The 70,804-nt window shown below is 36.8% G+C and overlaps 7 protein-coding genes, 1 long non-coding RNA gene and 2 other non-coding genes across 13 annotated transcripts in view; 4 read left to right on the plus strand and 6 right to left on the minus strand.

Moving 5' to 3' along the window:
* The first annotated feature begins 2,428 nt into the window (after positions 1–2,428).
* Positions 2,429–5,265, plus strand: LOC121753571 (phosphoglycerate kinase, cytosolic-like). Its single transcript, XM_042148783.1, has 7 exons — positions 2,429–2,552; positions 2,639–2,848; positions 3,477–3,554; positions 3,649–3,909; positions 4,158–4,475; positions 4,657–4,815; positions 4,928–5,265. Exons 2-7 carry the CDS (start codon positions 2,654–2,656, stop codon positions 5,120–5,122), a joined length of 1,206 nt encoding a protein of 401 aa, XP_042004717.1. The 5' UTR covers positions 2,429–2,552; positions 2,639–2,653; the 3' UTR covers positions 5,123–5,265.
* A 1,203-nt stretch (positions 5,266–6,468) lies between these two features.
* TRNAR-CCG lies at positions 6,469–6,541 on the minus strand. The gene has a single exon. It is a non-coding gene; the product is annotated as a tRNA-Arg (tRNA).
* Positions 6,542–10,004: 3,463 nt separating this feature from the next.
* On the minus strand, positions 10,005–14,813 carry LOC121753918 (thiosulfate/3-mercaptopyruvate sulfurtransferase 1, mitochondrial-like). 3 transcript variants are annotated; one of them, XM_042149212.1, is made up of 12 exons: positions 14,614–14,813; positions 13,844–13,984; positions 13,447–13,506; positions 13,168–13,230; positions 12,677–12,801; positions 12,410–12,572; positions 12,215–12,271; positions 11,776–11,834; positions 11,429–11,510; positions 10,874–10,937; positions 10,605–10,672; positions 10,005–10,413 (listed from the first exon to the last, which is right to left on the minus strand). In XM_042149212.1, exons 1-12 carry the CDS (start codon positions 14,722–14,724, stop codon positions 10,324–10,326), a joined length of 1,083 nt encoding a protein of 360 aa, XP_042005146.1. In that variant the 5' UTR covers positions 14,725–14,813; the 3' UTR covers positions 10,005–10,323. The 3 variants fall into 3 exon arrangements, with proteins under 3 accessions (XP_042005146.1, XP_042005145.1, XP_042005147.1); XM_042149211.1 differs by having other exon boundaries at positions 13,844–14,032; positions 14,614–14,812; XM_042149213.1 differs by lacking the exon at positions 14,614–14,813 and adding an exon at positions 14,450–14,593 and having other exon boundaries at positions 13,844–14,032.
* A 2,937-nt stretch (positions 14,814–17,750) lies between these two features.
* LOC121753748 (proteasome subunit alpha type-2-A-like) lies at positions 17,751–23,028 on the plus strand. Of its 2 annotated transcripts, none has more exons than XM_042148996.1 (12): positions 17,751–17,899; positions 18,257–18,324; positions 18,403–18,479; positions 18,920–18,984; positions 19,622–19,668; positions 20,101–20,176; positions 20,760–20,827; positions 21,679–21,748; positions 22,048–22,133; positions 22,522–22,584; positions 22,668–22,733; positions 22,816–23,028. In XM_042148996.1, the coding sequence occupies exons 2-12, from the start codon at positions 18,284–18,286 to the stop codon at positions 22,862–22,864; spliced, it is 708 nt and encodes a 235-aa protein (XP_042004930.1). In that variant the 5' UTR covers positions 17,751–17,899; positions 18,257–18,283; the 3' UTR covers positions 22,865–23,028. The 2 variants fall into 2 exon arrangements, with proteins under 2 accessions (XP_042004930.1, XP_042004931.1); XM_042148997.1 differs by having other exon boundaries at positions 17,756–17,899; positions 18,245–18,324.
* A 404-nt stretch (positions 23,029–23,432) lies between these two features.
* Positions 23,433–23,506, plus strand: TRNAT-AGU. Its single transcript has one exon. It is a non-coding gene; the product is annotated as a tRNA-Thr (tRNA).
* A 205-nt stretch (positions 23,507–23,711) lies between these two features.
* Positions 23,712–26,965, minus strand: LOC121754202 (pentatricopeptide repeat-containing protein At3g24000, mitochondrial-like). Its single transcript, XM_042149570.1, has one exon. The coding sequence runs from the start codon at positions 26,894–26,896 to the stop codon at positions 23,801–23,803; it is 3,096 nt and encodes a 1,031-aa protein (XP_042005504.1). The 5' UTR covers positions 26,897–26,965; the 3' UTR covers positions 23,712–23,800.
* A 1,996-nt stretch (positions 26,966–28,961) lies between these two features.
* On the minus strand, positions 28,962–31,369 carry LOC121754079 (transcription factor MYB58-like). The gene is made up of 3 exons (XM_042149415.1): positions 31,049–31,369; positions 29,838–29,967; positions 28,962–29,603 (listed from the first exon to the last, which is right to left on the minus strand). Exons 1-3 carry the CDS (start codon positions 31,185–31,187, stop codon positions 29,165–29,167), a joined length of 708 nt encoding a protein of 235 aa, XP_042005349.1. The 5' UTR covers positions 31,188–31,369; the 3' UTR covers positions 28,962–29,164.
* Positions 31,370–36,746: 5,377 nt separating this feature from the next.
* Positions 36,747–38,758, minus strand: LOC121755225. Its single transcript, XR_006040665.1, has 3 exons — positions 38,578–38,758; positions 37,401–37,464; positions 36,747–36,921 (listed from the first exon to the last, which is right to left on the minus strand). It is a non-coding gene; the product is annotated as an uncharacterized LOC121755225 (long non-coding RNA).
* Positions 38,759–49,965: 11,207 nt separating this feature from the next.
* On the plus strand, positions 49,966–51,568 carry LOC121756214. Its single transcript, XM_042151705.1, has 2 exons — positions 49,966–50,274; positions 50,941–51,568. The coding sequence occupies exons 1-2, from the start codon at positions 50,095–50,097 to the stop codon at positions 51,442–51,444; spliced, it is 684 nt and encodes a 227-aa protein (XP_042007639.1). The 5' UTR covers positions 49,966–50,094; the 3' UTR covers positions 51,445–51,568.
* Positions 51,569–69,703: 18,135 nt separating this feature from the next.
* Positions 69,704–70,804, minus strand: part of LOC121754312 (extensin-like) — a 1,957-nt gene continuing 856 nt past the window's right edge. The window contains exons 1-2 of the mRNA XM_042149694.1: positions 70,216–70,804; positions 69,704–69,795 (exon numbers count right to left, since the gene is read on the minus strand). The exon at positions 70,216–70,804 is cut by the window's right edge and continues 856 nt beyond it. Of these exons, the coding sequence (XP_042005628.1) occupies positions 69,773–69,795; positions 70,216–70,804 (612 nt within the window). The 3' untranslated portion in view covers positions 69,704–69,772. The remainder of the gene's footprint in view (positions 69,796–70,215) is intronic.

Raw genomic sequence — 70,804 nt, forward strand, 5'->3', positions numbered from 1 at the left:
TCTATTCTTCTTTGGCTGCTTGCTTCGGTATTTTTTCAATGTCCCTGCCTTCACAAGAACATCGATACCTGCAGCCAAGTTTCTGCACTCCTCAGTATCGTGACCGTGGTCTTGATGGTAGGAGCAGTAACTATCCTGTGGTCGGCGCGCTGCTGATTTCGTCATCCGCTTTGGCTTTTCGAATAGGTCAGAGTGCAGTTCGAAAATTTCCGCTCTCGGCTTGTTCAGCGGTACGAACTGAGCGGGCGGCTTCTCGGGATTGAGACGAGGTCCCAATCTGTCTTGCACCGGAGCCCTTTGAATTCTTTCAAATGGAGTCCGGCGAGGATGCCCCTGATCGCTATGATCGGGCTTCCTTCTGTCTCCTCGGGTCGATGAGCTGTCTAACGACCGTTTGCGACGGTCTGCCTCATCGGCCCGGGAGTACTGGTCCGCAATGTCCCACATTTCCTGAGCTGTCTGCGGACCGCACTCAACGAGCTTCCTGTAGAGAGCTCCGGGCAGGATTCCATTTTGGAATGCCGAAATGACAAGCAGATCGTTGAGATCGTCTACTTGCAGGCATTCCTTGTGGAATCTTGTCATAAAGTCGCTGATTTTTTCGTCGCGACCTTGACGAATGGAAAGCAGCTGAGCCGAAGTGATTCGGGCTTCCGCTTTCTGAAAGAGCCTCCTGTGGAAGGCATCCATTAGATCTCGGTAAGATCTGATGCTGCCCTGGGGGAGGCTATCGAACCACCTTCTCGCGTTCCCGATGAGCAGCTCGGGAAACAGCTTGCACATGTGGACCTCGTTGAGACCCTGGTTCGCCATGTTATATTGATAGCGCCCCAAGAAATCGTGAGGGTCCACGAGCCCGTCGTAAGTCATCGACGGAGTTCGGTAGTTCTGTGGTAGGGGAGTTCGGGTGATGTCGTCCGAGAACGGAGTCTTCAGTGCTCCGTACACGGCGAATCCGATATCTCGTCGGTATGTAGGAGATTGAGTTCTCCTGTGATTCCGGTACCGAGGAGGAACTGGAACATGTGGGGGACGGGGATTCTTTCTCCTGGGAGATGCGACACTACTGCGGTAGTGACTTTCTTGTGCGGAGGGAGAAGGAGAATCCGCCGTTTTCGTCTCCGGCTGCTTTTGGCTTTTTCGCAGGAAGGTTAAGAATTCCTCCTGCTTCGCCTCCAAAAACTGCTTGACAGCCTCATTCAAATCGGGCTGCTGGGAAGACTCAGTGGGACGATTTTTGGAGCGGCTTGTTCCTTCGCCATGAGAACTGGTGGTGGATTTATCCCTAGGCTGTTTTCCAGACCTGTGGGATGGATTGGCTTCCTCCTGGTTCTCACGGGCAGGAATACGGGTACTCTGCGATCTGGTATGCATTTTTTGGGTGGAAAAAATGGATCAAAAATTCGCTTTATCACAAATTTTGTTCTCTGTTTCCCACAGACGGTGCCAGTGATGGATCCGCGAATTTCTGATGTTAGTAAATGCTGGTAGAGAATAAAGACTACGACACAGAGAATTTACGTGGTTCGATTTACTGAAGTAAATCTACGTCCACGGGAAGAAGGGAGGGCAAGATTGTATTGCTTGATCTGGGATTACAGCTTACAACACAGACTTGCTATATGCTATTTTATCTCTAGAGAGCTTAACCCTGTCTTTCTGATCTAAGTCCTATTTATACATTGAACTAGGATCGTGGTTTGCAGCCCCACTAACAAGATCGTGGGTGAGCAATAACTGCTCAATAACTGCTTCGTACCACTAAATAGATCGTGGGTATAGTGGAGGTCGTGGAGGCCTTTCATGAGTCCACTAACTCCTAGTTCGGTCGAATGCTGAGACCGAACTGCTGGACTTTACCGATCAGCTCTTGCCGATCTGAGAGGAGAGCTTGACTGGTCGGCTTTTACCGAGCTGTAGGCTGAGTCCGAACTCTTTGGTCGTGCCGAACTCTTTGGTGCCGAACAGATACTCTTTCTTGGGCTCTGGGCTGATGGGCCGTCACTGTTATTGGGCTTGCCATTAGGGTTTAGTTCGTACCCCATCAGATGGGCCGTCACTGTTATTGGGCTTGCCATTAGGGTTTAGTTCGTACCCCGTCAGTACTCCCTCCTTCCCACGTAATTTGGGACACTTTGACCAGATACATGTTTTAAGAAATGTAATGAAAAGTGAGTTGAAAAAGTTAGTGGAATGTGGGTCCTACTTTTATATATTAGTTTTATAATTAAATGTGAGTAGGAATGAGTTAGTGGAATATGGGGTCCCTTACAAAAATGGTAAAAGTGAAATTGGTCAAATTATGTGGGACGATCCAAAATGAAAAACTGAGTCAAATTATGTGGGAAGATGGAGTAATAATTAGAAATGAGTATTCAATTTATTTAACAAAATGGAAAAATGCGCACCTGGTCGGCTGGCGTCATATAGCACATTGGTCTTAACCTACGCCTTAACTTTACATCTATAAAAGTGAACTCCCTCTCGGTTCTTCCACACTCCATCTACTCGTGACTGATCTCTTTCCACCGATCCATTCATTGATTTTCAACGTATGGCTCGATCTCTCTTATCTTCGCCGGATCTGTGTGCTTATACCGTTAGCTAATTCTTCTTTGTTCGATCGGTTTTTGTTCAGGATTTTGATTTGAAAATGGCGACGAAGAAGAGCGTGGGTACGCTGAAGGAAGCCGATCTGAAGGGCAAGAAGGTTCTCGTGAGAGCGGATCTGAACGTGCCGTTGGATGATAATTTCAACATCACCGATGATACCAGGATCAGAGCCGCCGTCCCTACCATTAAGTATTTGACTGGATATGGTGCTAAAATCATCCTCACCTCCCACCTTGTACGTATTTTAGATATATTACTGAATCATAGAGTAAATTGGAAGGATTCGTATTTGTTTTATACATATGCTGCTAGAAGCTTATACAGATTCGTTTTTTTAATTTGAATAATTTGTGGATTTGTTTTTAATTTGAATAAGTTGTGGATTTGTAGTATGACGTGATGTTTACATTTCTATAAATTTCTAAACGTGGCGATTTTATCTCGAGATTTGATTTGGGTACTGCTTTGGAGTGTGGATCTTGTTTGCTTGATTGTGCTCTCTAGGTTGATTGGATGAGATACGTGGTTATGACTGCTTGGTGTTAGAGCTATGTTAGATATTGTAATTTGTTCGTGTTATATTTTGATGTTAGAGCTGTGTTAGATACTAAAATGTGTTCATGTCATATTAGTTGTTTCTGTGATTAGTGATTATGATACTTTGTCGCATGTTCTTCAATTTTGTTTGGAAATTTGTTTATATCTACTATTTTTGTGCGCTGGTCTCCAATGTCTAACTGTGAACTAAACTAATTCTGTGTGAGCTTGATGTTGAGAATCTTGAGATGTTGGTATTAATTCAATTGCTATGTATGATGTGCTACCTTATTTCTGATCTTCTGTTGTATATTGTTGGTTTTCAGGGCCGTCCAAAAGGCGTCACACCAAAATACAGTTTAAAGCCTCTCGTTCCTAGACTATCCGAGCTTCTTGGACTAGAGGTTCTTAGAACATCAATTGCTTTTTCAATGTCAATCTCCATCCTTTTTAGTTCGTCCAAGTGTTTTGCTTATCTGAGTTATCTTGTGTTGTCAGGTCAAGATGGCTAATGACTGTATTGGTGAAGAAGTTGAGAAGTTGGTGGCTGCATTGCCAGATGGTGGTGTTCTTCTCTTGGAGAATGTTAGGTTTTACAAGGAAGAGGAGAAGAATGACCCAGAATTTGCAAAAAAGCTTGCTTCTCTTGCAGATTTGTATGTTAATGATGCATTTGGAACTGCACACAGAGCTCATGCCTCAACAGAGGGAGTTACCAAGTACTTGAAGCCATCTGTTGCTGGATTCCTTATGCAGAAGGTCAGCAAACTAATCTTTTGTTGTGCTTCTATACACCACATTATCCTTATCTACATCATCAAAGAATCAAGCCAATCCTGTGTAGTCTACATAGTAATTTCAAATGTTTTTTGAGGATTGCATGATAAAATTTTGCCGTTGGGTTTCTAGCATTCAGTTTTAGATTATTTCGTCAACGCTGCAATAGACATTTGTATCAACGAACTTGCATTCTGAAATTATAATGCTGCCCATTTAATGCTTTTCAGGAACTTGATTATTTAGTTGGAGCTGTGTCCAACCCAAAGAAGCCTTTTGCTGCCATTGTTGGTGGTTCAAAGGTCTCATCCAAAATTGGTGTTATTGAGTCACTGTTGTCCAAGGTAGATGTCCTGATCCTTGGTGGTGGTATGATCTTTACTTTCTACAAAGCCCAAGGACTTGCAGTGGGATCCTCACTTGTGGAGGCTGACAAGCTTGATCTTGCAACTTCTCTCATGGAGAAGGCTAAGGCTAAAGGAGTATCCCTTTTGCTGCCTTCTGATGTAGTTATTGCTGACAAATTTGCTGCTGATGCCAATAGCAAGGTATGCAGTTTTTGCCAAAGTTGTAATTAAAAACTCAGCTGTAGTTTGGTAAATATATGTTCCAAATAATCTTAAGTTTGATCAAGGGCGATTATTGCCTTGGATTTAGAATTGTGGACACCTTCGCTGCCATCTTTTATTGTTCATCATAAATATTAATGGCTGCTTTTTTCACCTTCAGACTGTTGCAGCATCTGCCATTCCTGATGGGTGGATGGGATTAGATATTGGTCCAGATTCGATCAAATCATTTGGCGAAGCTCTTGATTCTACCAAGACAATAATCTGGAATGGCCCAATGGGTGTTTTTGAATTCGACAAGTTTGCAGCAGGAACAGAGGTATTGATTCAACATTAAACCGCATTATCTTCATTTTTACAGCTACGCATAGTTTAATTTTGCTGGACAAGATTTTAAACTAGATAAATTGCAATGTGGTTTTTCTGCTCAGGCCATTGCGAAGAAGTTGGCCGAACTCAGTGGCAAGGGAGTGACAACAATCATAGGAGGTGGCGACTCAGTTGCTGCAGTCGAGAAGGTTGGACTCGCAGAGAAGATGAGCCATATCTCGACCGGAGGTGGTGCTAGCTTGGAGCTTCTCGAGGGAAAGACACTACCTGGAGTCCTTGCACTCAACGATGCTTAAGCTATGTCTTGTTTCGATGTTATGCATTTTTAGTTGTCATCTTGAGATATTACTGCTGGTCTTGTAGAGTGGTAGAGGCCAAAAACGCTAATAATCACCACCAATATATTTTGGTGCAATAACTGAGATTTTTGCTTCCTTCACGATTCTCCTTTTGGAAATGCTTTTTTTTTTGTGTATTAGAAGGCAGTCACTCACTTTTCTAAATCAAGTCGTGAAGCGTTGTTGCATTTTGATGAATTACCTATATCTAAGTATGTTGAGACCAATGGTTTGGTGAGATCTTTAATTTGATTATGTAAACTTAATTTCCTATATTAAAATAAACAAAAAATATTAGTGATATAGACATGTGGACAACTAATTTAGAATGTCCACGATAGGGGAGTCCTGGTGGCTGCGGACTCCGTGGTGCCGCTGCGGCTCCCTATTGCGGAGGACAGATGCACCGGGGCAGGGAGGGGCGGACAAATATCCGCCGAGTAGTCGGCGTGGACAGGCGGGGTATGAGCTGCGGCAGTGCCCGCGGCAGGTTATTGCGGGGCCCGGGAGTCGGGGCGCCGTCTGGAATATATAGGGTTTAGGGTATGTATTTTTTTCCGTTTTTTTTTGCTTTTTTACCTATAAATAAAACTCATTTCCCTACTTATTTTCACATCATTCCAACTCTCTCTCTCTCTAAATTTTTCTCTATTCCACTTCCAAAAAATTGATAATTTGTGGAATGAAGCGTGAGATTCTCTGGTTCAAGATGTGTATTTTAATTCTTATTGAATTAAAGTATGCAATTAATTGGTAAAATAATGTTATTTGTGGCTTGGTAGTGTCTACTATTGTTGTGGACAAATTTTTTGTGACTGCGGAAAAAAAAAGTGATTGTGGACAAAAAAAAATGGCTTGTCCACCAAAGTGTTCAAGTTATTGTGGACACTACACTCATAGCGTCCACTGAAGAAAATGTGGACACTCTTAGCATCCACTAAAGAAATTACATATACCATGTCTAACATGGTTTATTAGTACTTATTCACCTGTTTATTTGTACTTATTCACCTGTTTATTTGTACTAAAACGATTGAGGTTTGAATTTAATTAATCATTTCAATAAAACGAACACATAAATATTTAATTTTAGATTATTAGGTAAATAACTCTAAACTTTAGAATAAGTAAAAATGCCAACAAAAAATTGTCATTCCTATATCATACTCACTGATGTATAGAGAAGTAAATAAGGTGAACAATAAAAATGGAAACACCAAAACAGAATAGCAATAAATATAGGGTGAAAATAATGTACATAAAATTGTATAAAAAGTGGTTAATGATTGTGAATAAAAAGAGAACGACCGCGATGGGACTCGAACCCACAATCTCCCGCTCCGGAGGCGAGCGCCTTATCCATTAGGCCACGCGGTCCTTGTTGTCTCTTGCTCTAGCATTAACTATAATGATCTTGTTCATTCATCTTCTCCATTAAGTGTAAGATTATGAATCAATTTCAATAAATTAAAATACCAGAATTTAAGATGTAGGACAGTTATTGTAACTTTAAGAGTGATTTGGACCAAGTGAATACTACTAATATGAAGCTTAAAGTTAGTTATGATCTAACTGCTTACGTCCAACAAAAATAGTCATGTTTTCGACTTTAGACTCTCAACCAAAATTAGTCTATATTTATTTATTTATAGTAAGTCTTTTTTCTCTAACTATATATGTCTCATTTTCTCCTAATAATATTTCACGCCCGTGTGATGCACAGGTCATTTTAATTTCTTCATATTTATTTCATTATGCGAAATAAAATTTGTGAAATGATAAACAAAAGAATATTCGGCATCCTCTTACTTTGGATTATACTTTTTCAATCACATTAACCCCACACGGCCACAAGAGTGTGTTTAAATGCTAACTTTTCTTAAAAATGTCAATACGATCACATTAAAATTTCAACACATATTTGTGTTGACATTTAAATATCAGACTTAAAATTAAAAAACATTTTAATTTTGTGAAAATATGAATTAACCGTTGAGTTATAACTGCAGGAGCAAGTTTATGTTGCAATAATTTAAGATTGCATTGGTGAGACACTTCCTAGTCGAGCTTCATTTCATTGCAATATAGTGACCTTATACACTAAAAACCCAAACCTTGAAACCTAAATCCTAAACCCTTAACTTTAAAATATACTCATCATGACCAACAAATGAGCCAAATATCAATAAAATTCTCCCTCCGCCCCAGTTCAATTTTACTTTGTTGATCACTTATTCTATTTTGGGGGGTTTTAGATCTGTATTCGATATCTTACACTGGATCGGCCTACTTGATAATCCTTACTGATAGTAGAGGTTTTTTTACCTGAATCTTGGCTGTAAATCTGATTATATGCTCATATTAAGAAAGTGCAATTTTAATTAAAAAAAACATGATGACATTCTATTTTTTTTAAAAAAAATTGTGCAAATCTATACATATATAAAATAGAGTTTTAGATCAATAAGAATGGCTCGATCGATACATTTGAATCCTAAACCATAAATACTAAACTCTGAACTCTAAACCATAAATACTGAACCCTAAATCCTATTAGCTTCTAGATTTGAGATCAATTAGAATGGCTCGATACACTTGAACCCTAAACCATTAATCATAAACCCTAAATGCTAAACATTGAACCTTGGATCTAAACAGTAACCTTCATCTCAATTATATGGAGATATGTATTAGTATTAATTTTCATAAACTTTCTCATTCCCTCTTCGCCTAATTATCATAAAAACAAAAGAAATATTCCCAACTTCTAATTTTATTGAAATATGCATAATGATAATTTATTGTTTTCTATTATCATAAAAACATTTAAATGTCTTTTGTGATTCAACATTTAAATTCCACAATTAATATTACTCTACCTACATTATATGAAAAAAATTGTCATTATAGCTTTGAACGCTAATCAATTTTTAAATTTAATATTCAGTTTTCTGACCTATTTAGCATACTTAAAGGGGACGTTTTATAGGTTTTGAATTTGGAAGGTAAAAAGCATTTTTTATTATAAATGGAGGAAGTGAAAAGTTATGGTAGAGGCATCTATTTTTCACACGCTGGTCCGATTTTTAATCCTCTATTCGCCGGTTCACACACTAGCTGGTCCGATTTTTAAAATATTATCACCATTCAAAACTTCTAACTTTGAAAAGCTAGATTAATGTAATGTATTGAGATAATTTATTTTATTTTGCATTGTACATCTTCAATTAATTTATTGTTAAACACATGCTTATTTTTTATTTTATCATTTTAAATTAGTACACAATTTTTTATAATAATATTGTACCAAAAAATCAACTAACTCAACTGAACTAATTCTACAATTATTTCTAATTTTTAAATGAATTCATGACTACGATTTTATATTTTGAGATTAAATCCTAATACTCCGTCCATATTTGAATTCCATAGTTTTTTAGGGATAGATTATAACTGATTTATATCTATTAAACACTCAAATAACATGATATTTAATCTAATTAATCCATAATTATAGGGATAGATTGTGCCAAACCAATTTATTATAAATAGAATTTAATAAATATTGCCAAATTAAAAAATTGAATATTGAGCGAAATAAGATAAAGAAACCCAAAATCATAAAACAGCTAAACCCCAAAAAGCCCCGATAAGTAATTTCTTAACATCAAATAATTGAACAAAAATAAATTACAAAAATGTAAATTAAATAAACTGAGCTAAAAATAATCTCCTCCTCCATATTCTTCTCCACATTTCACCGCTTGCAATTTCCAGCAACTCCTCCATGCTTCATCTGTTATTTTCGGTAACTTCTCAATCTTCTCAGGAGTAATGTTCATTTTCTTTCTTCCTCCAACAACGCATTTGGTGGATTGTCGCTGTGAAACCTTCAGTTCATGACGGCGATAGCACGTCTGAGGCAGCAACACATGAGAATCACCGCACTTTTTTTCCACCACGGTCATTACAATTTTAATTAACAGAATTGGTATTTATAGAAAATTTAGTAGCTCTTGGCATTCTAATTCCTTTTATATTCTCTCTATTGACTCTTATTGGTTCCAATTTAATTTATTATAAATTAAAGTAGTACTCCCTCCGTCCCGGCTAAGATGACACATTCCTTGGCCGGCACGAAGTTTTAGGAGTTATTGGTTAAAGTGTTTAATTGAATAGATGAAAGGTGGGTGAAAGTATTAAAATAGAGAGAGAAAGAAAGATGGATATTTTAATAGGAGTGAAAAAAGTTGTTGGATGTATTAATTGGAGAGAGAAAGTTTCCAAAAAAAGAAATGTGTCATCTTAGTTGGGACAAATTAAAAAAGGAAAACGTGTCATCTTAAGCGGGACGGAGGAGTAATAAAATGGCATAGAAATTTTTAACCGTTCTCAATGAAAACTTTTTGAATCTGAACCAAATGTATGTAGAAGTTCAGCCACTACTCATATTATTAGGTTTTATTGAATTAAATTTAATTCCAATGGTCATTGTCTTCCATTTATTAAAGAAACACATTATTAGTTACTATTAGAATTATCAATCACATGTTTTACATTTAATCATATGTTTAATCAGCTATTTTTATCTTTGATCGTATTAATTTTTAACTAAAATAGTAGTATTTCCATAAATACCCTCAAAACTCCCATTTTATATATGCATAAATAATACTTCACCGCCACATCCACAACTAAGACTGTATTTGGTAGATGGAGATAGTATTATCTCTTGTTATAAATAGCCCTTATCATGATTTTTTAGTACAAAACATGTGACAACGCTACTACACAGTCATATTGTGAGCCTTCATTCACTATCAGGAAGTAACAGTAAATATTGCTTCAAACTCACTTCATTCAAGTGGAGATATTTCTCAATGAGCTATGGATAACATGAATTTCCACACTATATGGAACTCAGTTTCAACTTCCAGATGGAAAAGAAGATAAAATAAAGATCTTTTAACTTAAAAAGAAACAGTTTAAGATGACAGCCAATGTTCATCATCTGGGAAATAGAGTAAAAAATGGATAGAAAATTAGAAGTGATGCTGCCATGCTTGGCTATTGTCTTCACCACCCGAATGCCACGATCAGTGTCTACCACAGGAACAAAAACTTCATGCCCTTGGATGTCCACGAGCGATCAATACTAATCAAACCCCGGGTGTATCTTCAACTATTACCCATTCTGTCCACGACCCATCATATACCGGAACATCAGTCTTCCCTAGTCGATGAAGGCCCTGAAACGCAACCTTAATTGAATTAGCTTGTCATTTTCCACCCATATTCACTGACAAATACTTTCTAAGGTTGATGGATCGAATAATTTTGAGATTGTTAGATCATGCAATCTATCACCCGAGAGGCCGAGATAAACGCTACAAAATATACAATTCTATTGGTGGTAGAGCTGAGTAAGGGAGGCACTCACCAATACCACAATACAAGCAGTCACACCAGTGCCGCATGATAGCATAATGGGGCGGTCCAGTGAGATCCCTGTAAAAGATCAAGCGCCCCGGTCAAATGTTGTCAAGCAACTGCAGGTATTTAGACATAGCTCTGTTGCTTAAATAAATAACGTTAAAAATAACAACGAAAAAGATTTAAAAGTGAAAAAATTTCAAACATCACACCAGCTACAGAATGGTTTACTAATTATGAGTTCAAATAAGGATGCAGGAGGATGGTATTTCTAACCTTCTTGATCAAATTTCTTCTTCAGCTCATCTGCAGATAGGAGCATCTGAGAGTCATCCAACACCTGCAAGGGAACCCCATATTGATATAGATTAAAGGGGTAACGGTTCCGAAGTACATGAGCTTTAAAATAATTCAGGTTTTACACATGAACTGACACGAACTTCCAATTTTTCTCATTTTTTACAGTGCGAACTTAAGACTTGATTTAAGCTGGGGTAGAAGCCGGAATGCTTATATTGCTTAAACAGCCGGTGAGATGTCTCTATGACTTGATTTCTGACTATTAGTGAAATGTTGCTGTTTCATCATAAAATATGCTCAAAAATATATTATCATTTAAAGATCAATGATTGATTAAGAAACGAAAACACATAAAATTACCCCAATATCATGTTTCTATCTTTAATTTAACAACGAGGAGTAGCAGACAGACTTGCCAACCACAATGCAAAAGGAAAAAAAATAGAATGAAACAATAAAAGACAAAAGTTGCAGCTAAACTTTTTTCACATCACAAATGAAAACACACAGCTGAGCTTAGAGTCTTATAACCTGGGGGAAAGGAAGACATTTGCTCCCTGTAATGTGGCCACTTCTTATCCCCTTCCGTGGCTCCGGTGCAACACCATCAAATCTATGAAAAGTAAAATATAAAACAGAGACGAGGTGGTGAATTTTTTGTTTCTAGCTCTTTCTTGGGCTTCTATACGCTAAAAGGGGAAGTGTATTTAAAATCGTAGAATATTTGTTGAAGTATGATATCATGAACTATATAGTGCAAATAACAGATAAAAGCAATCTTTCACACAGAGGTATGAGAAATGTACGTATAAGGCAATGTTTCTCTAGTGAGATTAAGAAACATTATTGCAAAAGAAATGGCTAATTATGAGATCTACCTAGCTTTTGAGCGAGCATCCACATGTTGATATGTCTGTTCCTCAACGTTTTTACGAACCTGAAAAACAAAACACCACTTTCTTAGAAGTCCCAATAAGACCTCTTTGCAGTAGAGGTGAGACAACAATGGCAACATATTTATAAGATAATCTCTTGATTTTAATACAAGATCATAATCTTTCCTGAGGAAATTATATTTGCTAGGACGCAATCCCATCTCACAGCTCTTAAGGTGGTAGCTCACAAAATTGCATATATACATGAAGAAGACACGCTCACTTCTCATACATTGACATACAAGTAATGGCATCACACGTTTAAGAACCATGGCTTCACACATTTAAGAACTCTGGCTTTATAGAAATAGTTTGCATTGACATCATATTTCCAATAGAAGTTTAATTAGAAGAAAATAATATGAAGGTAAACAAAACATGCCTGCTCCATCATCCACAGCAGATGCGGTTGAAACTTCGTTTGGAACGTAATTGGTACCTGTAAAATATTAAGTGTTTCTTAGTCCAATTCCAGGTAGTATGAACGAAGCATAAAGTTTACAACGAATATAAAAAAGTAGAAAATTCACCATAGTAAATAAGGGGAGTATGTAATTGTTGGTAGCACACAACATACCTTATGTCCTTTGTATACTTCCTCTATCGCTTCATATGCAGCATTAGCTTTCAATATAGCATCATTTGATGAGTTCGACTGAACATCGAACCCTAAAGCACGCCATCTAGGTAAGCCACCGTCCAAAACCCAAATCTTATCGTGTCCGAATACACGAAACATCCTTGTTATTGAACAAAAGTACACAAAAATTATTTGCTGTGTTGTCAATGTCATCTTCGATTGATATCTTTATGGAAAACATGATTCTATTAACTTCAAACTCACCACCAAACACGAGCTGCACTGAAAATTCCCTTCCCATCATAAACAACAATACTATCTTTATTCTCAATGCCAAGGGCAGAAACAGCAGCAGCAAATGCTTCTTCTGATGGCAACATATGCGGCAACTATTTACAACATTAAGGAGCAAAAGAATTATAGATTACTCAGACACATGAAAATGATTAACACATCGATAATAAATAAATTTTAAAGACAAAGTTCAATATAACTAATACATAAATTTTAAAGACACGTGGATGGATCCAGCGACCACTGTGCTATAATACCACAATGAGAAAACTAAAAAATGACAATCAAAATAAATTCAATCGCCTTATTTGAGCCCTCAAATAAAATTATGCAGGTCAAAAAGCGGTAATATATCCACAAAGCCTTACCAGAAGAGAAGGCAAATAAAAACTAAACAAAAGCAATCAAATTTTGCATGTAATGAAACCACATGGAGGAGCATCACTAATAGAGCATCTTACGTTGGTAGTTTGATCTGAGATGCCATCAATATCAAATAATAGTGCACCAGGAACATGGGCAACCTGTTAAAAAGTACAGCAGAGCTTTCTAATGTAAGACTATAGAAAGGGGAATCACACTGTCAAATAGTACTAATAATCATATCACCTAATTCAATTTTGGGAATAGTAGCTGTACAACAAGCGGTTATAAATTATCATAGGCATATAGGTGAAGCCTTTGATGGTACAAGGAAAGAAATGAGCAAATGAATAACATATCTTTAAATGGATCATCACCTGATATTCTTGAACTGGATTTTGTTGTTCATCTGGCATGTACCAGGATGCATCCAACACCTGGACATAATTGTGCATGAAGTTAAAAGAGCTAGATTTATAACCCGACTCTCGAGTAAAAGTAGAATTAGAATTTTCAACTCGTACAAAATTTTCTGTGTTCTCTCGACATCATTATGGGCAGAGTAATGAAAGAAAAGAAAGTCTGGTAGGAAATCGGATCAAGTACAAAGATGCATTTTCCAGAAATTGTTCTCATTAGATACTGTATTAAACCACTTTGGAATGAATGGCATGGAAAAACATGTAATCCATATCATGGCACACTGAACTAAAACAGGGCAGCCAGTCAACAATGAGTTTAACGTTTGCGAGATTGTGATGCAATGCCACAAACCTTCAAATCCGGTTCTTGTAGGTTCACATGAAGCCAGTCAGCTGAAACAACAGGCTCATTCGTTGACAAGGACTGCATAGTACGGAAACTTTGCGATGCAACAGCTGCTGTGGACATGAAACGTGAAACTGAACCTGGAGCCTTATACGAAAAATGGGAGGAGACCGAGCATGAGTTCAATTGTTCTTTCTGCCACCAGAGAGAAAGTAACAATAGCAAATAAAAAATCAACCCAACAAACCAAGTGCCAGACTCACACAGACTATGACACTATTACAAGTAATGAAACCAAAAGCATCTAAACAGGGCTTTCTGGCGCCAGAGTATGCATATGTATCAATACGTTTCCCAGTTAAAAACAAAAACTTCACTACATACAAGCATAGTGAAATGATTTTTCACCCTAAATCAAACATGACTACTGGTTAAATTGAGAAGCAATGAAACTTCTTATTATCAGTGCAACAATATGTGCCTACACTTAATAATTAATCAAATTGAAAGGGACAACAGATAGATTAAGTATCCTAAATACAAAAGCAATCTAACTGGCGATTAATTCTTGAATTGTGATGCTTTTTATTTTTATTCTAAACCAAAACATACGCTCCAGGAATTCGTTGAAGTAGCTGAAACATAAATTTTCATAGCAATGAAAATCAAGCCGATGGAAAGTCCATTTGAACTATAACAAAAAATGGATAAATAAACTTCTGAGGGAAGACAAAAATACAGAGTCGTGGAGAAGAATAAGAAGATTGAAGACTTACGGTGAATATGAAGGTAAAGCTTTGGGATTTTTGGAGCAGAGTTGATAAAGAATAAGTAGAGTGAAGAATGGAGTGTGATGCGAGGGCCCTACAAAATACTCCAAATGCCATTTTAAACTTTTATAATTGATTAATCACTCACAAAATCTCTTTGTTTATGAAATTCTGAACGATTAAATAGCTGTATATGTAGGTGATGCGAAGGCGGAGACAAATAGAGAAGATACTAATTCTTCAGTAGGCAAAATGATAATTTCATTTATAAAAATTTGTCATTTTAGGAAAATATATCAAAAAATAAAATATATCCCTTCAATTAAGATATATTTACTTTCTTCATCGATATATCAAACTAACATATTGAACAAAAACTTTTAGAATCTCGTATCATCTAATAAATGTGAGTGATACACGATACCCTTACGCAAATATAATCATTATAATTTGGTGGGTTTATATTTAAAAGGGGTTCATTGTAGTATATATTAGAGCATCTTCAATAAAGATAGCCCAGCCATAGCACAACCATAACCTAGCCATAAACTCCACCTGCCACATCATTAGCACTAAAAACTCCTCTTGCCACATCATCATGACAAACAACTGGACAAGCAATAGGCCAGCCATAGCCTAACCACAATAAACAAAATTATAAAAAATAAATAATTAACAATCACATAAAATACGGAATTAAATTTACGACACAAATACGGGAAAATTCAATAATAATATTAAAATTTTAAAAAGTACATTAATTAAAAAAAGTACATTAATTAAAAAAATTACATTAATTTTAAAAAAAAAACTCCTCCTCCCACGAGCCCCCCGCCTCCGCCTCACTCATCGCCGTCGTCGCCGCTATCCGGGACCCCCAAATCTGCGGCATCTGAGCCCCCCAACTGTGCCTCAGTGGCATTCAAATCGGCCTGCATACTCACGAGCATTGAGTGAAGAAAACTCTTCTCCTCGGGGTCAGTTGTCGTCTTCTAGTCAGTTAAGATCTTGTACATCTGAGCCCGCGTTTGTTGGTGCGCGAAGAAGGCGAGCTCGGCTATAACCTGCCAACAGGGGGGATGCCGGCTGGACCTCCTGGGACCCATGGCGAGCCCGTTGCGCCCGCCTTTGACCAACCGGGCGAGTGCGGCGAGTAAACGCGGGAGGGGACGAGAACTCCTGAACATCCTCGGGGGAGGTCGTGGGAACCGCCGCTGCTGTAATCACCGGTATAGTTCAGTCGCTGCTTCTTCGGCCAGCCAGCATCGACACCTGCCCGAAACTTCTCGGAGTCCATCAACACCTTATAGCAGTTCCAATAGGTGAACTTCTTATAAAGCCCGGGCACGGAGAAGGCTTTCTCCGCTATCCTCCTGCAGTCCTTGTCAGTTTGGCCACAGGTCTGCATGCGGAGGGCGTCGGTGTACAAGCCCGAAAATTGGGAGACCGCAGCCCTGATTCGGTCTCACCCTTTCCGGCACTCCTCCCCGCTGCGTGGCCTCCCCTCCGGGCAAAATGCCTTGTAGGCTGCTGCTATTTTAGCCCACAAGTTGACGATCCTCTGATTGTTCGAGGCGAGGGGATCATCGCAAACACTCACCTACGCCTTGGACAGCGCGACGTTCTCCGCATCTGTCCACTTCCTCCGTGTCGGGCTCTCGTCGTCAGTCGGCTGCGACGACTCGCCGACCACCCTCTTGCCCTTGCCCTTCTTCTTCTTTGGCGCGCCCAGACCCCGCCCTACTCCCCCCGTTTGAACGGGAGTGTCCGCATCCCCGAGATCTATCCCCAACTCCTCTAAGGAGAAAGTATCACACCCAGTGAACTGCATCTCCGATGGGGTCGATGTGTGCGAAGAAGTAGTCAAAAAATCAAAACTGGGGCGATAGACGTTGTCCCCTCCCCCCCGGCGTCCCCTGCATCCCCGGCTGCCACCCCGGCATCCTGCATCCCGGGTGTCCACCCCGGCATCATCTGCATCCCATGTTGCATCCCGGGTACCCCCTGCCGGCCCGGCATCACCGGTCCGCCCTGCATCCCCTGCCATCCCAGCATACTACCCCTGGATGCCATCCCGGGCATCATCTGCTGCCAAGGGTACATGTTGTATTACCCGGCCATCGGACCCCATCCACTTCCCACGGATACCGTGGGAGTTTGAGACCCGCTCGTCACTGGAGTAGACTCGTTGTTGTGCTCCATTTCGCGTTGTTGCTCTTGTACAGAAATTAAGATAGAGAGAAAACTCGTTATAACAAGTGGTGCGAATGAAAATGACGTGCAAATCGCGTATATATAGTGTTTCGAAAATTAAATAAAAAAAAATTAAAAATCGGCTGGCCAATCGGGAGCCTGCAACGGCGGCCAGCCGATCGGCGAGCTCATCGGCCAGCGCCCGAGAATTGGAGTGCGCTTGCCGTTTTTTTCGCCGATTTGGCGCTTGCCTATTGCAATGGTTCGGCGAGCGGATCGGCTAGCGCCGGGAATCGGCTAGCCGGTCCGCTCGCCGCCATTATGGATACTCTTAACTCTTTAAAGAAAAAATCTTTATATTTTGGTTTAAAATCGTGATCTATAATTAGCTAAGATATACAGACAGCAACATCAACGTAGCTACACTAGGGATTTGGATGCCCTGCCCCCAACAATTTGTATAGATACTATATACAATTTGCTTAAGACTAGTACAAGTCATCTCCTAGAGTAGTTGGTTTGCGCAAGATCGCGAGTGCAAAACTCACGGATTGCAGTGTTAATTCAATTTTACTCAAACTCGATGACTACTTCTAAATATTTTTCTCTTAAATTTATTTTCTGCTACCATCCACAAAATAGATTCTTCTAGCATCACGACACCAAAAAATACTCATTTTTATCTCTCATAGCCTTGTACCATTCATGTTGATTGTTGAAGCAACTGCTGTGTCACTATAAAGAAGAGTAACACGTAGTGAATGCATAACATAGAATGCTACGAAATTTGGATGTTGAACTTAAATTGGTTGTATGTATAAATTTTTGTTTTCTTGTTTTGATAGTTTAAACATTATATTTTTGTAAAAAAAAAATCAAAGGAAATAGATTAATTAAGTTCGGTTTGAATGGGCCCAAAATCCTCAAACATTTTCCCTTGTTTTCATCTGAATGGGCTTAAACTACAACCCAAAATCCTCATATATTCTGAACCATCTTCTTCTTCTTCTTCTCCAAGAAACGAATATAAAGTGCCTTCCCAGCTCTGGCAATTCACACTACTGCATTTCGGGAAGCTCATTTCACAAGTAATTTTGAGGTAATACACGAACGTTTGTGTCGTCATTCAACATTTATTCGATCAATTAGTCATGATAAGTTTTATTCAGATATTTTTTCTCTGTTTGAAAGAAAGCCGTTTTCATCAGTTTGGCTCGTAGCTGCCGCATTTGATGTAGATCACAACACTCTGCTTTATATCTAGCATAGATATTAATGTTTTGTGAAATCGGTCGGATTATAATTGTCGACGTTGGATTTCTACGCTTATTTAGGGCACTAAGCTTCAATTGTTATTATATCTCTTACTCGCATAATCAGACTGGTCGTTTGCGGTGTGCGTGTGTTTATGAGAGATATTAGCTGAGTTTAATTAATTCTGCAGTTTGCTCACCAGGATTGATAATATTTTGTCGAGAAATCAATGGGTGATAGTCAGTACTCTTTCTCCCTCACCACTTTCAGGTATGCATTAACCGCTTGCACTCATGATTTGTTGTCGTGTTGGTTATAATTTCCTATTCCTCATTTCCATTTGTGCAGCCCTTCAGGAAAACTTGTTCAAATCGAACATGCTCTGACTGCAGTTGGATCTGGGCAAACATCTTTGGGAATTAAAGGTGAATTCTTCTATCTGCTCCTAGTGTCATCAGTGTTTTGAACACCGGGCATTCTCTGGATAGGCTGCCTGAGTGATGAGTTGGCTTATGCAAATGTTGACAAATGACGCAATCTACAACTGCATAAGACTAAGAGCTTGATTTGTAGTTGTTGAGTATGAATGAGTTACATTCACAAGTGGGCTGCCGCAGTTTCTCTTCTTATTGTTTAAGAAAAAGTATTATCATTGTTTATTTATCGCTGTAGGTTATGCTATTACATTATCTGTTCCAAAGAGCATAACAACAAGATCTTCGTAAAGTACAATATATCAGAAAAATTACAGTACTGGTGTTTCATGGAAAATACTTGTCCTGCCTGCTTGACTCAACAAACACGATAGAGATGTACCAATTTTTCTTTTCCATAGAGTAATAATGCTCAATGGGGGTCTTTGCAGCTTCTAATGGCGTTGTTATTGCAACTGAGAAGAAACTGCCTTCGATTTTGGTTGATGAAGCATCAGTAAGTCTTACATACTCTCACTATGGTATTTCAACATATTTCTTTCGTGTTGACATGTTTTTCTATTTGTATTGCTGACATGGATGCTATCTGGTTATTATGATTGTAATGTTGAAATAGATGCTACTCTGCACTCTACACCAGATTGCTAGGGTGTCTTTAAGGTCTTCGTTTTGATAAACTGAAGTGTTTATGCATAAAAATCTAGCATTAGTATTAATATATACTTATCGTAGGATGTGGTCTTTTATTTGGCTCGAGTGAGAATCAAAACTTTCCAAATCTAACTAGTTCATGAAAAACCTCAACTTCTGCTCTCTATATCTCTCTCACACACACACTCACCCCTTGCTTCTGAGATATTGTGCATTGCATTCTGAGGTGCGTGTGTACTCAATAAAAAAATGATTTTTGACAAGTTTGTGTTCATTATTCCTTTTCCATTGCATACAAAATTCTGTATGGTTCTTAATGCTTCATATATTAACTTAATCATGGAATTTGCAACCAGTTAGCCGTTTTAAGGGCATTGGTTATTTTTGAACTTGAATTTAAACTTGTATATATATAAACTGTTAATTATGTTGGTGGCCTGATGGGTACAAATTATCTCTGAGTGTTTATCTACTTCTTTCAGGTGCAGAAAATTCAGACTTTGACGCCAAATATTGGAGTTGTATACAGGTTGGTCTTTGTATTGGTATACTCCTGGGAACTTGCTTTATTTTGATGGGACTCTTTGAAATCAAAGCATGACATGCAAAGAGAATGATCATCTGGAGACCACTAAGGATATAATTGTATATTAATGTGTCCTGGTCTTGATGTTGGCTACAACTATGTGATTGCTTGTGAGCTGAAAAATAGTGACCACTATTTGGCATTGGCATTTAATGGTATAAAACAAACACCTATTAAGGACGAAATGTTTGGAATTTTTCATCAAGGGCTATGCTACCCATTCCGAAAAAGTTCTCTGCTTTTGTGAATTGATGATTGCATAACCTTCTCTGATGAGTTATGTTTAATTCAAAACACCATCTAATAAGTTCTTCTCAACCTTCCAATTTCTTGAGAGTTTTTTAATAGCTTGATAATATATTCTCTTTTGTGCAGTGGTATGGGCCCTGATTCTCGAGTATTGGTTCGAAAAAGTAGAAAACAGGCTGAGCAATATTATCGTCTCTATAAAGTACGTAAATTTACGCCCACTGATATTTCTGTTAAATCTGTTTTTGAGAAAATATTCCTGTTATCGGATAACAGTATTATTTGCACCCACATCTTTCTGTTTTATAGAAATATCATAATGACATGTCATCACATATTGGAGTATGCCTCTGAATATTTCAGCTGAAACAGTGAAAGCAATCAATAGCATGTTGCAAGATGGATCTTGCTGTTGCCTATCTTTTCACTGAATTAGTGTTTCTACGCTTGTTCAGGTTTAATAGAAGATCTATGAACATGTAGGAAGTCCTGTGGCAGTATTTTATGTTAAGTCAGTTTAGATATGTTAATCAAAGTGCTGACTGACTTTCCCTTGTATTCCATTTCACATCAGGCTAGGGACATTTTACTGTATAAAGCTGCACTTTACTTATTGAGGCATTTTTTCTTTTACAAATTTCAGTTATCTCACACATATTATCCCATAGGTAGTGCTAACTAAGTACTAACTGTATGCATTTATGTAATATCCATTTGTATGCCGTATAGAGACATGATTATTGCAATTTATACTGACCCCCAGTCATCTGCCAACATAAATCTAGGAACAAATTCCTGTGACTCAGTTGGTGAGGGAAACTGCTACTGTTATGCAGGAATTCACTCAGTCAGGGTATGTATTATTTATTACTTTATTGCCCTCCTGTTCTACAAAAGCAAGGTCCTTTATTTTGGTCCCTTTCTTCTTTTGGCTTTGCCTGCCTTTGACCTTGTATGAGTAAACTGCATCTATCATCATAAGGATTAAGGTGTCAGTTACATGTATTCCCTTTCTTCATTTCATTATGCATGTTGTTAATCATTTCAATATGATCACTGCCACTGCCTTTTTTTACTTTATAAGTGTTCCATTCAAAGGCTGTTTCTGTTTACCTATGGATTGGCTGCATAGGTAGTTTAATGTCCATTTCTCCATTTTTTGGCCCAGTCAGTATATTCTGCAAGTTAATTGTAATCTGCATGCTTGGGCTCCCGATACTCAAATAATTATTTCCAGTTAGAACTCTTCTCTGAGTCTCTGATTTATACTGATTACTGAGTAGCATTATTTGTACTTATCTAAGATAGCCCTCATAAAACCTTATCTGTTCCAGATTTTTGTTTTGCTGTTAGCTCATAAATCCTGTCCGCCTGAAATTTCTGTCTGGCCCTTTAGCACAGTGAGCATGTGGAAAGATAGTAGATGTTCCGTTGGTAGTTGGAAGTGATTTTGCTCTGCATTTCCTTGTGAAAATCAGGCGTAACATTATAAACTAGAGGTGTAGAAGGTTAACTTAAAGAACTCCCTCAACAGGGTTACGTGTATCCACGTTTCCTTACTCCTTAGATTCTCCTGAACTGTTGGGGCTGAAGCTGAACTAAAATTTCTGTAATGCTTGCTTACAAATACTTATAACATGCGAGCAACTAAATGACATTGATCCTACTAAATTAATTTTCTAAAAACTCTGGCTTTTATGATAGTGGCGTGAGGCCCTTTGGTGTATCACTCTTGGTTGCTGGATATGACGACAAGGGCCCTCAGCTATATCAGGTATATGACAACGTTCTTCTATCAAATTATGTGTTGCATTTTCTGTTCCATTATAGTTTTTTAGTTTGATGGCCGGCATTGCATTTATCTTGTACTGTATTAGAATATTTTCCCCTGAAGAGGAACTTCATTTCGTAGTTTTTCAGTCTCACGCATCCTTATATCTTGCTCTTAGTTTGTAGTCCACTCCCACTTGCATGATACAGAAATTATTTCATGAATGAACAACATTTCTGGTTTCACAGTAACTGACCAAATCAAAAGCATATACTGAGATGTAATTTTTTTTTCCCCTGTAGGTTGATCCTTCAGGTTCATACTTCTCTTGGAAAGCTTCAGCCATGGGAAAGAATGTTTCCAATGCAAAGGCATTTCTGGAGAAGAGGTGGTTTATTATTAGAGTTTTTTTTGGTGATGTCAAGACTTTTCTTAAAAGACGAGGATTATGCATGATTGCCCAAACAAATTGATTTAAGTTATGGAAAGAGCTAATTAAAATCTTACATCTAAAAAATCTCTACTTATAATAAATGTCATGAAATAGAGCTCCTTTTAAACCTGTTTGAACTTTTATGAGATTAGTTGCAGTTTGTAAAAATAAGATCCTTGCATAACACCTACAATGTACTATATTATCACTTCTTTATGGGTGAGTCATATCTAGACATGTCTAGGCTGACTTAATTTTCTTTCAGTTCCATGATGTTCAGCTTGATTTTGCTACTCCATCTGTTTCAAGTTTTGGTAATTTATACTCTTAAAATTCTCTGCAGGTATACTGAGGACACTGAACTTGACGATGCTGTTCATACAGCGATTCTGACATTGAAGGAGGGGTAAAGCCTTGTTTCTTTCAACTTTTATTAGCAATTGACTAGAGCAGGTTTAGTATTAATAAATCATCACCTCCTATTTCCAGATTTGAAGGACAAATTTCTGGCAAAAATATCGAGATTGGCATGATTGGCTCGGACAGAATATTCAGGTGAGTGTTGTCTGTCTTTATGAAGCTTGTGGAAATACTCACACTCCAATGTATCTGAGATGGTTTTGTTTTCTTTGGGCAGGGTTTTGAGCCCATCTGAAGTGGAGGATTACTTGCAAGAGGTGGAATAGTCGACTTCTAGCTTCAGTCGTCCAACTATTATTATGTGTTGCCTTTTGCTCCTGGCTAGATAGCTTCACCTCATTCTACAGTATTGCATTTCAATCAATGATTTTAGATTTGTGCCAACTAAAATTTGTATTCACTTCTGATTTCAATTACTTTTTGAGCTCAACTATTTTGCTCCATTTTTAACATTATTTATAACCTTCTTAAGGTTCAATGGCTAGACGACTGTGAATTAATGCGGTGACTACTCATCAAATTAACAATTATTTAAAATTTTACTATTCATGCCCAAATTGAGTTAAGTTTAATTTAATTTGAAGTTAACAGAAAATATAGTAGTTTTTTTTTTTTAATTTTGAGTAGTAATTATTTTAGGTGGAATGCACACTTGACACTACACTGTACTTGATGGAAAAGTAAATTTAACAAGATTTGTTGCTTACGTACCCAACCAAAAGCGGAATCGTGTGTGTTATGGATTTTTACAAACTAGATTTGCTGTTCACTGTGTATCAGTGTTGTATAATATATAGAATTCAAAAATCAACATTATGTTAATGAGAATAAGCAGCTCTTATAGCTCAGTTGGTTAGAGCACCCGTTTAGTAAGCGGGAGGTCTTGAGTTCAACTCTCAATAAGAGCAATTTTGTGTTTTTTCCAATTCTTTTGTCAGGAAAGTTTCTACTTTCAATTATTTTACCAGGGCTGCTATTTTTTAGTTGTTCGTAAATATGCTGTTTTGGTTTCTCAGTTTTTTGTTGAGCAAATGTAAGTATGTAACCAGTAGTGACTCAACTGACAGCACTGTGATAAATATCACACATTAAGAGCTAAGTTACAAGATAAAGAAAAAGAAACCAATGAATCGATATTTCTCAGGCAACAAATGATAATGTGCCAAAATTTAGACCAAAGAAGGTGAAAAAATCTCATAAGACTACCAATAGTCATTGCAAGAACACTTGCCCTCACTGAAATGGTGGAATCGATAAGGATCTCTCAGTATGATTTGCCTCTGTACTGCACTGCTCACCAACTTGTAAACAGCATGGCAATCTCCGCAGACACGAAGGTTCTTGAAAATCCGAAGAGTGGAGCCTTGCTCCGTGTTAAGCAACCCGTACGCAAGAGCCAGCCTCTCGCTATGTTTCCACAGATTATCCTCCTTCTGTTCCTCATCTGTGTCGTGCAATGCAAAGCTGATGTCAGGGACATAACCAGCTTCTTTGATTTCCTTCTTCAGCTCTAATAATTTAAGAGATATCTTCTCTGAATCCGGATGCGACTCCAGTCCTGCGCCAAACGTGCTCACTTTGTTCCTCACGTTGAGCCAGCTATAGGCAGGCTTCTTTCTCACATTTTGAGACTCCATCTTCCCCCTCAGTCCCAACACGTCTTGCCATCGCCCTGATGTTGCACACGCATTCGAGTAGAGCACGTACGCAGAGTCGTCAGAAGGGTTTGCTGCAAGGAGGTGCTGAGCTGCTTTCTTTCCCAGCTCGAAATGGCCATGGGTTTTGCTTGCTGCCAGCAGTGATCGCCATATGAAGTCACTAGGTGGAACTGGCATCTCTTCAATGAATGCTTCGGCCTCAGCAATCCTTCCTGCTCGTCCGAGGAGATCAACAATGCAGACACAATGCTCTATAGCAACTGGGACGCCAAAGTCAGGGGTCATTACAGCAAAATACTCAAGACCCTCATCTACAAGACCACCATGGCTACACGCGGATAGAAGTGAGACGAAGGTGACATGGTCTGGTTTTGCTCCCTGTGCTACCATTTCATGGAAGGTCTCCCTGGCCCTGTTGAAGCATCCATGCCTAGCAAAAGCAGATATCAGTATATTCCATGATAATCGAGACCGCGTTTTTGGCTCTGGAACCAGCTTCAGTAAATCAGTAAGCTCTCCGCATTTTCCATACATATCCATGACAGCATTTGCAACAAAATGATTGCTGTCAAAACCGATTTTGATAGCTAAACCGTGAAGATGCTGGCCATCCTCCAAGATAGCCAAGTTTGCTGAAGCGGAAAGGGATGCAGAAAGACTGAACTGATCAAAATCCACTTCAGCCCTCTGCATGTCGAGGAGAAGCTTCAATGCCTCCTCCCAATGGCCGTGGTGAGTGTTGGCAGCAACCATAGCATTCCAAGTTGCAGGGGTCCGGTTTACTAAAGCACAAAATATGGAACTACTTGAACTAAGATCACCACAGTTGGCATACATTGAGATCAGTGAGTTTCTTACATACACATTAGACTCAAATCCAGTAGATAATATATGCGCGTGCAGGGGCATTCCATGGTTCAGAAGGTTGCTTGGGTCACGACAAGATCCAAGAAAATTGATCAGAGTTATGTAGTTTGGATCTTCACCACTTTCCCTCATCAACTTATATGCTTTTACTACCTCGTCAACTTGTTCATTCTCCGCATAACTGCCAATCAGTGCATTCCAAGTAACCAATCCTTTCTCTGACATACAATGAAAAATCTTACTAGCTTCTTGAGTCATGCCACACTTCCCATACATGGTAACTAGTGCATTCCCAACTATCTCATTCTCGTGGAGCCCGGATGTTACTACAAGTGTGTGCACAATTATCCCCCCAGACAGAAATTCAGCATTTGTACATGCAGACAACGCACTAGCAAAAGTAACGAAATTTGCCATATTCCCCATGTGGAGCAGTTCTCTCAACACCCTCAAAGAATCTAGGCTCTTTCCGGCCAAGACATAACCTGTCATCATTGAATTCCAAGAGATCAAATCCTTCTGTGGCATACTATGAAACAACTTCTCGGCATCTCTCCATTGCCCTGTCTCGAAATACATATTGAGAAGAGTGTTAGATAAGCAGATATCATAGTCCAATCCCAGCTTGAACAGCAAACCATGAATCCCTCTTCCCAAACTCAAGTTATCCACACAATCACACACATACAACACTGTAGAAAGTGTGCTTTGATCTACTTTCGCTTGATTAAGACGCATTAAGTGGAAGTATCTAACACACTCTTCTGCAAGCCCATTGTGAGCAAATGCTGCGAGAATTGAGTTCCACGATATGGTGTCCAGCTCATCCATGCTGTCGAAGATATAATTGGCAACCTCGACCTGGCCGAAGCCACCAAAAACCGATACAAGAGAATTCGCAACAGAAACATTGGTCTCAAGGCCCGACTTAGTAACATGACCAAGCACTTGATGAACCAGATTTTCATCATCAAGTGCTCCACAAGAGCTAATAACCGTAGTGAAGGTATTCTGATTGCAACTCATCCCTTCGCGCTTCATCCTCCGGTATAACTCAATCACCTTACAAAACAATCCACCATTTGCACAATTAACCATCAAAGAGGTCCAAGACACCACATTTCTATCAGGAAAATCTTCGAATAGCATCTCCGCATCAGAAACAAATCCATACCCGCCATAGAAATGCAAAAGTGAGGTCGCTATGTACACATCACTCTCCAAACCCATCTTCAAAACTAAGCTATGTATTTGCCTCCCTTCAAGGAACATATCCCCCGACCTACTAAACGCAGTTAACAAGCTCGGAACGTTATAGCCATTCAGCTCGAGTCCTCGGCGCCACATCTCAAGAAACAATCCGCACGCATCTTGATTCCACCCGGCCTTCACGAATCCAGAGATCATGTTGTTCCAAGAAGCTTCATTTCTTTCAGGCATTTCGTCGAACACTTTCTTGGCGTACTTGATTTGACCAAGTTTCGAGTACATATTGATCAGTGTGTTGGTGTGGAAGATGCTTAAATGAGTCCATCCCTTGAGGCACACAGCATGCAGCGATTTCCCCACGGCTTCGTTCGTGATCAGCGAAAAACCTTTCTGGAAAAATCCTGAAATTTGTGAATGGGGATTGCTGATGATGCATTGAACCATGTGGTTGTTGGGATCTTGTCTGCATTTTAGAGATGGGTTTGATGAATCTGTGGTTGAGAATGTGAAGGAAGACTCAAACTTGAAAGGTGAGAGCTTCTTCTTGCCGTGCCTAACCAGCATAAAATCGTCGTAGAATGAACTGAAGGAAGAAACAGGAAGATTCAAGTTGGAATTAGTATGTTATTTTAATTTAAGACTATTACTATTATTTTCCCCTTCCATTGAAAAATAGTAATAGTAGTTTATTTTGCTATTTTAAGTGTCCATAATAAATAGTTTTATTTTTAAAATTGCAAAGTTCTTTTTTTTTAATATATATTACTAATTTTTTTTATCGTTCTCTCATCTATTTTATCTACATTTTCCCAATTTTCCCAACAAACCGAGCAGCTCGAGCTTAGAGCATTAGCAATGGAGCACCCTAAGAGATGCCCTAAAGCCCGCCCTATGCACCGCCACGTCAGGATTTTATCCTCCTATCCTTCCACCTACAGTGGGGCGCCCTATAAGCCGCCCTAAATGCCGCCCTATATGTTTCACTATTGTTTTGTTAATTAATTTAAATATTTTCAAATATGTCAATGCAAAATAATTAAAAAATACCATGATTAATTAAAAACGGCAAATCCTACATTGATTAAAAAAAGTTTTACACGAGTTAGAAATGAAAAAAAGTTGACTACAAAAGTCCCAACTTACGGCGCAGCTCATCGATCATCCCCTGGAGGTATTCGGCTTTGGCCGGGTCCTGACATTGCATGAAGGCGTTGTGCGTGTCCAACAACGTCATCCGGTTGGTGGCCGCTGCCAACTCCATGTAGGCAAGTGCCGCCGGGGTCGGGGTCGGGATCGGCGATGGGGGGCGGTCACGGCTTGCGAGGAGGATGTCGCCTTCGCCTTCTCCTTGTTCTTCGCAGCCTTGACGCCAATGGGACGTCGAGAAGACACCGGTGTGCCGGAACTCTCCTCCTCCCCGTACATCGTCCGGTTGAGGTCCACCGGATATGCGCCGCTTTCGCTGCTTGTGTAAGCACCGGCTTCGGTGGTCCTCGTCCTCTTTGGCGCAGCCGATAGCAGAATCCCACCCTGAAACTTCTGCTTGTCCTTCAAGAGCGCCCAGATGTTAAAATGCTTGAAGTCGCCGTACATTGACTGGTACGACAACAGCGCTCTATCGCGCACATCGCTCAAGCTCTCGCCGCTTCCCTGCTCCCTTGAGCACTTCTCGTACTCCGCCGAGAACAGGTTGACTTGCTTCTTCACCTGATCCCAGTGCTTGCGGAGCTGCTCCCTATGGCGCTTGTACGCGCTCGGCGGCTTCGCCTCATTGTAGTGCTCGGCGATGCGCTCCCAGTACGCAACCTGCTTTTGGTTGTTCGCGAATACCGGGTCCTCCAAAATATCCACCCAACACCTCGCCAAGACGAGAGTTTCATCCGGTTGGTAGTTCGTCCTCCCGGGGGCATACTCTTAATTCGTTTCCGGAGGTGGCACCTTGTACGCCCGGTGCCGGTTGCGCTTCTTTCTGCCTGGGGCGGGGGCGGCAGAGGGGGCGGCGGCGGCGCGGCGTGGTGAGTTGGAGACGACTACATGTCAGATAGACCGTACGAATCCGTACTGAATTCGGGATCGTACTGCGTGTTGGAGTCGAACGACGGATATTCGTCAGGGTCTGTACCCAGCCAACGTGCACCACCCCCAAACATCAGACTATTCGGAATTGGGTATTCACCGGAATCCATTTTATAGTGTAATTTGAGTGTGGAAAAGTGAATGGAAATGTTACAAATGAAGGTGGGGCAGGGGGTATTTATATAAATAAATTTTTCGGAATTAAAAAAAAACGCGTTGGATTGTCCGCTCCATCGTCCGCATCGCCCACAGCGGGCGGACGATGGCACGCCCAAGGCATTGAGCGGACGATCTATCGTCCACCCCATTGCGGATGCTCATCGTCCGCCCCATTGCGGATGCTCTTAGATCAATAAAACTATCTAGCTCAAAGTCACCCTCGAGTAGCTCAGCTCGTTTATTGTTCAATCAAGCTCCGAACGAGCTTTTTTCGAACTGAGCCTCGAATATCCCATGAATAGCCCTAGTTCGAGATAAACGACTTATTATTAGTTTAGAACTTGAATTTGTTTAGTGGGAAAAGTGCAGAACCTGAAATTATATAATCAAACAATGAACACATGAATAGTAATATTTCTCTTTTGTCAAAACATCATTAATACAATATTAGTCCAAGGGAAAAAAACCCCTTGACTAGTAAGCAACAACTTGAATTACTTTAAATAGTATGTCACCTAACTAGATTTAGAAAAAAGGCTAAAATTTGAACTTGCGTTGGCTGGAAATTAGCGCAACCAAAACAAAGGAGAAATGTCGTTAAAAAGAGAAACTGTCCAAATTTGGTAGATAGGTTGAGTTGTAGATTCCAAGATCAGTTGCAGATTGAGGTTGATGAGCAGCTAGTCCAAGTTCATTCTCCAAGATTCTCAACCACTTGCCAATTTCCACTTCTTGGATAAGCTCATTCCCTCCACCATCCTCTTTGGTGGGGTGTAACTGTATGGGGTCCAGTGAGTCCAGCACGTGCCAGAGGTCGTCGTCCTCCTCCTCCTCCTCCTCGGCCGGTTGTTTCGGATTGGACATACAAGAAGATGATGGAGACTCTTTGGAGAGTTGAGGTAGTTTCGTAGTGGTGGTGGTGGAATTTTCTTGACCATCGGGTTTCTTGTTGGCTCGTTTCTTTAAGTGTGTGTTCCACACGTTCTTGATCTCGTTGTCTGTTCTTCCCGACAGACAAGACGCGATCTTGGACCACCTGATCATCATCATCCTAGGTCGTTAGATTACAATAAATCAAAGACTTATGTATTTATCACATGTTACCTGAGTTGTTTGTTTTGGACATGAGATTTAATAAAATTGTGTTCAATAGTTAAATACAAAAAATGGAATGATCAGGGTAAGTATTAGGGAAATGACTTGACTCAAATAACATGGGACAATTCAAAATGGAATACGACAGTGGTTAGTGAGTTACTATCAATAGTACTTGTTTCCAATAGAATTATGGAGTTGAATGATTGTATTTTCTTCATCTGGTGTGAAGTTGCCTCGTTTGACGTCAGGTCTTAGGTAATTAATCCACCTCAATCGGCAGCTCTTTCCACATCGCAATAGACCTACACACCATAGTATATAATTAAATTAATCACCCAACAACCTCTCTAATTAATTTAATTATTTTCCTTGATTAATTTACCAGTAGCCAACTAGCTGCCTACTTCTTCATAAAACTAAATCTTAGTTTAATCCCAACATTTTTATCTATTCTGTCTAACAGAATTGGAATGTCAAACATATTCAATTCATGTTTATATTCAAAATGCAAGAATTAATGAAATCACACTATACTGAAATAAATATATTGGTTGGATCATAACTCTAAGTATTATTATATATATATAGGGTTGTGATCAATTGAGATTTTTTAGCCTAATTGAGAATTGAGATCCATTATTAGCCACTCATTTTTATTAAATGAGTGGTCCAAAATTTACCACATGGAAAATATTTTTACATTAATTAATTGTGAAAGGGCAGAATGGTAATTTCATCATACATTTTATTTAATAAATATTTTTTATTTTTTAAAAAAAATTAAATTTTTTTTCGATTTTTTATTTTTTTTATTATTTTTATTTTTTTTTGTCAACTACATATACAATTCATGTCAACTACACACATATAATGTCAACTACATATACAATTCATGTCAACTGCACATATATAATGTCAACTACATATACGATTCATATCACATATACACATATAATGTCAACTATAAGCTGTTGACATTTGATGTGCAGGCTATTGACATTTGATGTGAAGGGCTATTGACATTTGATGTGCAGGCTACACATCGTAGTTGACATCGTGTGAAAATTAAAAAAATTTAAAAAATTTTTTTAAAATTTTTTTAAAAAAATAAAAAAATAAATTTTTTTTAGTTGTTGACATTTTAATACGAGTTCTTGACATTTGATATTCTGGCTATTGAAATGAAATGACGATAATACCCTTAGTTGATATAATCTACTTGTAGTTGACATTTCAAAATGAGTGGCTGAAAATGCATCTCAATTCTCAATTAAGCTAAAAAATCTCAACCTAACAAGACCCTATATATATATATGAATATATGAGCAAGAGGAGGACGAGGATGAGGATGAGGATGAGGATGAGGATGAGGATGATGATTACCGGCTTGTCTAGGGAGAGCGCGCCAGTTACTGTGGCCGTGTTTCCCAATGAAATTCATAAGCCTCAAATCCTCAGCCGGGCTCCATGGACCCGTCCTCACCTTCGTCTTATCGCAACACGGGGCTCTGCCTCTACCCATTCTCTCTTCCCCTCTCCCTCTCTCACAAGAAGAAGAAAACAAAGTAGGCTTTAAGAGAAATGAGAAAACTATCCTTGCATGGTGGATTCATTCATCCCTATATATATAGGACTAGTGCACATACAGAAACAAATGGTTTCCTAACATTCGTCAATGCCTATTTTCCTAGCATTCGTCAATGCCTTGTCCAAGATTCTCTAGATTATTACACATCACCAAAAACAAAATTTTCCTAGCAAATATGAGGTCACAATTATTCACATCTGAAAAATAGTAGTATTACCAATTTGTAAAAAGGGTTGATTTTTAGTTTTGCCTATTTTCAAAATTAATCAATGTACTTAGGTAAGACTAGTCATTACTTATAATTCTAAGGCTAAAAATAGTGCCAAATGTTTGAAATTTATAGATTAGTAGATCCACCACTATTTTTTTTCCATTAAGAAATTTATTTTTCCAAGACAAAAACTTGTGTTCACGAGTGTGCACTTAATTGATGAAGTGACTTTTGTTTCATCGAAATGAAAATCTTATTAATCATTCATTACTTTGTTATTTTTTGGAACACTTAATTTTTAGTTGTGCACTAGTTAGCAGAAAATTATAAATATCTAATTTTGGGGGGGATGTTGTTTGATCTCAAAAACTAGTTACTTGATTTATTGGAATAAAAATATTTCCAATAATTCTTAAAAGACAAAAAAGGAAAACAAAGCCATTCTCCAAAGTTTTGGTGAATTGCGTAAAAGCAAAGTTGGTGACAGAGGGGAAAAAAATTGTTTTTTTTCCTAAATAAATCTTTATTCATTGCGTTATGGTGCACTTGTAATAAATCGAATGCAGTACGCCCCCTCATGTAATTAATTATTTATGTCTTTTAACAAAAAAAAACAAGACAACGTAATATTGCTAGAATTAAAAATAAATTTGAATAGACGCACCTTTATATAAGTTGGATGGCCATTCTATTTTATGTTATTCATGATTCATAAGATACCTTAGAAATAAAGTTACTTTTTAAAATTTGAACCAAATTGGAATATTGTAAAAAAAATGGAAACTTGATTCATATATTAGGAGGTGATGTCCAAATTTTTCTTTTTTTTAGCGGGACAATTATGTGACAAAAAGTTGCTAACGGAAGAATCAATACTTCACTTGTTGAGAGATACAAATGTAATATTTATCTTGATTTTTTTAGTCCCTTAATATGAGGTTTTGTGCTCTCTTTTAGAGTTTGGCGATTGTGTAATGAACTTTTTTTTAAGTATATTGTTAGTAGATGTGTGTTTATCTTGCTTTTGTCTTTTTATGGTTCGTTATTTATGAGCCTTTTGGTTTAATTTGTATTGATATTGCTCACAACTTGTTGTGCTTGAGTCTTTTATTAATTAAAAATAAATAATAAGTTTGTGAGTATATCTTATATACTATAATAGATTAATTTTATCACAACTTTGAAGAATATTGGAGTGGATAATACTATAAAATTATTTTATTTATCTTATATACTATCAAATAAATTAAACTGTTTTTTAAAAGTAAGAATATCATAAACTCAAAATTGACAGGAATCCACAATCACAATATTATGCTAAATTGCTAATAGTAATCAATGCCAACTGTGATTTATTTTTAAAGAAAAATTTGTGTATCCTTAATTAAACATCCCTCATATGAAACTATTCATACAATATTATGCTAAATTGCTAATAGTATATACCTGTTTTTCTTTAATAACTGATATAGTAGGTTGAAACCCCAACCCTAATTTACCATATGAATCTATAATAACTGATATAGTAGGAGGATGATCCAATTTTGAAAAAAAAATGTGCACTACCATATTATAATTTGTAAGATAATTAGTACTAGAACGTTATGAATTGGTGAAACTAATGGTCCACATCAGGTAAAAAAGAATCGCAAATTGTTTTTGTGATTTAGGTGACCGGTTCACGTTATTTCTCATTATACTAATTACAAAATTTAATAGGTCACTAGTTAATTATAGTAATAATACTATTGATTTATTTGTTACATCTGCTTTTAACAATACGTGTTAAATGTTTTCATATATATAACTCTCACGCAAAAATATTTTTGAACAAAGTCTTGATCAGTTAGGGAAGGAAGCCAACATTTATTTTGTGATGTTATGTGTACCTAATTGTGACATCTACAATTTTGGAGCTACATTTTTCTTCTAAATAGGTAAATAAAACGTCCCAATTTCTCCCACTATTATTTTTGTCAAGTGGATTCACACGTTCATGAATCTGGAGGAGACAGGTTTCAATCCCTTAGACGTGATTATCTATTTCAAATAATTATTAATTGCTCTATCTTTTTAATTGTCCTAATTGTAGAAGTGAAATTTACATTTTATAAGAAATTCCGTAATTACATATTTACTTAAACTCATGAAAGCAAAAATATATTAGAAGATGATATTCATAAGGTTGGAAAGGACTAGTAGTGTTAAGGTATTTTTCTTTGAAATTTCTCTTTTTATTAATTTTGCTACTCCTGATTTAGGTTTCAAGAGTTTTTATTGTTTCGCTGCATGGACGTCACTTGAATGTTTGTTATTTGTTAGTTGATTTTTTTTGTTATTGTCATTTATTAGCTTTTATATTGTTCTTATATTGTATATACTCCTTTTCAGGGACGGAGATAGCTTAGGCCAACCCCCAGCGGCGGCTTGGCCGGTGCCGCCCTCGTAGATTTTCTTGTAGTGTTTTAATGGTTTTTTTTACAGAGATGTAAGGAATTGAAGGAAGAAGATGAGGAGAAAGAGAGGGGAGAGAGAAATATGATTGACCTTGGGAATAGAGTTTACGTTTATCTTCATTTATTGTTTTGTGGGATTAGGAAAATAGTAGTAATATTTAAAATTCTACATTGGCATTTAAGCACCAAATTTTCAATTAGATAAATTAAATTCAATCCTTTCAATTGGTTAAATCAAATTCAATCGTAAGGTATAATTTAATGGTGGAAAAATGAGTAGTACTAATAAACAAGAGTACTTTGACCTAATTTATCATGATTGAGTGCGTTTAAGTCACTAATAATATTAGTTTAGGAATATATTAATATGTTCTTCAATCTTTAAAATTTTTCTAAGAATCAAATAGTACTATTTAAAGTTTTATTATTTTATTTGTATAATAATATATTGTATTAATCAATTTATTTATTCCAATAAAATTTTTTCCATAATTATTCGTCTCATATTTCATTTTTTGTCTTTCTACTAACACGTATTCATTTATCTTTTACTAATTTTGATAGATAGGCATCACATTTCACTCCTATTTTATCATAAAATTAATACTCTACATAATTATACACATTCACTAACATTTTTTTTCCATTTTTAATATTTGAAATAAACCAAAGTGGGATAAGTAATCTCGAATGGAGGAAGTACCATATTTATATTAAATTAATATTATAACAACTCAATTTGCGACTCTTATGATATCAAGATATCACTAAATGTGTTTATATCAATATTTTCTTTGGATTCAAATCTAAAATCGTAGATACACCATTACGGACCACTGGTACTATTAGATAATGCTAGTCGCTACCAGAGATTCAAGAGCATCATGTGTTTTGCCGTATTTGTCATTAGTTTTGAGCACCGGCTCATTTCAATTTCTAGTTCCGTCCCTGCTCCTTTTGATGTTGTACTATATTTTGTTATTGTTGATCCGTTGAACTCTTCTCACTAAGTCATGACGTTGAACATCTTTTCACTATAAACAAAGATAAACTTGATTATGACATTGGAACTAAGAATCTCATTTGTCAACCTGGGGTGATTTTATAATATGAAAACGTTTAGGCTAACTAATCAAATGAGTTACTAGTTTAAGTCATACTCATTTTTTCAATTCCCACGATAAAATTATGGATCCAACAAGTAAACATTTTTTAAAATACTTTATGCAATTGCGTCGCTTATATATTTCATTTTAGTATCAATTTATTTCATTTTATTGATATTCAGAATAATTACAAAACTAAATAATTTAGTTTCCTGACAAAATTAACTAAACGCACGTGTTAAAAAAATAAACTTAGCACATATTTACCCCTGACGTGTGGCTGATGTAAAACCTCATTTTGTGGCAGAATTAACTTAATTTTCAATAATTCGGAGGGTGTGTTACTAGCCACTATAAGTTTTTCTAGGGGTAGGAAATCTACTTAGAAAAATGTCTACGAATTTTCATGATTCATACTACTATTTATGAGATACGTGGATAGTTTATTTAAATTATTATTCTGTGAAGAGTACTCAAATTTAGTGAATTTTTATTACTTAACATACAAAATATAATATTCTTATCCACGTGCCCAAATCAAATAGGCAAAACAAAACACAACTTTCTAGCCACATTATTGGTAATCGATCTGAGCACTTCATATGTCCATGCATTGACCTCATCTCATCGACAATATTTCGTAATAAACATTCTAAATCGAATAAATATTTTCATCAATAATTTTTTTTTGGATAGTTGTATGATAGCTCAGCCATAAAATAAAAATGACTATTGTAGCAAATTAATTATCGTGATAAGAATTGATCATTACAAAAGGATTAGTTAACACATGATCCTACATATACGTTGTATCTATATATTTAATGACTTAATTAACACATGATATATTAGTTATATAAAATATTTTATCAATTGACAATACTTATCAGTACGATCATGTCAAGTTTACAAGACTAGAAGTCGGGTCATTTATTTACTCATTTTGAAAAATAAATATATCAAACATGCACTAGTACATACAATAAAGTCTTTGATTGGTTATGAACAAGCAAAATTGTGGTTAAATTTTGATAGGATTGAAAAGAGGCTAATAAAAGGATTTAGAAATGAAGTATTGATTTGAATCCACCTAGGCCACTACTATTAATTAATGAAAATTAGATGTACATAAATGGCTTTACTATAGAAAGGAGTAATAATTTACATAGGTATTGGTTTAAATGAAATGTCTAGCAATTTATATCGAGTGCTGTAGTACTAATTTTTATTAATAATAGTCATTAAATGGGATGTTTGGTTTGAGAATTAGGCAAAGGCATAAAGCCAAACCTCATTAAAAATTGCGTGTTTATTGTATTTTTGTGAACTTCTCAATTTAAATATTTATAAATTAATAAAAAAAATTATCAATCCAAAGATATATAAGACTCCCACATCAAATATATAAACAAAACACTGATGAAGTTATCGTTGACTCTTCAGTGTGCTAAGTCATCATTCATCAAATCATCAATCTGAAGCCATAAGCCTATGAGAATGAGATGGATTTTGAGGTTTTCTTTAACCAAATTCCCACTCATTTACCCGTTATTTAAAAGTAAATTTGTCACGCCCGCATTTCCTAAGGATAGGAAGTACGGTGGACCGCGACTAGGGGAGGAGTAAAGAAGCGGGGAAGAAAGGGGAAAAACAAGAATATTTGACCCAAAGACATTTAATAAAAGGAAATTCATTTTAAAACAAGGTACTGTAGCGACATTTCAAAAGTTTTAGTAACCAGAGTTTAAATGAAAACATTGTTTCGGATTACAAGCAGCGGAAAAAGATCAAGAGACAGATAATGCCGGGTATGACGACACGACATTATCCAAAACAAAGTGAAACGCATTTTGACTTTAACTGCTCAACATCCGTCCTCCCCATCGCCGCTCAACCTGCACATTAAGAAAACAACATGCAGGGCTGAGTACTTATTGCACTCAGTGGACACACGCCAAAATCATAGTTTGTCATGCCATAACAGTGTAACATTGGGGTTTTGAGTGTAATGAAAATAACCCAAGTGCACCAAAATATATTTCATAAATTCGACTGCGCAGTCATTTTCCGATATTGCCACCCTTATTCCCTCAATCATACACTATCTGATCCAAACGGTGACAAGGGGCGTGGCCACACCCCAGGTCATCTAGACCGGCCAACTTGCTCTCAGATGGCACCCAGTCTCGTGTACACTAGCCTGAGGGTTCGCAGCCCAACAGACCCGAATTCGATTAAACATATGTGGTAAACCACTTCAGATAGGTTTCAAATCAAAACATTTGGCAAGACAAACAGTTCACCTCCATAAACAATTCCGGAACAGAGTCCGTATTAAAAACAACCCACGTAAAAGTAGGGTAGAAAAGCCCACCTCGATTGCTTAGCTTTTAAAATAATTCCCTTCTTCAACCACACTTTCCTCGTAAACGATCACCCTTTTGAAAGATAAATTGTATCATGATTAGAGTCAGAAGAGACGAGACTTTAAACGACAATGCATGATTCCTACGTGGACGACTTCAACATCTAGCACGTTACACGTACATACACTTAACAACATGTTACAAAACAAACACACAAAGTCACACGTTCGAAACACACCCCGCACGCAAACGACGTACCCAAAACGCGCACACGACACACGAACACAGCACTCCAAGTCCTGGCATACCCTTACTGTGCAAACGGCTCACTTGGCTCGGAAAAGGTTCGGAAAAACTCAGAAAAAGGATCGGCGTCTCGACATGGCTCGGTGTCTCGGCCGCTGGCTCGGCACCTCGGCCACCTGTTCGGCACCTCGGCCGCTGGCTCGGCACCTCGGCCGCCTGCTCGGCACCTCGGCCGCCTGCTCGGCACCTCGGCCGCTGGCTCGGCACCTCGGCCGCCTGCTCGGCCCCTCGGCCGCTGGCTCGGCATCTCGGCCGCCTGCTCGGCACCTCGGCCGCCTGCTCGGCACCTCGTCCCGTGCACACTCACTTTCCTCCAACTTCCGATTCTCAAACCCTATACAACATTCACACCACACATTCTCCGTCCCAAGACACACCCAGACACCTGGGATCATCCCTTCAAAACCCCCCCACAACACTGCCCTAGGCCGGCCCCTAAAACTCTCGGCCAACCCACGCAAAACCCTCGAACCAAACACTGATTTTCCCGAGCCATCTCTTGGTCAAACACACCCACATTCATCACAAAAACATAGCACTCAGAATCACGCCAATTGCACATGAAAACATCTCCCAAAAACATACAACTCGCGAAACTGCGCAGTTTACTTGCAAAAATCATAATAAATTCATACGACATCCAAAGAGGCTGAAAATTACACACCACACAGAAGCCACATTAACCTTTATACAGTTCAAAATTCGTACCCAACGGAGATCGTTTGCTTAGATAAAAAGGGGTCGGAACCCACTGCCAGTTACTACCAAAAACATGCTCAACCATATCACAAAGCCACAAACCCTATTCAGCATCTAAACCATCCAAAACGTCCTATATGCATGAGTTTTCGAATTAAACAAGGGTTAGGGTTTGGTTACCTTTCTTGGATAGTTCAAACGTAAATTCGAAGCTTTCCCTACACCGATTTACAACGTACGAGCGTAACACCTTGAAGAAGCCAAGATGATGATGAGAAGGGGATGAATGGGGAAAGGTAAACCGAGAGAGAGAGGGGCGAGAGCTTACCGTGAGAGCACACTTCGAGAGAGATGAGAGCTAGAGAGCGAGAGAGAGAGAGAGAGAGAGAGAGAGAGAGAGAGACCGAGAAGAGAGAACGAATGGAAAAGAGGGGGAGGGAAATCGGTTATGAGGGAGTGGGGGCGGTTGAGAGAATCATGGGGTGATGGGGGAGGTTTTTTTTTTCGAAAAAGAAGAGAGAATTGGGGAGGGAGGGATTTAATTTGTTAATTAGGAGTTTTTATTCATAGCTTAATTACTTAATTCCATTTTAATTTGCCTAGGTAGAAAATACCACATCCACAACAATCAAATAAACACAAATAATATTTTCCACACCATATTTTAAACACAAAAACATAAAAATTTCATCCTTAATTAAAAGAATAAAATTCCACAAATTATCGGGTATTACAAAATTCTACGCACCAATTTAGTTAGACTCCAACGTGAATGATTATTTGATTAGTAATGAATACACCAATCAATAACATGATTAAAAAACCGTCAAAATTAATTATAATTATAATTATAATTATAATAATACTAATTTATTTTGTAGCATTGCATACCACGTCGCATCCAATTTTAATGACAAAGTCTTCAAAGCAGGTAGATTCACTTCGTCTTCCATTAGATTAGAATCCAAGAAAATTGATTACCAAACCACTTTCTTGACAAGTTATTTTCTGTCTTTAATGCAAATTTCGTTTCATACATATTTTATATTCCTTTTCATTAAACGTTATCTGAAAATTCATGATTTGATAGCTAGGTATCTTATATTTAAAAATAGTATTTCCACACATTTGCCATATCATTTCAAAATCTATATACATTCATCTTAATTACTTTAATCTTTTGCAGCAATGAAGTCTAGTTCAAATGACAAAGTTGAAATTTGTGTTCAAATTCCGCAATATATTTTTCATCTTGTCGTGGTCATGCCTTACATTTCTCATTTTGTGTGGTGATCGTATTGGTTTTGTCTGTATGCACTGCCCGTAGATAATGGTCATGACATATATTTTTTATAAAATGTGGAGTTTTTTTTTTAAATCTTTTGAAGGGTTTTACATTAGGCATTGAAATTTAGAAGTGAATTTCTTTGATATTATATGAACATGTTAAGTGAGATATGTTAAAGTTATAGTACAAAATATATAGATTTTGATGTTTATGGACCCAGTGTTATTTTGTCTTTCTTTTGTTTTGTTGTTGCTTCGTCACAGTATTGGATCTTGTGTGGACCAATTTGTCTTTTTTGGCTCGCCATTAGCTTAATTAAGGCTTTGATCATTAGGTCGAATCGTCCATAATTACAATATTTTTGATATATTTCCAGTACAATAAGAGTTCGTTTGATTGCCATGATAGAAAATAGCAAGATAGTTATCTTAAGATAGCATTTTCGGGCCGAAAATGCTATAGTGTCTGATAGTATTTTTATGATGTTGTTTGATTGATAAGATAGTGTTTTATAGATAAGATGTAAAATGACAGAAATGTCCTTGTTACTAAATATATTTGTATGTAAATGTGTATCTCTATTTTATGATTAAGTTAAGTAAATTGGTGTTAATGATGATGCTATCAATAAAATTATTAACGATAATCAATATTGTAACGATAATCAACAAATCATAATTAAAATGTCCCAAGAAAAGATGAACAAATTAAATTTTCCATTGAAAATTTGAAAAAAAGATTGATTTTGAAGAAATAACATTCTGACTTTTGAATTTATCAACTCTAATAGTTACGAGTTTTTAATTATTAAAAATGATAATAAAATTCTAAAATTAATTATATGCCTCTAATTAGTTGCATAATGATTTAATAGTAAAAAAATCAACTCCACCGCCGCCGTCAAGCTCTACCGCAGCAGCGGCAGCAGCCAGCGCGTGTACGCCGCCTTCAACCAGGAGCTCCAAATCCTGCTCCACATCCGCCACCCAAACATCGTGAAGCTCCTCGGCTACGCGGAAGATCAAGGCGCCCTGATAATGGAGTTCGTCCCCAACGGCACCTTGCACCACAAGCTCCATCACGCCTCCCACACTCCTCCACTCACGTGGAATCAACGCGCCGCCGTCGCGTTCCAGCTCGCCTCCGCCATCGCCCACCTTCACGATACCTGCGCCCCTCACATCGTCCACGCCGACGTTAAGCCTTCGAACGTACTTCTCGACGGCGATCTCAATTGCAAGCTCTGAGAAGCCCAACTCCAAAAATACAATAAAAATATCACCAAAATCATTCAATAGAATGAGCTTTGAAGATTTGCAGAAGATAGAGAAAAGTGAGTAAAATTGGGGGTGAGAGAAGAGTTGCAGGAGAGAGAGAGTGAGTAAAAGTGGGAGAGAAAGAGGGCAATATTGACTATCATAGGGGAACAGTACACTATCACTGCTTTTGTGTGGTATAGTGTATTCACACATTTGTGGATAGTCCACCGGGCCTAGGCGGGTTTTTAGCAAATTTTCGGGCTTAGAGATAGTAGTATCATGGCAACCAAACACCTGATATACCTCCGATAGGCGGCCCTATCATGGCCTATCAGTACAACCAAACGAGTCCTAAGTCTGTTATACCAATATTGAGAGTTGGGGATATACACTAGCTAGTTAATCACAAACTATAATAGCCAGTAGTAATTTTTTAGATACAATATTATTTTTGTACTTGTGATTTTTATGAATAAAATAAAATGTTGATGGATGTGATGTGAAGTTATGAACCGTGGAGTACATTTTTTCATTTTCTTTTTTTATGAAGTTAAAAATTTATAACTCTCATGAAGAGATAAATTCAGTTATTGAACAAAGTGAAAGTACCAATTGGGTCAAAAGGAAAACCATATTTGGAATTAATGTGATTTTGGGCAGCAGCTTCCATTACTGTCTGTCAAGCCAAATATAAATATATTTGACTAAGAAAAGCTATGCAATAAAATTGTTTGAATGCTGAATACTTGTAATTATGTCCATGCTCCATGACTCTTCATCATCATTCACATAAATAATCCAACCCCATATTCAATGCTAAACCCATGTTCTTCATCTCTGGTCAAACCTATTTTTAAATTTTCACCTAAATTATACCTAAACCCCAAACTATTTTGTATCATCAATTTATTCGCACTACCGGGCACTAATATTTGACTTAAATGCTACAATTTAATGCTGCATTATCTATTGGCTTTGAAAATACATTTATACAATCTATTTTATGTTATGGAGTATAATATATTGGAAGAGTACGAAGAAGTGGAATTGATCAGTTGATTAAAAGACATCCGTCCAACGGATAGATTGTTTTTCAAGTAATCTAATGTATGCAAATGTGAAGGTTTGTGTTGTAACCAACAATTTAAAAATTTAAATGAATTGTAACAAGAATTTTAAAATAGGACCAAACCGGTTCAATTGAGTCAACCATGAACTGGTACGTTGTCTGGTTTCATGTAGGTAATCATTCAAGATTTTGAGCCAAATTAGGGATAGGAAAATGGTATTTTGGCACTTAGTAAAATTGACTAGAGGATGATACTCGAAATTTACATTGCACCAGAGGCATATGCTTACGACCATGAAAAGCTAAGATACATATGGTAGCATGCATTTATGGGTTACACGAGAGATCAAGACCAAGTAGTGACTTGTAAGTATTTCCAAGCTGGTAATGTGTCCCACTTTTTCTAATGGATTCTTGGTTAAGTTGTGAATCCTAACACGTGTTAGCTAGTTGTAGTTAATGATATTGGAATAGTAGATAAATAGCTTTTAAACTACAATTTCATTTTTTTACATAATGAAATTTCAATATATATTTAGGTGGGACTTGAATCAAACCCTCTTAGGACAATTGGGATTAGTTATAATTTAATTATAGCATTAATTATAATTAAATTTCAGTTTATAGCATCGATTTCAATTTACAACATTGTCAAATTTGCAACTAATTTCCTATGGTATCATCGATCATGACAAGACGAAGATTTGACGTATTAATCGACAATTTTAATAAGGAAGTGAGAAGAACTTTGCTAGAGCTATGGCAATATTGGCTCGTCATTTTTTGGCAATATTTTTCTTGTCATTAAACCAATGTAGAGTATGATCTTCGTCTTGTTATGCTAACAAAGCCCAGTTTAGCCGTAAACTTAACACAATAACTGTTGTTGTGAGTCATAAGGCCACCCACAACGCGTCACGTGGGTGGCTCGTAACCCGTCACGCCGGGACGAGACGGCGGCGAGATGCGTTGCAGCGTCCCGTCTCGTCCCCAGCCCGCCGAGACGGATGGCAAGCCGTCTCGCCACGCGCCAGCGCACGTGGCGCGCTCCGGCGCCATGCGTGACGCCCACTCGCCGGCCCGCGAGTGGACACTTCCCGCATGACGCCTCCCCAATACCAAGCCTATCTTGCCGGAATTGAGTTTATGGCAAGACAACTTGGTATTCCGCCTCCAGGTGGCTTCAGTGCACCTCCACCGCCTTCGTGGGATGATTCGCCGGCGGAGTAGTTTTTTTTTTATTTTCTATAAAATTGTATTTTAGATTATGTAATTTTTATTTTTTTAGAATTTTAATTATGTGTTTTTTTTTATTTTTTTGAATTTTAAGTTATATTTTTATTTTATGTTGTAATTTTATTTTATTTAATGAAGTGTGTTTTTATTAATTGAATTTGTTGGAAATAAAAATAAAAAATGAAATTGAATTAATAGTAATTTAAGAGACGGTTAAGGGACGGATAAGAGATAGAGGGTTGCAGGTTTCGTCCCTTAGTTAAGAGATGGAGTGAAAAAGTACAGTGGACTCAAGAATAGTAATAAGAGACGGTTAAGGGACGGATAAGAGACAATGTTGCAGATGGCCTAAGACTCATAATTAAAACGATTTCACAAAATTCAGATGATATAGAAAATAAATTAAAATTGAAACTATAAACTGAAATTCATTTAAAGTTTAGACAATATAGCTACAACTAACCATATTTTTACACCCTAATGTTGCCATTTTAAAAAAAAGAGCATTAGTAATGATTTCTTAATAATGGCTTAAAAACCCATATTTATAGTTGAAAGAGAAGCAAATTACCAATTTAGATAGACGTTGTTATAATACAATGCCACTTAAATTAGTCTTAATTCGCAAATGTGCTTTTTAATCGATCTTTATTGTTATCGACGAGTAACGAGTTTTATATTATACAATATCAACCAAACATAAAATTGAAAATAATTCAATTAAAACTATTCACTCTCCACGTTTCAATAAATGTTTGTTGATATTTGTTTTTGGACACTTTGGATAATTATACATTTCTATGCTTTAAATTAGGTACACCACCCCAAGTCAGTACCATCACAAATCAGTTATGCCCTCACAACAATCTGCATAATGAGTTGGTACCATTTTTCAGCTTTAGGAGAATAAGTTGTCATATAAAGTGAAAATTTGGAAGTAAAAAAGCTATCTTCACTATTAGAAAATATAATGCGGAAAATAAAAGATTATTGCGGAAAGTAAAAGACGGGGAGAACTTTAAAGACTACATTGTGAATGACTTGGGTTCTGTTCTCTCCATGGTTACACAACTATATATAGACTCTAATTCTAGCTAAACATGGAAAATATATTCTAATTATACTAATATCCTTTTTATTTGATTTTCCATAATCTTCATTGGTTTCCTTCTTTATTCTTGCCATATCTTCATCACTTTCCTTATTGTTCTCCAATTAATTAATTTCCTTATTCCAACACTCCCCCTCAAGTTAAGTATCGAGTTTTTCGACACTTAACTTGCACGATCTTTAATTTGATAAATAGTTTATACTCGTATTTAAGAGTTCTTCAATTCCCTTTGATAGTTTATGCTCGTATCATAGAGCTTCTTCAATTCATCATTGATAGTTTAAACTCGTTTCAAGGAGTTCTTCAATTTTTCGTTGACGGTTTTAACTCGTGTCAAGGAGCTAATCTAAACAGTTTTAACTCGTGTCGATGAGCTAATTCTGACAGTTTTTACTTTTGTCGAGGAGCTAATCTGACAGTTTTGACTCTTGTCGAGGAGCTTATCTGACAGTTTTTGCTCGTATCTAGGAGCCATTTTAGACCATTCTCGGTCCATTCCAAACTCAAACTATGAGTCCATTATTTTCATTTCTTTTCTTTCTTGAGCCTAATAACCACATGGCCCAAATTTACTTCTCTAAAAATGAAGACGTGAAACCATCAGTCTCCTTTATGTTTCTTCATGGGTTTTTTCCCCCGGTGACATACTCTCAAACCATGCCACCTCCACCTAGTTATTGCCGAACTCCGTAGCTTCTCCTCTATTGGTCGGCTTCTGCTCGTTTCTCCTTCACAAACCGTGAACTCCTTATCTTGACTACTGTTATTTTCTCTTCGGCTGCAGTCAGCCTTCTTTTCCGGGGATGGCGACTCCTCCTTCTGATGAGCCGTCTCCTTCTGGTTTCTCGGTACTGTGGGTGGAACTCTCTGGCAGTGGTACTACTCTCTCCCTCAGCCGGATGGTTCATTAAACAGGGTTGATCCCGTTGGTGCTGCAACACAATCGCCTCTTCTCTTGGCAATGTTTTCACGACCTCCACTACCTCCACGGTCTCCTCTCATTAGCGTTTGCCTTTCTAGACGGTCTGCTCGTTCCTTTCCGGTGGTCGATCACGTATTCGCCTTCCTTCTCGTCTTCCCCAGTACCCATAATTTTAGTAGCAATTCTATTTGGCTCCTAATTCTTGTGGATCAACTGCACCAGATGCACTCCTAATTTTAGTAGCAATTTTGTTTGGGTCAACCAGCCACGATGGCTGCTTTCTCGGTTGCTTCTTCTTCTCCGGACCATTTCTGCCTGAAGCTATCTTCTCTTCTATGGCATAGGCACTACTCCAATCATCTCGAATAATTATCCGGTTGGGGATAACCTCTCCCCCTCTGCCGGATAATTCTTCGACTGCTTTACCTTTCCGGGGTTGTCTTGCTACCAATCTTTCCTGGCTCCACCGACATATGGGCTGCTCCTTTGGGTCATCTTTGGCCTTCACTACCATTATAGATTTGGAGAGGAGTTGTTCGGCCGCATTCTTCCTCTCCCCCTCGGCCGGACAAACCGTGAACTTCTTCTTTCTTTTCTTAACTTGATCGAGGAGAGGTGTCGGGCATGCATTCTTCCTTCTCCAACAGGGCCGATCTGGCCTCTTTGGCCTCACATTCTTTCCAACTCCAACTATCTGCCTGTTCATCGGCATTCTCTCTCCTGAGCTTCAACTGTGGTCTTTAGTTCTCTTTGCCTCTCTTTAGCTGACAGCTTCTCTTTCTCGACTCTCATCGCTTGTTCATTTTTTTCCTACGATGAAGTCACAAGCCGTAGTCCGTTGGCGACGACGTTCCCGGTGTTGCCACTGGTGTCGCAGTAGATGTCCTGGCTTAATTTGGGATATTGAATAAGCCAAACTCCCCAAATAAGAAATCTGCGAATAAAATCTAGCTTCAAACACTCTCGCAGTCGCAGAGTCCCTAAACTTCTGTTTGTAGACGGCGAGCAGCCTTGCAATCAAGAAACAAGTGCGTTTCTCCAGCTAGCCTTTCCTCAGCAGGCTGGAGGATTCAGCAAGGATCTCCTTCAGTTTCTGCGGTTATGCGCAGTATTGAACTGCAGTCGGCTCTTTTGACGAGCAGGTGTCCGACTTGGGGAAGTTCAGAGTTGATTAATGCGACCAGCGCGGCGTAGACGTTGGACGACTCACGGGATTCGGACTGCGTTTTGATTACGGTCTGACGGAAGAGGCCTCTTCCGGTGATGAGGATGTTCTCGCTGAGGATTCAACCTGCCACGGATTCGAAGTTGGAAGCGTTGGCCTTTTCGACGGGGTTACCGATTCTTTTCTTCATGGAGAGCCACTCTGATTCTGTGAGCGCTATGTTCTCGTCGAGAGTAACTGCAGACTGCATCGAATCCATGGATGGAGCTTCGTTGTCTCTGTCTGTCTCGCCCCCTCTTTCTTTTCTTTCTCGGGGATCAGTAAAAGACGGTGAGAACTTTAAAGACTACATTGTGAATGACTTGGGTTCTGTTCTCTCCATGGTTACACAACTATATATAGACTCTAATTCTAGCTAAACATGGAAAATATATTCTAATTATACTAATATCCTTTTTATTTGATTTTCCATAATCTTCATTGGTTTCCTTCTTTATTCTTGCCATATCTTCATCACTTGCCTTATTGTTCTCCAATTAATTAATTTTCTTATTCCAACATTCACCAAATCTAAATAAAAAGAACAGACCTATATAAAAGTGCGTGAGGTGAGGAAGGTCACCAAATATAAAAAAGGATATTGATTTTGAAGTTCATAAATTTTGATCAAATTTTAAAGTGGGTCATTTTTTGAATTTGGCATATCCACGAGACATACTTTATCATATTAGCATGCACTTATTATTAAACATCGAGTTTAAGAATTAGAGCGTTGAAATGACGTTGTTTCATATATGATTCAATTGCAGCAAAAGGCGATTTCGTCGCCTTAGCGGCCCCACACTCCGGCCAGACATCATGTGAGGGGGTTCAATCAGGGTACGCAGTAGCCCGTTAAGGGGGAGGCCCTAACCCACTGGCTGTCAGAAGCCCATCTCCCAAGGCCTCACACTTGTGCCTGAGATATGGAAGCAACTACACGACAGCAGTGAGATTCAAACTAAGTCACTTAGGTTACATGGCTAGACAAATAGGTTCAAAATATGCCGAGAAAAAATAGTTTGGGTCGGGCTAGGAAAATTGCACACTTTCAAAAGTGTGTTATTTTTTTAATCACTTTTAAATTTAGTGAAAAATACCAGAATAATCAAAGTTTATCCTACTCCCTTCGTCCTTTAAAAATATGAATTATGTATTTGTTTTTTTAGTCTATCTCTTAAAATTATGAACTTTTTAGATTAGTGTTACTAAGCACTACCAATTATGTGAATCTCTCTATCCATTAACACTATTTTGACTATCGTATCTCTTACTTTACCAATTATGTAGTATTAAAACTTGTACTCCTTCCGTCCCACTGAAAATGATTCACTTTCCTTTTTATTTTGTCTCAACTAAGATGACCAATTCTTAAAAATAAAAACACCTTTATCTCTATTTTATTTATTCTCTATTACTTTATTCTCTTCACTCAATACACAAATTAATTTACATAAAATCCAGTGCCGCCAAGGAATGGCTTATCTTCCTTGGGAAGGAGGGAGTATCATTTAAAATTTACAATATATTTTTAAAAGACTAAGAGAGTAATATTTTAGACCAATATCCCATGTGAAGAAATTGAAATTGATAAGCGCCAAACAAGTCTTAGTATTCAATTAATAGAGAAAACAAAAGGTGATTAATGGTGCAATAAAACTCAAAAACACAAATGGAAGCTAAATAGAGCGGAAAATAGCAGTCATTAATGGCCTATCTAAGGAAGCCAAAAGGCCTTCGTATTTAATTCACAGCTGTCCTTTTATGTATTCTCTGTACATTTATTGCCTCAAACTAGGAAGGTTAATCGGGCTAACCCGTTCACAGAGGCGGACGCAAAAATAATCATCCATAGGAGCTGAGATTTCTAAATTTTATTTTGATTTATATTTTTGAATAATTTAGATAATTTGTAGGGGCTTTTACACTATAACTTACACTAAGCTTGACTAAATTAAAAAAAAATTAATAGAAAAAAGTTTAAAAAAATATTTCATTGAGGGCTTAAGCCCCTCCCCCTTACACTTTGGGTCCGCCCATGCCCGTTCGGGTTCGGGCCAACCCATTCGGGTTGTCGGGCCATTCGGGTACGAGCTATTCGGGTTATAATTTTTTCGGGTTATAAAAGTTCAACCCTAACCCTTCGGGTTTCGGGCTAACCCTTCGTGTTGTTCAGGCCAATGCGTATTTTGGGTTTTTTTACTATTTTCAAAAAAATAATACGTATTTTTAATTTTTTTAATTATATACATATTTTTAATTAGTCATGCAACAATAAAATGCATATTTTTACTTTTCTTTAATATTTTTGAACAAGATTAAATTTTTCAAATTAAAATAACTTATTCATTACATATTTACGTAATTATTTATAAATATCTGTCAATGGTATGTTTATGTTTATGTATTTAAAACATAAATCAATACTTTGTTTCAAAGTTTAAACATAAATTGATTCTTAGAAAAATGAATAAAATTTTCATAACGTGAGAGGTGGAGGGTAGATGTAACAAAAATATTTTGAATTGTTGAAGAGTAAATTATCAAGATGTTAGCTAATTGGAGTAACTCTAAAGTTTTCTTGAATTATGATTGGTCAAATTTAATTTGTTTCCGATGTAGATAAGTCAAATATTGATTTATCTTTGTTTTAAGAATAATCAAAGTACGCATAATTCAATGACGAAGTGGCGCCAAAACACTTTGCACTATTATATTGGAAATATACTAAAAGAAAGCTTTTATATACGAGTATTTATGAATCCATGAACCACGTAATGATTTTTTTCGTGATCTTATATAGTCGGTTCACGGTTGACGTATTTGGATTTTGCATGGTTTTAGAGAGTTGACTTGAATGGTTTTGATTATATTTCTATATTTTGGTATGTTTACATGTTTGTTGAATATTGATAGAAAATGGATTAGAAAAATATACACAAAATATGTGATGTGCAACAGTCCTGTTCGAGTCAACGTTTCTTGCGATTTTGAAGTCCGATAAGCCCCTAATGCATATCATTCTCTTCTTCTTCGAAAGAGCTTCGCGTGAGTATCTTGCACGCCTCAATCGGAGTTTTGTAGAGAAAGTTATGCATGTTACAAAGACTGCGCGATGTCCAGAAGCCTTCAACCCGACATGTCGACCCGTAACCCGACCGGGTCAGCCCGCCTAACCTGGAGACCCGACCGGGTCAACCCGAATAGCCCGATTTCAAATTCGGGCTGCGAAATTGCAACCCCAATCCTGTATTTTTATTGGACTGTTCGGGCCGGCCGGCGGGTTCCGGGTTACGCCTCAAACCATCAATAATTATTACTCCAAATCAAAAACACTTATTCAAAACTATTTAATTACATCTTTCCCAATTCCCACACATAAAATCAATATACATTAAATTCTTCATTATGGCAATTTAATTAATTATAGGTGCTGATTAATTTGAGTTCATCATCTTAATCTCCTTCTCCTCCTTATATTTATATCTCCACAAACTCATTCCACCGAAACATTTCTATCACTCCTCTCTCTCCCTCTCTCCATATCTCTAAATTCTCCTTCCAAACGAAGAGAGAAGATTGATATACTCTGTAATTTCCGCGCTACAATGGCTGCTGATGTCAGTTCCTTGGTGAGAATGATCAACGGCGGCGACGCTGCCGATTCGCCCAAACCGACGGCTCCGATCACCCGCGACTTGCTCGCTGGATGTACAACGCTTGATTCGAAGGAACTTGACCTTGACTTGCAGGTCCCCTCCGGCTGGGAGAAGCGCCTTGACCTAAAGGTACAATCAATTTATGCGTGGCTTTTTCGTTGGTGGTGATTTTGTTGATTGATTGTTGTTTTGAGTGTAATCGATTGGTATGTTGAATTTTGGTTTGTTTTGTGGTGGAGAATAGGGTGATTTTGTATTGTATTATCTCAATTTTGGAATTCGGCGAGTAATCGCGATTTTGATCGTTCACGAGCTAATTAATGGAGGCATTTAATGAGTTAAATTGTTGTTTTTGAGTGGAATTGATTGGCGTATGTTGAATTTTTGTTTGTTTTGTGGTGGATAGTAGAGTGATTTGTTTTGTATTATCTCGATTTTGGAAGTTCGATGATTAACCGGAATTTTGATCATTCATGAGCTAATTAAATAAGGCATTTAATGAGTTTAATCGGTGTCAAACTATCCCTGTTTATGCGTGTTTTTGAAGGCGCAATGATGAAAATACGTGCCGTTATTTTTCTTGGGATTGTAATGGCAGAAATTGTAGAGGCATTTCTGCCATGATTGAAGCTCTTTGGCTTAATTGCACATTCATTGCCTTCCTCTCTCCCTTGCGTTGCAATTAAAGTTCAATTGATCGTCCAATTATACGATTAAAACGTCACTGATTCACTTAATCATCTGTTTATGAGAGAGTGAATATTGATCAATTGTTAAGTTCATGTGTATTTCCAGTCAGGAAAAGTGTATCTGCAGAGATGCAATTCCTCAAACTCATCATCATCAACAACAGAAAACAAGCCTCAACAGAGCAAGGTAGCAGCCAAGTTACAAGACCTCAACTTCCCTCCATCGAAGAAGCAGACGCTGAACTTGTTCGATGATGAGGGCCTGGACTTGAAGCTCGTCTCCCTCTCATCGTCCACCTCCCCGTACCAGAGCGTATGCACCTTGGATAAAGTGAAGTCCGCCCTCGAGAGGGCGGAGAAGGAGACGGTGCGAAAGCGCTCCATATCCATGTCCAAGTCATCCTCCCTGCCCTCGAACTCGTCGTCCTCGATCAAGGACAGCGATCTCGATCAGGAGGAGAGGTCGTCGTCGTTCGCGGCCGGCTGCCCTACCTGTCTCCTCTACGTGCTCATCTCTAGCACCAATCCAAAGTGCCCTAGGTGCAACTGCAATGTGCCACTGCCTATGTCTGCCAAGAAGCCTAGAATTGATCTCAATATATCCATTTGAGTTCAATCAATGGTTGGTTGGAGCCATATTTCAAATTTTATTGGTTCTCATTTTTTGTAAAGATAGAAAATAGGTTGTTTCATAAGCTTTTTTAAAGAATTAGTATATAAATATCTTTAGCTAAGATGATCAAGTTGAATTCATATTTCCCTTTTAATTGAATATTGATCATCAAATTTACAATAATTATGTTATGCTAAAAGGGAAAATATGTTATTTTTTGGCGTCAAAGAGAGGAGTAAATGCGCATTAAAAAGGGAAATTACGGCATCAAGTAATTGATTTATACACCTAACAAATAATAAATGAGAATTATTTCTTCCTACCATCTTTGAATACACACAACTACTTTGTCATAAGAGTTTTTGTCAGCAAAAAATAAATAAATTGGAATTAATGCCTTTTGAGTTGAATGTGCTTTGTTGCTGGATTTGGAGATAGATTTTTAAGTTCCCCAGCTGTGTGAAGAGCAGCAATTGATTTTCTTCTGTCTCATTTAATATACTCTGCCTCTCATTCAATTTTCATCCTCCAAATTTGTTTTACCAATTCGTAGAGGGATAATCAGATTAAATAACCTGCAAAATTATTTAATTCTTCCTATATTGATCATGTGAAGTAGTAGTATCAAAATATCAAATAGTTTAGTGGTGTGTTGATATGATATTTTATAACGAGATATGGTAATACTGTATGACATTATGGTGGCATTAATATGCGTGAATCCTTAGAAGTTATTTAAATTGGGATTTAATTGAGTCAAATGAATGTATTCAACGCCCATTTATGTAAGTGAATGCAATTAAACTAAGAGTTGAGACAATTTAAATGCTGTCACACATGAATTGGAAAAGTCAGAAAATTTGGATGTAGATAATAAATGTATACTATATTATAATATATTTTAAAAATAATATCAGTATGTATACAATTGTGAATTCTATTAGTTGAAACTAATAAAGTCCAACTAAATCTTACCTTGTATTTTTTTTGTCCTATATGAATATGCCCCAATGTAATTCTTACACGTGCGTGAGGAAACAGTTAAGCTATCAAAAATTAAGATGGATAATGGACTAGTAATAGCTGTGTTAATTATACTACTCCTATTCAAATGGAATTTAACCCCTTATTTTAGACCATGAAATTGTGCAGTTTAATATTATCATACTTATAATATAATTTATTAAAAATCACAACTTTTTTTGCTGACCAGTCTATCGACTGTGATGTGAACTATTTTATTTTTACCCCCTATTTTAAATTATGAACTGATAATAAGTGAATTAATTATGCTTTACGCATGGAATTTAGCCCTTTTTTAAATTAAGAAAAAGTACGGTTTAATACTTCATACTTTCAATTTCATTTATTAAATTACAAGTTTTATTTTTGCTGACTAAGGCATATCGACAGTGATGTGATCATGTGAACTAAAATGCAAATTGCCAAACTTTTATTGGTATTCAAACTATCAATAGTTCGGATATTGAATTGTATAGTTTAGAATCTGTTGGTTAAAAGGTCAATTGTTCGGATATTAATCCTAAACTACATAATTTAAAATTATTTAGTCCTAAATATATGAATTTAATGATTTAACCATTGTGTGTACTGTATTAGTGGTTGGTGTCCAAACTTATTTTTGCCACTAAATAAGTTACTTTACTTTTTCTCCACTTTAACTACTACTTATTAGTAATATTTTTGAAAGGGAGTGTAAAAAATGAAACGCCTCTATTGACATGGAATGAAGGTTGTAACTTTTTAAATGTGTTTTGTATGTATTCTAAAATAAAAATATATATTAAATTTTTATTTAAGAATAACCTTTATTTAGAAACTTTTTGTTGGGCTTATTCTCAAGATTTTGTGGTTGAGCTAGTTTGTGCATAAAAATAGCATAGAAAACTTGATTTATGTCTTATATAGTTATATAGTTTGGTCACCTAATAAAGTAGATTAAATAGACTTTTATTCTCATATGTGCAGGTAACTAACTACACGTGTGAAACTATATATCGAATTAATGGTTATAATTGATTCAGATATCTGATCTTTCAAAACACACGTTTTATTTATTTACATTTTATTTATTTATTTATTTATACAGCGCGTGGCACCATAATGATAAAGGAAAATTTGCAGGGGTCCTAATCCTAAGTTAATTTCTTGGAATATACATTTGCTATCTGGATATAATAATATAATCACATTATTATATCAATATATCGCTTTCAAAATAACTACCGAAGAGAATTTTCTCATTTCAAGATTGGAAATTTTGTCTGAAAAGGCAAAATCGAAGACCAATTACCGCAAATCCCAAAATTAATTGCTCCCTTCTTATTAAATTTATATCTGAATTTGACATTTCCCCTCGATCTTGTTTTCTTCTTTTTTTTTGTATCTTACTCTTACCTAATTCATACCACTAAAATTTTATTAATATATTGTAATTTAGAATTTCAGATCTAATAAAGTCGTTTCAATTCGTCAAAAGACAATCTGAGAATTTAGATTTCCTTCATTTAAGGATTCTTCTTGGTTTGATTTGTACATCCATGAATCCAGCTTAAAAATAAAATTTTAATTAATTAAAGAATGAAATATTGCAAACAACTTAGCTAAGTTTGTTTTTTATTCTCAATATATAAATGATACTGTGATTTATCTCACTTTTGGTGCTAACTTATTGTTCATTCCTATGTGAACTAATATATCTCATATTCACAAAATTATGCTGCCATACTCTGGCTACCTGACTTTTTTAGTAGATATATATAAATCCATAACTCTAATTAATGCTTAATTTTATTTCATTAATTGTTTCATTTAATAATTTATCAATAATTTAAAATTTAACATTTTAATTTTTTTTATTGAATGGAAATCTAGAAAAATTAACTAAAAAGTCTTGTGTATGCAGCCATAATGTGGATCATCAACCTCCATATTCCAAAAACCAAAATTAGATTGATCAAACCGTAGATCTTCACAATCTAAGGACTAAAAAGTACTCCACACTTTTTACTTTTGTAATTTTAAACTAGAGACACAAATGAAAAAAATGCTGAGAAGTAGCCTCAACCAACAGCTTGTCATAAATATTTCATATGCATAAATGTCGAAAGTGACAGGAACACTTAGGCCACCCGCAACGCGTCATGCGGGTGGCCTGTATTCCGTCACGACGGAACGAAACGGCGGCGTGACGCGTTGCGGCGCCACGTCTCGTCCCCAGCTCGTTCCGTGTTCCGTCACGGCGTGACGAATGACGAGACATCACGCCCCGGCGCCATGCGTGACGCCCACTCGCCGGCCGGCGAGTGGGCATCATCACGCTGAAGCAATAAATTATTTTTTTTAAAAAAATTCGGATTTAAAAAAAAAAATAAAAAGTGAAAAACGGTAATATTACCATTTATAGCCGTTTTTTATTATTTTTTTATTTTATTTTTTTACTCTATAAATACTCTTAATTCATCTTCATTTCACACACAACTACATATCTATTCTTCCCAAATCATCTCCATTTCCTCTCCAATTTTCATCTAACATCTCATCACAAAATGTACGGCGACGGAAACTCCGGCGGTGGCGGCTTCGGCGGGTGGGATCTCAACGGGTTCGGCGACTAGGAAAGCATGTACTCCCTCCGTCCCGCACTACTCGCACGTTTCATTTTCGGCACGGAGATTAAGGAATGAGTGTATAGCAAAGTCAAATATTACGGCTGTAGGTGAAAATTTTTACTAAAAATGGAAATAGTGTAAATAACTTGGGACGCCCAGAAAGGAAATAAGTGCAAGTAGTCCGGGACGGAGGGAGTACAACACATTGGGTGGTTGTGGTTCGTCGACGCCGGGCACCCAGGGTTTGTCGACGCCGGGGGGTAACAACCACCCAATTTTGACGTGGATGCATACGCCCGTCACACCGCCCCGCGGTATTCGTAGGTATTATCCCAGATTCGGGAGGATTATTCCGTTGAAGAGGATCTAGGAGGAGGAGGATCTAGGCCGACATCCGTACGGCCCCAAAGAAATGCTGGCGGTGTACAACGCCTGGATCAGCGTCTCGTACGATCCCATCGTCGGGAATCAACAACCCCGAAAGTGCTTCCGGGAAAAGGTCACCGAGGCCTACCACCAGATTAAGCCGAAGGGGTCCCGCCGCCGCACATATAAGATGCTCCGCGCTCACTTTGACCGAGTCGACAAAGAGGTTAAACGATTCTGCGCCATCCACAAGAATGAAGCGGCTCATTACCAAATCGGAGCCACGAGAGCTGACATTCTGAGGTCGGCTTTGCGGGTCTACTTCGACGACATCGGTAAACAATTCAAATATGTCGATGTTTGGGAGGTCGCCAAGGACGAGGAAAGGTGGGCCAACGGTGTGTGGTCCAGCACGGGCTCGACCTCGAAGCACACGGCGAGTGGCCAATACTCGTCTGGTGAGGGCGGTTCGGGCAGCGGGCCACAAGAGTTTGCCTCGCAGGAGGTTGAGACCCCGGCAGACGATGTCGGGGGGTCCTCCCGTGGGCGCCGTCGGCCGCAAGGGAGAAATGCGACGAAGGCGGCTAGAGGGAGGAGGGGCCGAGCCGATTCCAGCCAGGCGAGCTCGGGCTCGGGGGGATCCCCAACTCCCATATGGCCATGTACATGACCGTCACAATGACAGACACTTCTCGCATGACGTCCGCCCAATATCAAGCCTGGCTTAACGGAATTACGTTTATGGCAGCACAACTTGGCATTCCGTCTCCTCACGGCTTCAGTGCACCTCCACCGTCTTCGGGGGTTGATTCGCCGGCGGAGTATTTTTTTATTTTCTATAAAATTGTATTTTAAATTATGTCATTTTTATTTTTTTAGGATTGTAATTATGTCTTTTTTTATTTTTTTAATTTTAAGTTGTATTTTTATTTTATGTTGTAATTTTATTTTATTTTTAATGATGTGTGTTTTTTTTAATTGAATTTGGTTGGAAATAAAAATAAAAAATGAAATTGAATGAATAGTAATTTAATGGACGGTTAAGGGACGGTTAAGGGAGGGAGGGTTGCGGGTTCCGTCCCTTAGTTATGAGATGGAGTAAAAAAGTACAGTGGAGCCCGCGAATAGTAATTTAAGGAACGATTAAGGGACGGTTTAGTGACGCGTTGTGGATGGCTTTATCATGAATCAAAATTATCTTAATTTCAACGAATTTAAGAGAAAAATAAAAAAATAAAAAAATAAAAAAAAATAAAAAAATGAGATTAAATATGGGACAAGCGTGTAAATTGCAAATCGATGCAGTGAGTGAGTGTCAGAGAAGTAGTCCTTTCTCTGTTGCATATATTTATTTCACATAAATAAAAATCCTGCTCCAAATGTAACTGTTGAGCTCATTTTTCCCAAGGCTTTCAGAATTAATGATTGAAACACAGTCTTTCTACTTATATACTTGTGAAATTGGACATCTTTATTAAACTATTGAATATGTTAGTAAATAATACGAAAAATTAACAATTATCCCATCATCTGCCTTCTTTCTGGCGAAATATGTGATATTGTGCTAAGAAGTGAATTGACATAATTATAATACTTTACTTTCATGTTCATGTGTTAGTTTTTGAAATTGGTTGTCATATAATCGTATATTTTGCCGGAAATGTAGCGAATGATCAGAGTTATAGTAGTACTTATATTATCCTTGAATAATAAATACTCCTATAATTTTTTATAGGTATACATAGAGATGTGTATCCATATTACTTAATTGTATTTGAATTTGTATTGAATTGTTTCATGATCAACTTAATTATCGCATTTACTCGACTCATTGATTATATACCTAACTTGAAATAAATTCGATAATAATAATGACAATTTTTGTGTATTACTTTTTGTTTTTGTAAAATGCATTGGATAGCTATTAAAATAGCATACCTACCAATTCAGATGAAACCGTAATGTTAAATATCATTTATTGCCTTTTATGTATCTCTGCCAATTTATGAAGCGTTCACCCTACTTAATTGTGTCAGTTCAATCAAATGTCTTCAACCTCCAACCTTCCCCATCTCTCATCTTCTTTCTCTTTTCTCGTAGTTGAATTTGAAATGTAAATTTATTTGAGATTGTGTTCGTTTTAAGTTTAACATATAAAATAACATTATTTGAGTAATATGTGTTCTAAAACGTTGGTTTATATTAGTATGCAAGTCATACGAAAAATGTAAAATAAGAAAATTTTAATGCAACTTCGGACAAATGTAGATGGGGTCGCTTGACCACACCATTATCCCACGACAGTTCAGTCTTTGCCTCAAGTGCAATAGATTATCCGGTTAAGATCTCTTAAATACTCGAATACTTTAGTTTTGATATTATAGTATTGCTGTGTCAGAATAGAGCAATTGTGTAATCGACAAACGAAATAACGTAAAGATGACACAGATTTACGTGGTTCGCCAATTGGCTACATCCATGGGCAAGAACGGAGAACAAATTTTATTCATAGTGTTTTCAGATTATAGCTACAAATTTCAGATTGGATCTAAGATCACATAATTATGTAGTCTACTCTCATATAAATAGGCACACATAGGATCATATCCTAATTCGGAAACATAATCCTATCCCAATTAGGAAACATGATCTGAACAGATTCAAGGCATACTAACAAATCTCCACCTTGACTTGAATTCTCCCTTGCTGATGCATCATTACAATGTCAGACGAACAAACTTCTCCATTCTTGCCACAAATTTGCCCTAGTCCGAAAACCAGATTTCACCTTTCTTGCCTCAGATTTTCCCTAGTCTGAAAACCAGGCACTCCCAGTGAATTTGTCGACCTTCACATTCAGAGCAGACATCTTGATCGATTAACACAGAAATCCTAACAGATGAGGAATTCAAAACCCTAGTCCGAAAACCAGGCTCTGATACCAGTTTGTTATGACAGAATAGAGTAATTGTGTAATCAAGATAAACAGAAACGTAAAGAAGACACATATTTACGTGGTTCGCCAATTGGCTACATCCACGGGCAGGAACGGAGAATAAATTTTATTCAAAGTGTTTTCATATTATGGCTACAAATTTCAGATTGGATCTAAGATCACCGAATTATGTACTCTACTCCCATATAAATAGGCACACATGAGATTTTATCCTAATTCGGAAACATAATCATATCCCAATTAGGAAACATGATCTGAACATATTCAAGGCATACTAACAAATCTCCACCTTGACTTGAATTCTCCCTTGCAGATGCATCATTACAATGCCAGACGAACAAACTTCTCCATTCTTGCCTCAAATTTGCCCTAGTCATAATACAATTTGTTCTTACCCATGGACGTAGCCAACACAGCTTTGGTGAACCACGTAAATTTTGTGTCTCTTTACGTTCTTTCGTTTGTCGATTACACAATTACTCTATTCTGTCATAACAAACTGGTATCTAGAGCCTGGTTTTCGGACTAGGGCAAATTTGAGGCAAGAATGGAGAAGTTTGTTCATCTAGCATTGTAATGATGCATCTGCAAGGGAGAATTCAAGTCAAGGTGGAGATTTGTTAGTATGCCTTGAATCTGTTCAGATCATGTTTCCTAATTGGGATAGAATTATGTTTCCGAATTAGGATAGGATCCCGTGTGTGCCTATTTATATGGGAGTAGAGCACATAATTCTGTGATCTTAGATCCAATCTGAAATCTGTAGCCATAATCTGAAAACACTCTGAATAAAATTTGTTGTTTGTTCCTGCCCGTGGATGTAGCCAATTGGCGAACCACGTAAATCTGTGTCATCTTTACGTTCTTTTCGTTTGTCGATTACACAATTACTCTATTATGTCACAACAAGTATAGTGTGGTTATGTATGACTTTTATGGTTTGTGTATCTGAGTTGATTCATATAAGAAATTGTTGGAATGCCCAATAAAAAGATTTGTGTGTTAGTAAGGGGATTGACATCTGTCACGTTCATGGTCATTTTATCCATTGTGACATAGGTGATCATACCTTTTTCATTTTCCGGAGGTCCCTTGGCGTGATCTCACGGCCATCTACGCAGGCAGAGACTTTATATCAAACCTGAAGCAACCCTGAAAAGTGAAAAATGTTTCTCTAGCTGACTAGGACAAACAATATCAGCGACGGCCTTCATTGTATCTTATCCTACTACTTCTATATCCCGAATTCTTCACAAAGCACAACATACTTAGATCTATAAAAATATCAGTGAAAAGTGTTTTTTTATTATATTTTAACTTTAGTTGTGAATTTTTTTCTAATATATTTTGAATCTTTGATAACGTAAAAGAGAGTATATTTCGCATAACAACGTGCAAAAATGTTTATTTCATGGGACGTGATTTGGCGGTTTGTTTGAAAGGTGTTACCGTGTTAGTATCTTTAAAAACAAAACAAAAATCAAATTATGTGTACCATATATTTTATGCGTCATAATGTATTAAGTAATTAAATGTGCGGTGTGCTTTAAAGGTAGTGTGAATTGAACAATATATGATCTCATTAATTATTACTATAAGGTTTGGAATGAAAGGATAATAAATGACTCCGAAATTAAATTTTATGTAAAAAATAAGCATTATTAATATTGAGGGAAACATTTTATTAATTAGGTGATAGTTTTCGATAGAAGCTAACAACAATAATGACTCTTATTAATACTATTTTAGTCACTTATGATCATTGCGGTTATGATTATAATTATTACTATTATTTTGATCACCCTTCAAGTTTACTTTCAGATAAATCATTCCCAAAATAATATGTTGTTCAGTCATCGAAAAGCCGACGACCCGACATAGTTTCCTTGTCTGCACCAATCGAATTAATATGTTGTAGATGGAATGTAGTGAATTAATTAACTCTATGGAAATTGGAATAGTGGATTAAAGATTGGTGCTCAAAATTTTCCTAGCTACTTTTTTGTGCTACTTTGTATTTTTTTATTTATTCTTTTATAGTTTTGATATTCTTGTTAGTTGTTGTCTTAGCTATTTTAGGTCTTTTTTCTATTTCGTCTTGTTATGGCTAGGAATTTGATGTCTTACTGATTGTAACTCGTCGTGATGGTTAGTGTCTTCCTATGTATCGAAAAATGTATGGAAAGAATAAAATATAGAAGCGAAGAAAAAAAATTAAAAATAAAATAACTTAATTTTAATAGAATGGAGTGAGTAATACTAACTTTTATTGATAATTAAAATCGCTTAAAGTAAGTTATAGTCCTAAGAACAATGACTTCTAAAAACTCAACCTTTTCTGAAATTTACAGCGAGAAATAGCTTACACAAGTTTAGTCTTATTAATATAGTCTTATTGATTAGATTAGATAAATATGGTAGTATAGCCTGTTATTTATTGAATTACAGCTCTTATAAAAAAATACATCACCATGCACGTTAAATATATCCGTTTTTTACCGTTTTTTCCACTTTTTTATTTTTTTTATTTTTTCCCCAAAAATACACATTTTCATCTATAAATACCCCACTTTCACACCCAAAAATTCACACCAAACTATACAAATCTCATCTTCATTCTCTCATATTCATTCTCATCTTCATTCTCTCATATTCATTCTCATCTTCATTCTCCCATATCCACTATGACCCCCTCGCAACTTCGATCGCACGAAGCCATGATATTGGGCCTCCAAAGACAGTTGGGGGTAGTGCTGCCGGATGAGTAGTCGTCCACGGGGTATTTTTAGCTTTTAATTATGTAATTTTTAATTTTTAGGAGTTTAATTAAGTAATTTTTAATTTTTAGTATTTTAATTATGTAATTTTTAATTTTTAGGATTTTAATTATGTCTTTTTTATTTTATTTGTAATTTGTAATATTTATTGTGGGTTTTTAATGAATTTTAATACTATGAAAATGTTTTTGTTTAATTGAATTTTAAATTGAATTGTGTTCGTCCTTGCGGAAGAGCACAACTGTGGGTGTTGTGCTCTTGCCAAAGAGCAGACAGAAAAAGTGGGGTCGGGCCCACAACCGTGCTCGCTGGCAAGAGCATGACTGTGGATGCTATTATATGTTTGGATTGACTGGTTCGTACGACTATCATGCACGCTAGCTAGTACTACAGTAGTTAGATGTATTTATTATGAATAAATGTATCGACGACCTTTAATTTATATGGTAAAATATTACATATGTTCAAATTTGTGCTTAAAAACTCGATCAATTTTGCAGCCCTTTTATATATTTTGGGTTAATTGACTTGTAAACCCCCCCCCCCCCCCCCACACCCTTCTTCTATTTTCTTTTGCTTAAAGAAAACGTAAGAGATGTGTATTTTTATTAGTTTCATCACAATGCACACTACTTCTCTTTTTCTTTATTGATAGAAGGAAATAACCCCCAAAAAAATTGGAATTTTCCCGAAGTAACTGGTATCTTAGATAAACAATGAAGTACAACTTAATTAGTAAAACATTTTATGTTCAATCAAAGATGGGTACATCATGAATTTATGACAACGAGAGTAAACGAGTAACCATTTTGATTTTCTTTTTAAAAAGAATTATGCCCTTGAACTTATCATGAATAAGAATAGTGCTCACCATTGGAAATATGTATAATTTCATAAGCTTAACATTTTATGTTAATTAGAAACACAATATTTGAAAGATTTACTTTGACGATGAGGTCGAGTGATGATGGTTGTTGGCTACCTTTGAAGATTAATTAATGGTCACACGTGCAATAAAGGTTGCTAATGTTTATTTTTTGGATCAGAAAGGGGGAAAAATTTAAAGAATTTCCAGTTTGTAGCTTTGTAGTACTTGTATCTCTATTGCTTTTCCATAACTCTACCATTACCACTACCTTCTTTTGATGGGGTTGGAGACAAAATAACTGACATTATAAATAGCACATTTAATTCTTTCTTAGTAGTAGTAGTAGTAGTATAGTTTATTTTCTTAGGGTTTAGGTTAGAGTGGAAATGCATAACCCTTTTAACTCATTGATGTTGCTGATTTTGTATGTTTCATTGCTTGCCAGTAATCGATTTAATTAAGAAAAAAATATTTTCATAAGTAAAACCGTTATGAATTATGATGGGTTTTTAAGTATGATGCTAAACAACCACATTATAACATTATATCGGTCCTATGATTTAAAATTATTGATCGTTTATTAAATTAGTATTTAAATATTAAATAAATCATTAGTTTGTGTGCAATCATGTAGTGTGATTGCATAATTTTACTATTTTATGAATTATCTGCAGTAAATAATGTTTTATCTTAAACTAGTATCATCTTTTTTTAAATGTCATTTTCCCCAAGTGTTACCAAACAAGTAGTTATTTCTTATCTAATTCAATATGTATTCAATTCTTATCCATTAAATAAACGGAGTTATTAAAGGCACATAAATTTTTCTCATACATATGAGAGAAATTTATTTCGAAAGTAGTAGTAATAACTATAAGTAAGCTGTCAGTCCTTCAAATTAAACATCTGTAGCTATTGTAGTCTTATAAAGAAAGTGTAACTACAAAATACAGCAATTATTCTCATAAAAATTGTAATTAATGTTACGTCGGTGTGATGCATTAGATCTATATATTTGTCATTTTTTTACAAAGTTCTGAATTATGGAGACTATAATTTATATCAATAATAGTTTGATTAAACGAATAATAATATGGATATATGGACATAATAATTTTAATCACCAAATGTAATAAAATATCATCGTCATCGTTGCAAACTGTAGAATTGAAACATTTATGTCAGTGTGACGCATGATAATAATTTATTTAATAAATAATAGATTCGATGGTTCATTATTATAATATACATATATTTTCAAAAGAGTGATGCTAAATGGTCATAATGTGGCCAGCCATAAACATAAAATATTAATAAAAATTTATGTATTTAATGCTATTTTACTTGAAATTGGTTCATCTTAAAATTATCAAATTTTCAAGACTAATTTACCCCATTCCCATTGCATAGAATAGAATGATAATTTTAAGTCTTTGACCACAATACTATTGTATAACTACGTAAAACTAATTTTCTAGTGTCCAATTTTTTGGCCTAACCATCAACTTCTATCTCTGCGAACTACATCAAATTATCAAATTACTAATGTGACTTTATGGACTATGAGTTTAGCACAAACAAATGACTTCCACTTAATCATAATTTTCTAAAAATATTTATTCGACCATCATCTTTTTAGAAAAAATCCTTTTATCATTAGAGTTACGTACGTGGTATAGCAAAGGGTGGTGCAACTTCTTTAAAATCATTAAGATGAGTTATGGTTTGAAATTTGGATACAAAACAATTAAAGTACTCCACCAATTAAATTATACTAATATGTTGTGGTATACGATTTGAAGATCCATAACACGGTGTCACGTAATTTTTTAATATATACTACTGGAGTAATTTATTACTTGAATATTAACCAATGAGATTTAGTCTTCCAATTTTATAATATATGATACTATTATTTATTTGAAAAAAACGACATACCTTATTTTTAAATTTATCAGCTCCAATAATCAATTTTATCTTATAAAAGTGATAATGGATTTTTTAAAAATAATTATGTATCCTAAGTTGGTGTAATATAATAAAAACTAATACTATTAATTACAAAGTTAATTAAAATGTAAATTTAAATAACAAAAACTGATGAAAAAATTAATTAGGTTTACAAAAATTTGGATGGCTGAATCTTGTTCAAATAAATTGGGGGTGAGGAAATTAATATTGATAGACCGTGAAGAATGAATATTTGACTTTATCAACGGTAAGAATGAATAGGACTGGTAATTAAGAATGACTTTAAATTTGAAGTGAAATTTGAGAAAAGGGTAATTAAGTAAAATTATCTTAGCACTAACTATTACTATTAATTTATTACATTGACTTTTATAATTATTTACAAAAATGCCATTGTGTGGCTGGCCACATTATGGCTACATGGCATTATTCTTTTCAAAATCTTCTTTGCAGATAACTTCTTGTATTGCGATATTTAATGGTGGCCAATGGGCATGCATTTAAGCAATAGAATAGTAAAGTGTGGATATAATTAAGATGAATGAAATAGTGGAAGAACAGAAAACTTGTTGTGTGTGCAACTAAATCAATTTATGATGAGGAATTGAATGCATGGTTGGTTGTACAATAAAATCTCATGCTACATTCTTAAATGATAGGGAGCCCTGCAATCACCCATCAAGCAACCATAAAAATAGCATCCATTAATACCTCCAATTAATTCTTAGGTCCTTCTCAATTTAGCAATCTCTGTTTAACCATCATTTCTTCATGCCCCCCCCCTCTCTCTTCTTTATCTCAATCCATATTAGCCCAAAATACACCTTGTCTTTCGAATGTTTGAGTAGACTTCACCTAAAATATATAAATTCAAATTCAAACTCTCACAATGTTCCTTTTTCAACTAATAATGTTATATTTAATCATGTTGGGAAAGAAAATAGATCTTGAGACAAGGAAAGAGGGAAAGAAAATAGATCATGAGACAAGGAAAGCAAATCTCAGATCTAGACAAGAATAGCCGATAGTATTTCCTCATCGATGTAAATATATACTATTATATAGTAATACAATTATATATAGTCCATAAATAAAAAGTATCCCTCTACTATACAACAATCTCTCTTCCTAATTAATGACCTGAATACGATCTAACACACTACCGGAGCAAACCCTTTCGGGGCATGTCCGTATGGATGATCATGTTCTGATGTTAACAGAAAATAAGGACACGCATGCAAGACGACACAAGCGTGTATATAGATCCGAAAAAATTGGTTTGGCCCGAAGGGTACTCAGCTTGTGTAATTGGAACTAAGACTCACTAAAAACTTGAAGCCTACTTAAAATTGCACTTGAAAATGACCTATAGACTCGTCAAGATATTGTGGTTCGGCTCAATAAGTCCGCCCATTTTTTGTTAGTTATGCATATGTGAGTTTATTTTGAATAATATATAGAAATTTTTGCTATATTAGAGTTCAGTTTTCATTTATTATAGTATTTATTAATTTGTCTTAATTTTTTGACAGGTTTTGGCCCGATTGTGTGGCTGGGCACCAAAATTCAGCCGACCCCTCATGTTTGCTACCTCCAGGTATATGCAGTATATGATATGTGACTCACACTATTTTTAATATATTTGCAAAAATAAAGATATTCCATTCGCCAGACAATGTATGTTCCATTTTTTTCAAATTTGATCAATTCTTCGTCATTACAAATTAAATCTCATTTACTTTTTATTAATATATGATTAAAGTGAATTCTATATTTTATTTGCTTATTTCACTAACATTTAATAAACTAATAAAGTATATAAAATGGAATTCATAGTTCGCAAACTTTATACACATACATTCTTTCACAATTCTTAAAACTTGTCAAAACTTGTCATAAATCAAAATGTGACCTATGGAGTTATTATTATAAAATAAATCATACTACTACTAATTTAGAGGGCATTTGTCCTCATGAATGAGATCTACCAATATATGTAGATTATTTATGTGCTGTGACTTAACTTGAGGTCTTCATATTCATATATGTCATTAGCCTACTATACTAGGACACTATACAAGAAAGTTTCTCGTCTCGGCGAGACGAGACGAGATCGAGCCAGCGATGCGGATGCTCCGTCTCGTCTCGTATCCCTCCGTCGAGAGGAGGGTGGCGAGCTCCCGTGCGGCAGTGACGCCCACTCGCCGGCCCGCGAGTGGCGTTGTTTATATCCGTTGAAAAAATATTTTTTTAATTATTTTTTTAAAAATTCCGAAAAATGAAAAAAAAAATTCCCCCAAAAATACTAGCCGTTTTTTTCCAATGTTTCAATTTTTTTCTATTTTTTTTAAGCCCCCAATCACTTTTATAAATATCAAATCATTCCGACAAATTATCCACCATCAAAAACTCTCTATTCTCACTCACACTCTACATTCTTCATCTCAAAACATTATTCTTCTCCCAAATTTAATCTATTCATGGATCCATTTGAGCAAATGCGTCGAATGATGGAAGAATCGCTAGAGTAGATCGACTTATGGAGGAGGAGGAAGCCACGGAGAAGCAACCCCGAAAATACATCCATCGTGACCGGGAGGAAGCCGCCGCAAGGTTGGTACGAGATTACTTTTGTGAGAACCCAGTATGGGGAGATACCTACATCCGTCGCCGTTTCCGCATACGCCGGGAGCTATTTCTGCATATTGCAAAAACATTGGCGGCCCGGGAAGAGTACTTCCAAGAAGGGTTCGACGCTATTGGCCGTCCCAGTGCACGATGAGTACATGCACATTGGGGACAGCACTGAGAGACTGTGTTTGATGACCTTCTGCAAAGGCGTCCGGGAAGCCTTCACCAACAAATTTCTCCGGAAGCCAAGCACCGCAGATTGTCAGTTTCTGCTCTGACTTCACAAAACAGTGCACGGATTCCCCGAGATGCTTGGCAGCGTCAATTGCATGCATTGACAATGGAAGAATTTCCCTGTGGCGTGGAGGGAATCATACACGAGCGGCCACAAAGGCACCCACCCCACTGTTATACTCGAGGTCGTTGCCGACTACCGGCTATGGATTTGGCATGCGTTTTTCGGGTTCCCCGGATCGAACAACGACATCAACGTGCTCAACCAATCTGACCTTTTCAACAGAGTTTTGAATGGTAAAGCGTTGGCCATCAACTTCACTGCTAACAACTGCCAGTATAAAATGGGGTACTATCTTGCCGACGACATCTATCCGAAGTGACAAACCTTCGTGAAGACGTTCAACAGACCGATAAACGAAAAATAAGCTCTTTTTGCGCAGAAGCAAGAGGTTGCTCGCAAGGATGTGGAGAGAGCGTTTGGGGTTCTACGAGCTCGATTCCACATTATCAAATCCTCGGCTCGTACTTGGTTTATGGAGAATATGGTCGACATCATGTATACGTACATAATCTTGCACAACATGATTGTCGCCGACGAAGGACCTGAAGCGGGAAATTGGTTCGACCCTGAAACCCCGGGAGACTCTACTGCAAGTAGTCCGCCTCGCAGTGGAGTGCATCCTTGTTCGCAAGAGCGAATGTTTGTTCGGGCAAGGACACGTGATTCTATCAGCCACACCCTACTCCAGGAGGATCTAATGGAGCACATTTGGGTAAAATTTGGCAACCGTTAGACGATCACCGCGTCACTTTCCATGATTATGCGGATTTCAATAAATTGTAATATTAGGGTTTCAATTATGTATTTTTCGTGTTTTTGGATGTTGTAATTTTCATGGTTTTTAATGATTTTATGAATTATCAGTATTAATTTAATATTTCAATGAAATATTAATTGAATTTGTTGGAAATAAAAATAAAAAATGAAATTGAATAAATAGTTAAGGCATGAGATAGTTAAGAGATGGAGGGTTGCAGGTGCTGTCTCTTAGTTAAGAGATGGGGTAAAAAAGTGCAGTGGAATCCATAAATAGTTAAGGGATGAGACCGTATTAACCCAAGGAGGTGGATGTCGTGAGAATCTGAGATCATGAGACACTATTTGCTGGCTCATTGCTTACATACATTATGCATACAAATTTCTTATATTATAAAAGTTTATTTTACTAGGTGATATTGGAGAAATATAACTTCAATCAATTTACGGCACTTCAATTACTTCGAAGTAAAACAATAAGGGATTCTACGATATAGTAATAAGTAATTAAGAAAAGAAATCCAACACAATGTGACCAATTGAGTTAGGTTTTAGATGACTAAATTACATGCATGTTTGGAAATTGATATGCATAATCAGAAAATATGAGTTTAAATAGTTATTTACAACAAATGATAGTAATTTTTTATACACAATAAAATGGTCCAACTTCAAAGCAAGCACTCTATATAAAAAAAGGGCCCACACAGCTCAACCAGAGACAAAACGAAAAATTAAAAGAATTAATGAAACAACACACCTCATAAAATAGATCAAGCAACCAACTAAAAGAGTGAATGAGATTATGAGAACATAGTGCAGTTTAAACTTTAAACTATGATCCATCAAAAAAGACATTTACACCACCAATTCATATAGGTGCACATTAATTTAATTTATACTCCATATGAATTGAAATACTAACATTTTTTCTATTATTCTTCATGACAAAATTGCCAAGTAGTAGTACTATTATAAATGTGTGTTGACTACAAGATCAATGAGACCCGACCACGTACAAAATAAATATTAAATATGATCATTTAAATCCTAATTTGTTCATAGCCGCTTACATATGCCCAACATATGTAATTACTAATTAGTTGAATAAAAGCAAATTAATTATTTTAAAGTTGAACAATAAAAGTTGTTACGTGCACGAAGGCCTTCATTAATAAATGGAACAAGTTGTTCGATCATTAAATCCTTTCATTAATTGCGATGGCTAAAATGTCTCATGAATTTTAAGTTTGTTGCTTATTTTTCCTTGAAATTTCAATTAAATTTTGCGTCAATATCTATGTTCGTTTTATATCCTTTAAAAAGAAAATCTTTAAAAAGTGGGAAGAGGTACGCATAATTTTTGGTTGGAAACCTATTTATGATAGAAAAGAGTGTTTACCTAAGTTTTATCGAAAGAGATGTCTTATGGTTTTTTTCTCGTGGTGTAAATTAAGGCATTGAATGTATCATTAAATTATATACCTAACACTAACCACTCGCAATTAAGAGTTGGTAATTAACCATGGACAATGACTCCAACTTTAATTACTCTAAACCCATTTTATTATAATTAATAAAACTGTGATACGAGTCTTAGTTTTAGGAATTATTAATTTGTTGAGATATTTTAGAGATTTGCATATCTTTTCTTATATTTATTTCTTGTTCCCTAAGCTAGTATTCTAGTATTATAAATAGGATAGATTGTTATCATTTTATTGAATCATTCAATGAAATACAATATTATTTTGACCAAGTCCACGTGTGATTCTTTGAATCCCTAATTCCCTACGCTACCTGCTGCCCGACGGAAGGTCTCCGCGCACAGCCGGAACGTATATCTGATCTGTAGCCGTTGCCCGACAGGTTGGAACCCGCGCACAGCCGCCCAGATCTTTATCTCCGCCGACCCTCACGGACGCCGGATTATCTTTATCTCGTTATTGTCCGTTTTATCGGATCGTTAGGGATTTAGATCGTTAGTTGATACAAACCTTGTTCGTATCTTTTCTCCGGCGTCCTTGCGTAGGATCGGCGGAGGCGAAGATCTGGCTGTGCGCGGAAGACCTATCCGTCGGGCAGCGCAGAATCTATGTAAAAGATAATTCTCAACTCGTCGTTGGGCAAAAGATTAATATTGTATTTCGTTGATTGATTCAATAAAATGATAACAATCTATCCTATTTATAATACTAGAATACTAGCTTAGGGAACAAGAAATAAATATAAGAAAAGATATGCAAATCTCTAAAATATCTCAACAAATTAATAATTCCTAAAACTAAGACTCGTATCAACTCCCCCACGGTTAAAATCCACCTTGTCCTCAAGGTGGGAACCACGAACTAAGGATGAGAGCTGAAAGCAAAAGCTTGGCGAGGCGTCTCCTCCTGGATCAAACACACACCGAGCAGTTGCTCGTGTCCCTTCATCACCTCCATAAAAAAGCAACGAAGGCCGACTGATGTGGTCACCCCAATTCCATACTAAAACAAAAAGCTTTTCCGTACCTCGCAGAATGCCCAAACATGATGTTGCATTGCGCGGAGGAATCAACCTAGCATCGAGTGATGTTGGTCGATGATTCATACTTGTAACATCACCGACATTCAAATCCATATGGACATAAGCAATCATGGGCAAACCAACGTAAGAACCACCTCCTTTCTTCCCCAATTGTTTAGACTTTAATCTCGGCTCTTCTTCAAACAAGCTTCTCCTCACCTCCATTTTTACCTTAAGGTCCGATTTTGTTGTCTCACCTGCAGTCTTGTACTCAACTATAATATTCTCAATCTTCATTGGCTCTTTTCCTTCTTGTGTATTCGTTTCCCACTCTTTCTTCATGGAGCTCGGGATAGCAGCTGCTGGACGCTGAGTAAAGGTCGCAAATGGTGTCGTCACAGGCGGCGGGGGCACGAGCTGGAAAGGTCCCGGTGCGGAGTCGGACAACAGCTCCAAGGGCGGTGCTGGACTCGGCTGCTGCGGTTGGAGTGGTGGAGCCGCTGAGTCCTTGGGAACAAAACGTGAAGGCCCACAAGAAGCCTCATTATTTCTTGATGGAGGACATGCCATCTTTCGGAGTGGTGCAGAAACATG

This window comes from Salvia splendens, chromosome 11 (assembly GCF_004379255.2).
Source record: "Salvia splendens isolate huo1 chromosome 11, SspV2, whole genome shotgun sequence".
Lineage (NCBI taxonomy): Eukaryota > Viridiplantae > Streptophyta > Magnoliopsida > Lamiales > Lamiaceae > Salvia > Salvia splendens.

Bases quoted from the DNA above. Each gene is read 5' to 3' on its own strand.
- LOC121753571 (XM_042148783.1), top strand. From the start codon at position 2,654: ATGGCGACGAAGAAGAGCGTGGGTACGCTGAAGGAAGCCGATCTGAAG. The intron at 3,910-4,157 runs GTCAGCAAACTA...AATGCTTTTCAG, and splicing joins CTGGATTCCTTATGCAGAAG to GAACTTGATTATTTAGTTGG. The intron at 4,476-4,656 runs GTATGCAGTTTT...TTTCACCTTCAG, and splicing joins CTGCTGATGCCAATAGCAAG to ACTGTTGCAGCATCTGCCAT.
- LOC121753918 (XM_042149211.1), bottom strand. From the start codon at position 14,724: ATGGCATTTGGAGTATTTTGTAGGGCCCTCGCATCACACTCCATTCTT. The intron at 11,511-11,775 runs GTAGATCTCATA...TACTTTTCATAG, and splicing joins GATGCTCGCTCAAAAGCTAG to ATTTGATGGTGTTGCACCGG. The intron at 10,414-10,604 runs GTGAGTGCCTCC...GTTGCGTTTCAG, and splicing joins CTGCTTGTATTGTGGTATTG to GGCCTTCATCGACTAGGGAA.
- LOC121753748 (XM_042148996.1), top strand. From the start codon at position 18,284: ATGGGTGATAGTCAGTACTCTTTCTCCCTCACCACTTTCAG. The intron at 19,669-20,100 runs GTTGGTCTTTGT...TCTTTTGTGCAG, and splicing joins AATATTGGAGTTGTATACAG to TGGTATGGGCCCTGATTCTC. The intron at 20,177-20,759 runs GTACGTAAATTT...ACATAAATCTAG, and splicing joins AATATTATCGTCTCTATAAA to GAACAAATTCCTGTGACTCA.
- LOC121754202 (XM_042149570.1), bottom strand. From the start codon at position 26,896: ATGCTGGTTAGGCACGGCAAGAAGAAGCTCTCACCTTTCAAGTTTGAG.
- LOC121754079 (XM_042149415.1), bottom strand. From the start codon at position 31,187: ATGGGTAGAGGCAGAGCCCCGTGTTGCGATAAGACGAAGGTGAGGACG. The intron at 29,968-31,048 runs GTAATCATCATC...TATGGTGTGTAG, and splicing joins CGCTCTCCCTAGACAAGCCG to GTCTATTGCGATGTGGAAAG. The intron at 29,604-29,837 runs GTACTATTGATA...GATGATGATCAG, and splicing joins CATAATTCTATTGGAAACAA to GTGGTCCAAGATCGCGTCTT.
- LOC121756214 (XM_042151705.1), top strand. From the start codon at position 50,095: ATGGCTGCTGATGTCAGTTCCTTGGTGAGAATGATCAACGGCGGCGAC. The intron at 50,275-50,940 runs GTACAATCAATT...GTGTATTTCCAG, and splicing joins AGAAGCGCCTTGACCTAAAG to TCAGGAAAAGTGTATCTGCA.